Genomic DNA, 72,089 nt, shown 5'->3' on the forward strand with positions numbered 1-72,089 from the left:
ATGCTTCCCTCTCGTAGTTGCTCATGATGAATGATCTTCCTCCAAGCGATCAAGCTTCTCTGAAGGACCTGCTCCGATACCAATTGTTGGAAATAATACTGAGAGGGGGGGTGAATCAGTATTATCAAGTTCTTTTAATAAATCTTCCTTATTTATACTTTGAATTATTTTTGCATGTCAGTACCATAAAATAATGAGCATGAAAAAAGAAAACAGATAGTCACACCAAAGAACACCAGATGTAAGGTGGAAACCCAATGTGGGTGAAAACCACCTGCTGCAATATGTCTCTATCTTCTTTCAAATTAGAAACTTCTTTTACAATGGTTTTGTACTGGTGCAGTCCTTTACCAGTACGCAGGCTGCAACCTGCAGAGAGCTACAACTCTCTCTCCTTTTCCAGTCTCTCCTAGAAGGGAGCTACAACCCCCTACTTCTTTTCTTTCAAGGACCACTTTTCATAAATTTTCAAACTGGATCCATAAACATCAAGAGATCATCAAGTACAAGTAAATCACCCAGTCAACTGCAGTAACCAGATCAACAATAACAGTAAACTAAACCCAGAACACCTTATCAACAGAAAAAACTCAGCCAATAAAAGATCTTAAGACAGATACGCAATTTTCTTTTATCTGGTCTGCGTGGCCACGCACTTCACCTTCTGCTCCCCTGCGTATAGCCGCAGAGTGCCCTCTGCTACACCGCGTACCCACGCACTGTTTCTTCAATCGCGCTATGCACTGTTACTGTAGGCACGCACCCACAGATACTATCACGCCGCGTACTGCTACTGTATCCACGCACCCACAGATGCTATCGCGCCGCGTACCTACGCACCTGCGGCTTCTGAAGCACCGCGTACTTTCCCTGTGCCTACGCACCTGAACCTCTGTCTTGCTGCGTACCCACGCACTGCACCTTCTTCTGCTCTGCGTACCCACGCACTTCTCCTTCTTCTGCTCTGTGTACCCACGCACTTGCACTGTTAATCACCTGCGTACCTCTGGTTAGGGCCGAATTGGTAGTCCACCAGTGTGCTACAGATCGTCAGATGCCCATATCTGAACATGCGCTCGAGAGATCACCCTTCATAGATTCGCTTTCAACTTCACTTTTATATAGATCAAGCTTTTAAAACAATAACCCAATATTTCAGATCTTAAGATATTCAATTTGCAAAAGATGCTTAGCCAAGTGATCTCCTTTGCTTTATATAGGCAAGCTCTTCCTAAAATCATGGATCAATACCATAGATAACCAATACAAGGGGCCCAAAACATGGGGCCCAATAATAATAATGATATAAAACAATACCACGGGCCAAAACCATAGAATCAAGAACGGCAGGCTAAATACCACGGGCCAAACATAAGAAACCCCACATGAGCGCGCTTCTCTGCCTTGAAGTAAGTGCACTGGGGGTATGCACCTCATGAACAGGTGACCTGCCTGTATGGCCGTAGTCCCTTCACGGCGTACCTGCGTGTACGCACCTTTTGAACTATTCTCCTGCATACCTCTTAATTTTCAACATTTTGAGAGCCTGATCAGAGCATTGCCACTTGAGGGTGTTGCCATCAAGTACAACATCTGTAACATAGAGCTATACCGGAATCATAATGCCAACAACAGATAGTCAGATGCTCAGATCTGTTCATGCGCTCGAGATATCACCCTTCACAGATTCGCTTTCAACTTCACTTTTATATAGATCAAGCTTTTAAAACAATAACCCAATATTTCAGATCTTAAGATATTCAATTTGCAAAAGATACTTAGCCAAGTGATCTCCTTTGCTTTATATAGGCAAGCTCTTCCTAAAATCATGGATCAATACCATAGATAACCAATACAAGGGGCCCAAAACATGGGGCTCAATAATAATAATAATATAAAACAATACCATGGGCCAAAACCATAGAATCAAGAACGGCGGGCTAAATACCACGGGCCAAACATAAAAAACCCCACGTGAGCGCGCTTCTCTGCCTTGAAGTAAGTGAACTGGGGGTACGCACCTTCTGAACGAGTGACCTGCATGTGTGGCCGCAGTCCCTTCACGGTGTACCTGCGTATACGCACCTTTTGAACTATTCTCCTGCGTACCTCTTAATTTTGAACATTTTGAGAGCCTGATCAGAGCATTGCCACTTCACGGTGTTGCCATCAAGTACAACATCTGTAACATAGAGCCATACCGGAATCATAATGCCAACAATCTCCCCCTTTGGACTTGATGGCAACCTCAAAATCTTCAACGTCATTCTCCCCCTTTGACATCAAGGGCAAAGGGTTTTGCTCCCCGTAAGAACATGCTCCCCCTGAATATGAACCAAATCTGCAAAGAAGAACCATAATCCACCAAACACCATAAATGACCATGAAAGAGATAGAGACATATTGCAGCAATATTCAGACCAGCATCCATAATCTCCTCCATAATGCCAACAATGCATTATATGCTCCCCCTGAACCTGTGCCATTCGATCTTCAACCAATCCGCAACCCAGCACATGTACGCATATGCCCCAGATGAGCCTTGCGTACAATCAACCATCAGAAGAGATTCAACAAGATGATGCATCAACAACCCCCAGCTTTTTCCTGAGGTATTCAAAAGTCTCCCTGGGCAATGGTTTGGTGAGTATATCAGCAACTTGATACTTAGAAGGAACATACTCCAACTTGACCTTTTGTTCAAGTACTTGTTCCCGGAGAAAATGATACTTGATCGGTATGTGCTTGGTCTTTGAATGGATGACTGGGTTCTTTGAAATGCTGATTGCACTTGTGTTATCACATAAGATGGAGATAGGTGGTGTACAAGTGATTTGAAAGTCCTGCAAGGTCTGCATCATCCAAAGGAGTTGAGTGCAGCAAGATGCATCAGCAACATATTCTGCTTCAGCTGTAGACAAGGCAATCGAACTTTGTTTCTTGCTGAACCAAGATACTAATCTGGAACGCATAAAGAATGCACCACCACTTGTGCTCTTCCTGTCATCCACACTTCCTGCCGAATCTGCATATGTATAAGCATGAAGTGTGAGATCTGTATCACTAGGATACCATAAGCCATAATTTTGAGTCCCTTGAAGATATTTAAAGATTCTCTCTACTGCCTGAAGATGAGTTTCCTTCGGATTTGCTTGAAATCTTCCAACTATTCCCACTGCATGCATGATGTCTGGTCGGGTACCTATCAAATAAAGTAGACTTCCAATCATAGATTTGTAGGTTGGTTGATGCACTGCTGCTGATTCATCATTTGCACTGAGGCTACATCCTGTGACCATGGGTGTACATACTGGTTTTGCATCTTCCATGCCATATTTCTTCAAAATCTGCTTGAGATACTTGGTTTGAGATAAAAAGATCCCTCCTTCTTTTTGTTGGATTTGCAAACCAAGGAAATATGTCAGTTCTACCAGCTAGGACATTTTGAATTCTTTCTGCATCACCAAGGCAAAGCTTTGACTCATAGCTTCTTCATTTCTGCCAAAGATAATGTCATCTACATACACAACAAGTATTAGCAATTTGTCATTTTCAATTTTTATATAAAGATTGATGTCTGCTGATGCTTTTGAAAAACCTTGTTGATGAAGATATTTGTCCAAACGATAGTACCAAGCCCTTGGAGCTTGTTTGAGACCATAGAGAGCCTTTTTCAATCTGCATACAAGATTTGGATCATTTCCAAGAATGAAACCATCTGGCTGCTCAATGTATACTTCTTCTTCCAAGTCTCCATTCAAGAAGGCTGATTTCATGTCCATTTGAAATACTTTGAAGTTTTGAAAGCTTGAGAGAGAAAGGAACATTCGGATGGCCTCAAGTCTTGCAACAGGAGCAAAAGTTTCTTCAAAATCTATTCCTTCTTGCTGCGCATACCCTTTACAAACAAGTCTGGCCTTGTTTCTAATTACTTCTCCATTTTCATTCAATTTATTTTTGAAGACCCATTTTGTCCCTATAGCATTCTTATCCTTTGGTCTAGGAACCAGCTCCCAAGTGTTGTTCTTTTCGATCTGCTCAAGTTCTTCATCCATTGCTTTCACCCAACATTCATCTTTGCATGCCTCTTTCACATTTTGTGGTTCAGTGGAAGAGAGTAATGCCAAATAGCTTGAAGCTTCTGCAACTGTTCTTCTTGTTTGTACACCTGCTTCTTTCTGCCCCAAAATCTGAGATTTTGGATGATTCTTCTGAACATATCTAGATGGAGTCTTCTCTTCTATCCTTATCTGCTCCTTTGGTTCTTCTTGAGGTTCTTCTTCTTCATCATTCTGTCTTTGAGGGTAGTTTTCATCTTCTTCTATATTTTCATGATTTACTTGCCTAGGAATGTATCCCTTCTCATCAACCACTACATCAATGCTGTCAACAATTCTTCCAAGTCTTTTATTGTAGCACTTGTATGCTTTGCTGTGTGGAGAATAACCAAGAAAAATGCCTTCATCTGCTCTAGGTTCAAGTTTGCCAAGTTGCTCATCAGTATTCTTAATATAGCATTTGCTCCCAAAGATTTTGAAGTGCTTTACCGAAGGAGTCTCACCATACCAGAGCTCATGAGGAGTTTGAGTGCTGTTCACCCAGACATTTGTTTTGTTGAGAATAACAACCACAGCATATACAGCTTCACCCCAGAAAGTTGTGGGAGTTCCAGACTCATCAAGCATAGCACAAGCCATTTGTTGGACTGTTCTGTTCATTCTTTCCACTACTCCATTTTGTTGAGGAGTTCTAGCTATAGAGAATTCTCTTCTTATCCCATGTTCTTCACAGAAATCGAAAAATTCATTTCAGGTAAACTCCCCACCTCTGTCAGATCTGAGGCACTTAATTTTGTATCCTGATTCATTTTCAACCAAGGCTTTAAAGGATTTGAATTTTTCGAATGCTTCATCTTTGTGCTTCATAAGTCCTAACCAGACAAACCTGGAGAAATCGTCAATGAATAATATCAAGTATTCTTCTCCTCAAGGTGTCCTTTTCCTGAATGGTCCACATACATCTATATGTACAAGCTCAAGAAGCATGCTAGCTGATCCTTCCTTCTCTGGAAAGTTAGTTCTGGTTTGCTTTCCAAACTGACATGATTTTCATATGGTGTTGTCTGGAATTTTGATGTCTGGAAGACCGCGGACTGCCTGATATTTGCATGCTTTCCTTATTTGTGAAAAGCTTAGATGCCCCAACCTCCAATGCCATAACCAGTGTTCATCATCCTTGCTTAGATAGCATTGTTGTTGTCCTTCTTCAAATATGTATAGATTATTTGGAGTTCTTTTACCTTTGATCACCATTTTACTTGTATCAAGATCACGAACAAGACATCCATTTGTTCTAAATATCACCTTGGTTCCTTGATCACACATCTGGCTGACACTTAGAAGATTATGTTTCAATCCATCAACATACAAAACATTTCCAGCTTTGACCTTTTCTTTTAACTGAGCAGTGCCTTTTCCTTTTATAGCTGCAGGAGTATCATTTCCAAAAGAAACTTTCTTTCCCTTTTATAGAGCAGAATATGATTCAAGTTTTTCTTTATCACCTGTCATATGCTTCGAACATCCACTGTCAATGTACCATAGATTTTCCTGTCCCTCTGCATAAAATGCTATCCCACATCTTTCTGTTTGTGGTTCCTTTATTCTCCATGTTTTGGTGCTTGGGGCTTGTTCCTTTGTCTGCTAAAACCTGCTCCTGCATTCAGAATCTTCATGACCAAAGTTATTGCAAATAGAACATTCAACTTCATTTTCAAGAACCGAAAAGTTGTTATAGGTCCTTTTTGTAATCCCGGTCATACTTCTTTGTTTTTGAGCTTCTCTAGTCATGATCGTTTTATATGCAACACATTGAGCTGCTTTGTGACCAAAGTTATGGCAAGAAAAGCATTGTCCATTGAAGAAATTTATGCGGTTATCAAATCTTCCAGCCAAACGATTGTAATTTCTATTGTCATTCATTCTTGAAGAAAATTGAGAGGATTTTACCTGTGGCTGGATGTAGCTTTTGTTCATCGTTAAGATGGATTGCCCCTGATTTGCCTGATAGTCTTTGTTTATAATTGGTCCCTGCTTTACCTGGTGATCTCCATTGTGCTTTTTCTCATTCCTTCTTGCTGCATCAAGATAACTCTTTGAGGTGGATGCTTGAGAAATTTCTCCATTATAGCCCAGACCTGTCTTGTTTAGAGGAGAATGCTAAACATTGATGATCTCATCCAGAGTTTCAGATCCTTTGACAAACTTAAGATTAATAGCCTTTGTTTTCTCAATCTCTTTTCTAAGACCAACAATTTCACCTTCTAACTTTTCAAGATATTTTTCTTTTTCATCAATTTGAAGTTGTAGAGTATCAATGATCCTATTCTTTTCTTCTATACATGTCTTGAGTCTAGAAATTTCTTCACAAAAGCTATCCACATCTATAGCATCCATGTAATCATCATCTTCAAATGCCATTAAAAGTTTATAGTCATTACCTCGTTCATCTTCATCACTATTTGATAGACCATCACTATCTTCATGAGTGTATTAGCTTTTCTTATTTGCATTCTGTTTCTTGTTCCATCTAGCAGGTTCCTTTCCTTTATCCTTATGAGGACATTTCGCAGCATAGTGACCTACTCTTCCACAAGCAAAGCATTTAAAAGGTAACTTACCTCTGAACCTTCCAGTACCCCTTTGAAGATTTCTGACAAAATTTGATTCTTCTTCTTCTTCTTCTGGCACGTGACTTGCTTCATAATAGTCTCCTTTGCCTGAAGCCTTGAAAGCAGCTTCTCTTCTGTCTGATGGACCTCCCTTTCTCATTTCATAAGCAGTTAGAATTCCGTGTAGCTGTGACACAGTAAGAATTCGTAGATTTTCTTTTTCTTCTATTGCAGACACTTTAGATTCAAACTTGGGGGACAATGATCTTAGAACTTTTTCAACCACAATAACTTCTTTTATTTCTTCACCCAAGTTTTTCATGCAATTAACAATCTCGTCTACCCGAAGGAAATAGTTAGCCACACTTTCATCATTATACATTCTGAGATTCTCATACTGAATCCTGAGGGTTTGAAGCTTAGCACGCTTTACCTGTTCATCTCCTTCGTAGCTCAAGACAATCTTGTCCCATATTTCTTTTGTGGATTTATATTGCATAACCTTTACGAATTCTGTTTGAGATAAGCATCCCAGAAGAGTATTCACTGCTTTAGCATTTGTTTCATATTTCTTCTTCTCGGTCGAATCTGTAGGAGTAGCTGAAGGAAAAGTGTAGCCTGTATCTATGATATCCCAAACTTCTGTACCAAGAGATTGAAGATAGGCAGTAACTCTTACCTTCCAATAATTGAAGTTTGTTCCATCAAAGATTGGTGGCCTGATTGATGCTTCCCTCTCATAGTTGCTCATGATGAATGATCTTCCTTCAAGCGATCAAGCTTCTCTGAAGGACCTGCTCTGATACCAAATGTTGGAAATAATACTGAGAGGGGGGGTGAATCAGTATTATCAAGTTCTTTTAATAAATCTTCCTTATTTATACTTTGAATTATTTTTGCATGTCAGTACCATAAAACAATGAGCATGAACAAAGAAAAAAAATAGTCACACCAAATAACACCAGATGTAAGGTGGAAACCCAATGTGGGTGAAAACCACCTGCTGCAATATGTCTCTATCTTCTTTCAAATTAGAAACTCCTTTTACAATGGTTTTGTACTGGTGCAGTCCTTTACCTGTACGCAGGCTGCAACTTGTAGAGAGCTACAACTCTCTCTCATTTTCCAGTCTCTCCTGGAAGGGAGCTACAACCCCCTACTTCTTTTCTTTCAAGGATCACTTTTCATAAATTTTCAAACTAGATCCATAAACATCAAGAGATCATTGAGTACAAGTAAATCACCCAGTCAATTGCAGTAACTAGATCAACAATAACAGTAAACTAAACCCAGAACACCTTATCAACAGAAAAATTCAGCCAACAAAAGGTCTTAAGACAGATACGCAGTTTTTCTTTCTCTGGCCTGTGTGCGTATGCACTTCACCTTCTGCTCTCCTGCGTATACCCGCAGAGAGCCTTCTGCTGCACCGCATACCCATGTACTGTTTCTTCAATTGCGCTGCGTACTGTTACTATAGGTACGCACCCACAGATGCTATCGCACCGCGTACTTCTGCTGTACCCACGCATCCATCGATGCTATCGCGCCGCGTACTGCTACTGTACCCACGCACCCACAGATGCTATCACACTGCGTACCTATGCACCTGAACCTCTGTCACGCGGCATACCCACGCACTGCTCCTTCTTCTGCTCTGCGTACCCATGCACTTCTCCTTCTTCTGCTCTGCGTACTCACGCACTTGCATCGTTAATCACCTGTGTACCTCTGATTAGGGCCGAACTGGCAGTCCCCCAGTGTGCCACAGATAGTCAGATGCTCAGATCTGTTCATGCGCTCGAGATATCACCCTTCACAGATTCGCTTTCAACTTCACTTTTATATAGATCAAGCTTTTAAAACGATAACCCAATATTTCAGATCTTAAGATATTCAATTTGCAAAAGATACTTAGCCAAGTGATCTCCTTTCCTTTATATAGGCAAGCTCTTCCTAAAATCATGGATCAATACCATAGATAACCAATACAAGGGGCCCAAAACATGGGGCTCAATAATAATAATAATATAAAACAATACCACAGGCCAAAACCATAGAATCAAGAACGACGGGCTAAATACCACGGGCCAAACATAAGAAACCCCACGTGAGCGCGCTTCTCTACCTTGAAGTAAGTGAACTGGGGGTACGCACCTTCTAAACGGGTGACCTGCGTGTGTGGCCACAGTCCCTTCACGGTGTACCTGCGTATACACACCTTTTGAACTATTCTCCTGCGTACCTCTTAATTTTCAACATTTTGAGAGCCTGATCAGAGCATTGCCACTTGAGGGTGTTACCATCAAGTACAACATCTGTAACATAGAGCCATACCGGAATCATAATGCCAACAATCCTTAGAGGCAAATTCGACTTGGTACTTATACAAAAACATTAGGAATCATTCCCCATGAATGGAGGAAGCTTTCTCCACCAAAATCCCTTGATTATTGGATCTAGTCCCCAATACTAGGAATTTGAATTAAATGGCAGAGAACACTTACCTAGATTTTCTCAATCATTCCCTAGAGGAAAATTCGACCTGGTACTTATAAAAAATGATTATGAATAATTCCCCATCGATGAAAGAAATTTTCCCACTGAAATCATTTGATTAGTGGATCTGCTCCCTTGATTGGTGGATCTACTCCCTTGATTAGCGGAACACATTCCTAGATTTTCTCAATCATTGGAGCTCCAAAATTTGTGCCATAGTTACATAATATCTTGTCGAATTATTATTTATTATTGATCCTCTAGTAGTATGGAACAAGTCCCTAAATTATCTCCTCCTCCAACTCTTCATAATCTGCCCAATATTCTCATAATATTCCACAAAAAATAAATAATATTAGGCACAAATATTCAATTATTCATAAAGCTTCCTAATGAATATATTAAAGTTAAAAAGAAATTATCTAATGAAAAACGAGAGGTTTAATGTGCTGAAGGATGGTCATAGGCCTCAATTTATGTTTTAAATTAGAGGCATGGGCCTTAATTTATGTCTAATTTAGAGGCCCATCACTTAATAATATCCATATATTATTTATGTACATGGATGCTTGTTGGGAGCGGGATCCACCAAGGGTAGTTTTGGAGCTAAAAGCCTATGTTTGAGTCAAATTTTGTAAAGTATACTCATTTTGTGGTCACGGAGCGCGAAGGTGTCATGTGTCATAAAGGGTAGTCCGCCCTTAGTTTTGTAAAGGTGTCTTTGTTTTGTTGATACATCTTGATATGTTATGTATGAATTTCCTTTATTATGCTTATGTGATGCACGAATGAATGCAAATACATTGAATAATTGAACGCATTTATAAATATCTGTTTACGCGGCATAAACTATAATTGTTTGATAATATAAGCAAGTCACTTAGATTAATTGGGGAATCTACACAGCACGTTCCCATAGCAGTGCGAAATTACCCGAGCAGCAGGCTAGGGCTGCGTGAAGGTCAATCATACCCTTTCGCGGAGGTATTGAAGGATGGAATACAAGGCTCATATTGCAAGCCCTAGAGCGAAGCGACTTGCACGAAGGCAGGGATAGAGGGAATCAAAGAACATCACAACCGTCTTAGGGTGCAGAAACTTTGTTCCAGCATCCCCCCATATTGCTTCAGGTGAGACTTCAGTCCACGCTCTGCGGGTTGATGCCAAAAGGGCCAGTAGTGTAGGGATTTGTTTGGCTAATTAACGCTGAACCTAGTTCAGGCCCCCTCAAGCCAACAAATGGTTCCATTGCCAGGACCAGAATCTGCATAAGAGATGTGTGATGTCGTATTACTGGAATCCAACTAAGAAAGAGATCAGAGGCTGGTTGGATAGAAAAATCCATGAATTCGGGGCGTAGGAGAACAAAAACCCGCGACTGAAAAAGGAATAGTGGTTGAACAGATACCTGTATACAGAGATCCATGAGATCTTTTTCTGCTCCTTCCTAATTGAGCTATATGAGTGGATCGCGAAGCTAGTAGATAGCCAAGGAAGGTGGAAACTTGGCGGTCCTATTGTTTGAACCCCAGAGCTAATACAAAAATTAGAGGCATCTGAGGACAAGATCATCTGCGCTGTTGTTCATTGGCTCGATCACATCATAGGAGGATTTGTGACTGAATTTGTGGTTGATACCTCAGTTAGCTACAGCGAGGCAGAGAGACTTTTTTTAAAGGACTGCGAGGTAAGTACGTGAAACCTTTGAATACCTGGATTAAAATGTTATTGTTCACAAAATGATGCAGCTACCTTGATGTTTGGGGCTACGCGAAGAGGAAAAAATTACAGGAACGAAGGAAAAAAGGGTCCGGAGTACAGTCCATTAATTTCACCTCCACGAGGTGAAGAGGAAGGGATAGCGAGGGTTTCTCCGTAAAGTGCTATTCAGTTAATAAGACAAGGATTTCTGCAAATACCACCTCCAGACACACCGCCTCCGACTTCACCACCATCACTTCCAAATTCACCCATACTCGCTCCACCTCCATCGCAGTTCAATATGGAAAATTCAGTGAAGCTGCCTATGTCTAATGGCTTGGGAAATGAGGACCCGAACCAATTCTGGTTCATTGTAAAAGTTGTATGGGAAGCCTAGGGCATTACAGATGACAACATGAAGAAGGCGAAATTTGTTAGTGCTCTGCAGGATCGCGCGCTAACCTGGTATATCAAGTATGCTAATGATAACCTGAATGCTGGAGTGGCAGACATCCAGACAACACTGAATGGAGAAGTCAGTCAGCCTAAATCTGAAGCACAGTCTATTGTAGGGTTCAAAGAAATTGCGATGCAACCAGGCGAGACACCTCGGGAACTCGATCAGATGCTAAAATGTACAATCCGCGAAGCTAACATAAACCTAACAGACAGACAACATTGCAAGTGGTTTGTGGCTTCGCTCCTACCACACCTAAGGGTTGCGCTTTCGCAGCAGAAGATAACAACTCAGGCATAGGCCTTGGAGATCGCAATGAGGCTACAGAAACACCAATGCAGGATCCAAATCCGGGGGTTCAGTAGATCCATGGTTGTTGAAGAATCTATGCCTTGAGATGCAAAGTCTGAAGCAAGAGAGGACGGTTCGACCAGAGGTACGCGAAGAGGTATGGTGTCTGAAATACAAAAGTCAGGGACATGACAAAGACCATTGTTCGACCTTTGTGAACTACCTTAGAGGAGGAGGACCAATGCCTTTGAGGCCAGAAGCTTGAGGAGGACCAAGTGCGGGGCCTGCATTATGGTGCACTATATGTCAGGTAGCAAGAAAACATGCCACGGATAATTGTCATCTGCTGTAGAAGTTTGTACAGATACCACAACAACTGTTCTGCAACTTTTGTAGGTCGGCAGGGCATGATGAGTGTAATTGAAGGAGTTATGAGTTGACGATGGATGGAACTCCTGCCTATAGTATTTAGGTAGAAACGCGACCCCCTGACTAAAGCGCAGGGATGACGCAAACAGGATTTTAGGGGCGCGGACAAGGCCGAGGCTAAGGAGGATTTGGCAGAGGTCGAGAACAGTTGATCTGCTACAATTGCAGAGGACCAGGACACTATGCCCACGATTGCACTAACCCAAAATGTCCATCGTGCAAGTATTACACGTTGTTTGATCATGAAACATAAGATTGTCCTACGGTGATAGCTAGGATACGTGACAATGGGGCGCTACCACCTCTGTCGACTCAGAACCTACAGATGATGAGGTTTGAGCCACGTGAACAGGATCCAAATGTAAATATAGTGCTCATAAGTGGAATCGTGATAGGAGATGAGAAGGGGAAAGAACCATAAGGCAGTACATGGGTCTACAAAGATCCGACAAAGGAGGCTGAGTTCGAATTGGAGCACACATGTGAAACCTTCATGGAAGCTAAGAAGAGCTTCGCTGAGGCCTCCACCTCAGGAAGCAAGGATAAGCCTAATCAGGAGATGGACCCCTCTATGCTCACAACTTTCCTAGAGACCTTCATGAAGTTACTGCAAAATAGTAAGGTTGTAAAGGGTTTACAAGAGCTCATCAATAGATGTGTTAAAACTGCTCTGGGCGAGCCGCGCGTAGTATGAAATATTGGCAAGCATAAAACAAGGACGGGATGGGAGATGAGACTAAGCACACAGATAGGAGAGTATGAAATGGATCAGGTTATTTTGGACCTGGGGTCAGATGTGAACATCCTACCTAAATAGTCATGGGAACAGATGGGGAGACCGACGCTGCAATGGTCTCTGATTCAGCTAAGGATGGAAAATCAGTAGAAGATCATCCCCATGGGGCGGATGTAGGGGGAGACTGTGGATATTGAAGGTGCGAGCACGCTGGATGACTTTGAAGTAATAAAGATAGTGAATGACAACAATCCCTATCCTGCCCTCCTAGGAATTGACTGGGCTACTGATATGAATGGGGTAATCAACCTAAAGAAGTGAAATATGATATTTGAGAAGAAATTGCTACGTGTAATAGTACCTCTATATCCTACTTGGGGATCGCGCTATACGGAACTAGTCCACGATTATGAGAGTGATGATGATTTGGACCGTATCTATAAGATAATAATGCGAGATCAAGATTGGGTGAATCCCACCACAGATGGATGGATTACCTAGGATCGTGAGATTTCCTGCACTTTGGACTCCAATGAAGAGTAAGAACTCTGGAAGAATCAGTTACATGAAGTAACTACGTTGAATTGCAATATGATGACCCGATCAATGCGCTTTGTGTCGTGAGAGGCAAGAAATCTTCCTACCTATGATGGCCTGAATGATGTGGATATTTTTCTAGATTCATTTAAGAGGGAGGTACCAGAAAGGCAGCGCTTCTAGGCGTTGCACTGGGAACTGCGTGCTACGCCCGCAAGGTGGTGGGGTACGCACAAGGGAAGCTTTGATGATTGGTGCGAATGTAGGAGAATGATGAGAACTCGCTTTGGGAAGCTGAATATGTGAATGATAGACAAGTATGATGGGTAGGATGACCCGTGTGCACACTTGGCCAAATGGACCCATGCTTATGGAGAAAAGCCCCAACTTGAATGGGTGCACTTGTTCTATCACACCCTAGATGTTGCCCCGATGAACTGGTATGTAAAAACCGATCTCTGCCATGGGATAGGCGAATGGGATATCCCGCGCGAAGGATTCATGATGACATTCAGTTTTGAGGATGGGTTTGAAAGTATTGATGAAGCGCTATAAGAGGTGAAAGCAACAATATTTAGGATACCGCAGGATCCTTTAGACTTGATTCAGCCTGAATGGGCTAATTAACTCAGTCATGCGCTAGAATGTTATAATGTAACTATTGAAGAAGAGGATGAGGATCTATGGAGGATTAACATTCCGGAACCAGACGGTCACCGCAAGGTTAAAGGACCGAAGATTGAGAACCTTGATATAACCGCGCTGTTGAAAACGAAACAAGTAAACATTTGAATGGAGGCAGTACCCATGTTCGAGAAGATTGGAGACTACTGGGACAATGCGGCAGTGGATAAGGTCATTGAATTGCTCCGTGAATATCAAGATTTGTTCCCTACCAAGTTTACAGATATGAAGTGGATAATCGAAGACCTAGGTATGATGAAGATCACATTAAATCTCGACACGAAGCCAGTTAAGCAAAGACCTTATCGTCTTAATCTAAAATATAAGGAGAAGGTCCGCTTAGAGCTAGACAAGATGCTCGTGGCAAGCATCATTGAGCTTGTGGAAGAATCTGACTGGGTAAGTCTGATGGTGGTACAGGAAAAGAAGCAGACGGATAAAATAAGGATATTATGGGTGGATCTGAGAAATCTAAATGATGCTTGCGTACATAATCCTTTCCTGACCCCATTCATTGATGAAGTGTTGGACAATGCATGTGGCCAAGAAGCATACTCCTTCATGGATGGGTTCTCTGGGTACCACCAGATCAAAATAACTCTAGATGATAGGAGAAAAATGACCTTCGTGACTGAGTGGGGTTGTTTTCAGTACACTGTAATGCCATTTGGATTGAAGAATGCACCTGTGATCTTCTCGCACGTAGTTGTTGTTGCGTTCAAGGAGTTTATTCATAAGTTCCTGGAGGTATATTTTGATGATTGGACCGTGTTTTGGCTAGTTAAATTCCATGTAACGAGCTTGCGCTTGATGCTGGATAGCTATCGAAGATACTAGATCATGCTCAATCTCAAGAAGTGTCTGTTTTGTGTTCCTTTTGGGAACCTGTTGGGGCATGTGGTTTGCAGACAGGGACTGATGGTAGATCCCGCAAAGATAGTGGTGATATTGAACTTGGAAGCACCGAGGAGTGTGAAGCATCTGCACACTACCCTGCAACATACAGGATATTACAGAAAGTTTATCAAAGGCTATGCCATGATTTCCGCGCATATGGAGAAATTGTTGAAGAAGGATGTCACATTCTACTGGAACGATGATTGTAAGAAGAGCTTGGATATATTGAAAGAAAAGATGGTCACCGCGCTAATTTTAGTCTTCTCGGATTGGATGAAGGTGTTTCATGTACATGTCGACGTGTCATGTATAGCACTAGGATCAGTATTGACACATGCTGGTAGAAAAGGCTTGGACCATCCTATCACATTCGCAAGCCGAAGATTATCCAAAGTGGAGAATAACTGTTCCACCACCGAATGAGAAGGGTTAGATATGGTGTATGCGTTCCAAAATTTTAGGCACTACTTGCTGGGAGGCCATTTTAAGATGTATACAGATCACTCCACGTTGAAGTACCTAGTTAATAAGCCTGTGTTGGGGGGTAGAATCTGCAGGTGGCTCTTATTGTTCCAGGATATGATTTTGAAGTTATTGTAAAGCCTGGACGACTAAACACCGGACTAGACCATCTGTCGTGCATCGAGACAGGGGAAGAACCCAGTAATTTGGAGGAGGGATTGCCTGATGCACAGTTATTTGCATTGCATGTCGCAGATGGTCATTTTGAGGATATAATACATTTTCTAACGACAGGTACTACACTGGAAGGATACACTGTTCAACAGAAGAAGGAATTAGTGGTGTGCGTGGAAAATTTATCTGTCATTACTGGGCATCTATACAAGATGGGGTCTGATGAGATATTCCAACGGTATGTACCTAAGTTCGAAAGAAGCAGCATCCTCATGGACGCTCATGGGGGCACCGTGGGAGGAGATTATGTAGGAAGAGCAACCGCGCAGAAGATTCTATGCACAACGTTGTGGTGGCCAACCCTCCATCATGACTCAAAAGAATATTGCAAGGCGTGTGATGTATGTCAAAGGACTAGCAGACCATTGCAGAGGGATGAGATGCCTTTGAATCCATAGATGATGTTGCAACCCTTTGAAAAGTGGGCAATAGATTTTGTGGGACCCATTCAGCCACAAGGAAAGACAGGAGCAAGGTAGATTATCACCGCTATAAAGTATTTGACTCATTGGGCGGAGGCAGAGCCTGTGAAGGATTACACAGGTGCAACTACTGAAAATTTCCCCTTTGAGCATGTATTGATGTGATTTGGTTGTTCAAAGATCTTGATGAGTGATTGCAATACACACTTCTTGAATGAGGCGATCAACACGCTAATGAAGGAATTTCAGGTATATCACCAGAAGAGCACACCTTATCACCCATAGGCTAATCGGTCGGTGGAAGCATTCAACAAAGTGCTAAAAAATGCACTGAGCAAGGTTTGAAATGCTTAGCGAAGTGATTGGGACGTACACATACGTGCAGTATTATGGGCTTATTGAACAACATGCAAAACGTTGACTAGACAAACCCCCTTTAGGCTCGTCTATGGGGTTGAAGCGGTAATGCCTACAGAATATATTGTGCCTAGTCTGTGCATAGCAGCGCTCACAGGTATGACGGATCACAGAGCCCTAGAGGTGAGGCTCACACAGCTAGATGAGCTCGAGGAAGAGAGATTTTTGGCTAGATTTCACCAGTAGGTCCAAAATCAACGCTAAAAGGCATGGCATGATCGACACATTAAGTTACACTCATTTAAGGTAAATGACATGGTTTTCTATATGATAGTAAGTTTGATAAATTTCCAGGGAAATTCAAAATGCACTAGTTAGGGCCCTATTTCATTAAGGAAATTATCGATAGAGGAGCGGTACAACTGGTCAAATTGAATGGAGAACCCTTCCCAGGAAAGGTGAATGGAAGTCACTTGAAGCCATACACCAGCGGTCTGACTATGTGACTAAATAAAGGCAACACAGTCTTAGCACTCCAGGCAGCTGAAAGGAGGCATGGGACTATAAACTACACTTACCGGGTTGGGATCTATGCGATTGGAGGATGGTGCGAAGCAAGGAAGTGTCACTTGGTCCACGTCAGTGTGGAGGGAGCCACGCTACCTAGAGAGACATCACACAGGCTGGCCACAAAGTGATTGTTATAGTCACTGTTCATGAAAATACGGCAGAAGTGAGGCCAAATGGAGCGGGCGGCCGGCATTTAAGACGCAATTTATGGCTCATATCCTTGAAAATCTGCCTCCAATCTAGCATCAATGAACCGATTTTTGGGGGAACGGTCGGATTTGAATTCAAACTGCCCTATAAATCAAAAGTGGTTGTCCAGCAAGAAACAATTGGAATTTTGAGTTCTGAATTGTTGAGCTCTCACACAACTATGGACCGAGAATTCTTCGAGGATTTATAAGAGACTCCCTCATTTGCAAACTTGCTAGAGGAGTCGAGGGCACTGTTAGAAAGTGTTATGTCAGCATCCCCAGAAATTATAAATATTGAACAAATAGTAGAGGAGCCGACACAGGAAATGGAAATAGAGGTAGAAGTAGCTGCTTCGGAAGTGGCCGAAGTATTGGCAGAGGTCCCTAAATTGCTAGAATGTCGAGACCAAAGCCAACCCCAACTAAGGAGACTGTGAAGGACAAGAAGGGCAAGCAACCTACCATACCGTGCGTGCATCACCAAGGAGAAACCCACCAAAGCCCACTGCATAGGAGAAAGGCAAGGCTATAAACCTAGAACTAGAGGAGGAAGATATCGAAGACATCCCGATGGACGATGAGGATGTGGGAATGGAAGTGGAGGAGGTTGAAGCCCAGGGTGCAGACCCTATTACATGGTTGCCGGAGTATGTCCCTCCACACAAGCCTAAGTCCAAGGTCCCAAAGGACATCGATGAGAGTAAGACTCCCCTGCAAACCCCTTTGCTGCCAGATGAAATTGTTTTCGACGGTCTGCGCTTGGCATGAGTGCCCCTACTGAAGCTTGAAGACTGGGACTTGGTGGACCACGAGAAGTTCCCACACCTGGTGGCTGAGCAGCTAATGCGCCGCATCATAGATATGAATACGGGAATGACCGCCTTGGAGTCGCGAAGGTGCCTCAAGGGAGTAGAAAATGCAGGGTTTCTTAACCTGCTCTGGGTGCCACACTATAACCGCACCCCGGTGACAGTTTTGGTCATTAAGAAGCTGCTGTGCTTGGTGCATGATGGGTGTCTATGGATGGATGAGCCGATACACATCATAGATAGGTTGATTCACTGAATAACGCGCCTACCATATATAGGTGAAAATCCAGCGATGATCTTTGGCGGCAAGGGTGGCGAGCAGGCTCTCGCAGAGTCAATGAAGGAAAAATTTAAGCTGGTGAAGAAGCCGCATTGTTACACCATCTCCAACATCTATGACCCCGCTGTGAAGGTAGCCATGCAGATCCTCGCAGGGAATGTGATGCGGAAGTGTCGCACAGATGAGGTGCCGGTACCTGTCATCATGCTCACACAACAGTGTGCTGAAGGAGTCCAGTTTAACTGGTCGGACTACCTTCATGGAGAGTTCCTGGTGAACTTCTGTGAAGCCCAAGAGCTCAGCAAGATGTTCCACTACGCATGGCTCTTGCTATCCATTGTGCTGGTAACATGGGAGCTACCAGAGGACATCCAGTTACCTTCAGTCGTGCCAGACCTCCCTGAAGTGGCGAAGTACGCTTCGCTGTGGGCGACTAAGGATGCGTAGAGAGTCAAGGACAACAAGATCATCTGAATCTTGATGGAAATGAATATCAGGATGGACATCAATCGCAAGCCGCGATTATCGCCCATGGTGTATGCCAACCTGCAGGGCTACGCCAAGTTTAAAGATGATTTCCATCGAGTCTCCATGAGGGCGCAGAAGGACCCTGTATAGAAGTTGTACAACTGGCCAATCTGGCCACTGATGGCGCCATTGATGCGATGCTTCATCAATGGCCAGTGGAGCCCTACCACGGACTTAGCGGTGAGTGGAATCAAGTCTGCCACATTGAGGAAGAAAGAGGAGGCCAAGCTAAAGATGGCACAGCTAGTCGAAAAGAGGAAAAAGGAGGCTGCTGGTAAGGCCTAGATGGAATAGTCATGAAAGCAAGCAGGAAAGCAGACAGGTGGAACGGAGCGTGGCTCTAACAAAGCCGTGAGGTCACCTTCACCTGAGACAGAAGAAGAAGAAACAGAACAGCACAGCGCAGACCCTCATGAGATGTTCGCTCGCATTAAGTGCCCAAGAGAGTTGGAGAAGGGAGGGTCTAGGAAGAAGTCAAAGGCCAAGACCTCACTGGACCATATCACGCTGACAGAGAGCGACTTACAAGGTATCAATGACATAGTTAGGGATATCACCGCGGAGGCCCTACACCAATTTGAACAACAACAACAGATCATCCTAAGGGCTATCCAGACTGGATTGCAGGAGTTGTAGACCAACACGTCACAGGCTGGTACGGTGTCTACCAGCCTGGGTATCGGCACTTCAGAGGTCACTGATAAGCTATGCACGAAGACTTCCAGTGCAATAGTGCTGTCGGACAGAGCACTAACCATAGAAAATGAGACTAGCAGGCCCACTGTCAGTGCCTTAAAGGGAGTCATATTAAACCTAGAAGTGCTTCCGTGCGAAGCACTCCATCTCTTGCAGGATGGAGTAAATGCATAATTGAGGGCCTGAGAGCACTGTGCCCTCCAGGTGATAAAAGAACAATGGATTGACAATGAGCAGATGGCCCTATAGAGAAATGTTACCATCACTGCTGAGACCGAGGCGACCAATCAAAGCAAGAGGATTATGCAGGTCATTGAGGAGATGTGCTGAATGGTCCCAGAGTTGGCCATTATGGTGGAGGAGCCATTCAAGGTACACATCCACAACTTTTCCACAGGGGTGCGAGACACTCGGATTGAGATGGAGCATGTTTAGTTGGAGTTGAACCTGCAAATTACCAAGCTACAGTTGAGGGCCCATCCTTCAACATCACCAGAAGTAAAGGAACTGCAGGCGACCACTGTCACAGAGGTAGGAGTGGCAGTGGATAGTGCAGTAGCAGACTACACGCAGTTGTTCGAGCAATCATTTGAGGTTCTGAAAAGCTTGCAGGAGGACCCAAATATATAGAGGCTAAAGACGAAAGCACGTGAGCTACAAGAGCGCTACGATGAGGTCAAGGGCACAACAAGAACCGTCGTGCTACCATAGAGGTTAGCCAAGCTGTAGGAGGCCAAGCAGTTGAAGGAATAGGTGGACGCATCGCTGCACAAGGAAGCAGTATTGAAGGCGAGACTAAAGCCTTGGCTGGAGGAAGCTTACACAATCATAGGAAATATTGAAGGCAAGCTTGCAACTCTGCAAGCGACGCAACAAAATCTTCAGGCTGACAGCGCTAGAGCAGTGACCGAGCACACAATGGAAGATGTGAAGCGAGCGGTAGCTCAGTGCATGGCCGAGGTAGTGGTCATACGGTGCAAGTTGGATGGGTTTCGTGCAAGGATCTCCGTGCCTACTGAGTGACTCAAGGGTGAGTCATAATGTTTGTGTTGGAGGCCTGTTGGGAGCGGGATCCCCCAAGGGTAGTATTGGGGCTAAAGCCCATGTTTGAGTCAAATTTTGTAAAGTGTCCGCATTTTGTGGTCCTGTAGTGTGAAGGTGTCATGTGCCATAAATGGAAATCCTTGTTGGAAATAATACTGAGAGGGGGGGGTGAATCAGTATTAGTCAAGTCAATAATCTTTTTCTTTTCATACTCAAATTTATATACACTACTTCAATGAAGGTAACTCATGTGTACACGCAACTGTGTTTAAGGCAACCAACGTATATCCAACAAACTTGTGATTCAGTTTATTCATTATATGTTGATCTTTAATTAGTACTTCATTAACCATATAAATAGTAACCATGTGTAGTAATATCAGAAGAAACCATCACACATAAGAAACACATATGAACACCAAGATTTAAGGTGGAAACCCAATGCGGGACAAAAACCACCTGCTGCTGTCTTCTTTTAATATAAGAAAAACCTATTTACAATCTTGTACTAGTGCAGACTCATACCAATATGCAGGCACCCACCTGCAGAAGGCTACAACCTTCTCTCATTCTCCAACTTCTACTGGAAGGGAGCTACAACCCCCTAGCTCTTGTACTAGTCGATCCATTTACTAGTACGTAGGCGCCGACTTACTAAAGGCTCCAACCTTCACTCATTTTCCAACTATTACTGGAAGGGAGCTCCAACCCCTTGGCTCTTGTACTGGCTGATATGTTTACCAGTACGTAGGCACTGACCTGCAGAAGGCTACAAACTTCTCTCTTCCTCTAGGGACCACGTTTCATAAATTTTCATAATGGATATGGAACACAACACCATAATCTGAGGCCACGTTTCATCCAATTTTCATACTGGACCCATCAACAACATTGAATCTCAAAATCAATCACCACTACAATCCAACCAATCATCAATCTCTGAATCACCCACAACTGAATCACTGAAGGCCCATCATCACTGAAGCAAATCACATTCAATCAGTATTAACATTTAGTATATTGTCATCAAAACACAGTCATCAGAACACAGAGCAGAACCCAGAATTTCTACAACAACACTAGATCGAACTAAAACTTTAAATATCATATTTCATAATGTATACGCTACTCTGATGAGCCGAACTAGCATGTATACACGCTTTTACCAAAGCCAACTAGCGTATGCATCTACAAATATTAATTCATAATTTTGCAGTTATTCCATACTTCAGTTATACCCAGATCATAACATTTACAAAACAACATGTGTCAGTATTCAGATCTAGACTATACATGATCAAACCACATAATGATACTTCATTTCAAGCCTTAAGATCCTGATCCATCATTAGATCTTATCCCTCATCAACCGCTAAGGTTCATCCTTGGTTCAGATCAAGCAAAGCACCATAAGCTGATAACCTGCATACTAGATCTCACACTTCATCAGATATTCAATACTTGCACCTCTTGGCCTAATGATCTTCTCCTCCTTATATAGTTTTAGGCTTTTCTCAATACCATGGACCAAAACCACTTAGAACCAATACCTTGGACCAAATACCTAGGGTCAATACCTCAGACCAAATAAATTGGACCAATACCATGGATCAAAATACCTTGGACCAAATACCTCGGACCAAAAACTTAGTTTTCCAACATATACGCACTTTTCCTTCTATGAAAGTGTGTGTGTATGTATACGCTACTTGTGTTCAGTGAACCGGTGTGTATACATTGCTTGGTCAAGGTGAACCTGCGTATACCTCTCTTTCTTCATTCTTTGTAGTCTGATATGTAATTCTTTGTTGTTGACATGTTGCACCGTGATCTTTCATCTGAGTGAGTTGCCATCAAGGACAACACCTGTATCATAATGCCAACAGTCCACCTTTAGTTTTGTAAAGTAAAGTTGGCTATAAGAGATCTACCCATGGTCCGCAGACCATGGGGTTGTATAAAAAGAGCTAAGATCTAAGTAGTTTTAGAGACATACAATGTAAGAGAGTCGTAGCTCTAGAGTAAGAAGTCTAAGTCTTGGGTTGTAGGATAGGTAGAGGATCTGTAGCTGAGCGTGCAAAGGCCTAGGGTAGAATTCTGCAGCTTTGTGCGCGGACCCCTGCAGCTGTGTATGCAGGGTGGATAGAGTATGTAATCACTTGGAAGATATCAATAAAGAGAAATATTCGGCAATTCCTGTGTCTTTGTTCTGTTGATGCATCTTGATATGTTATGTATGAATTTCCTTTATTATGCTTATGTGATGCGTGAATGAATGCAATTACATTGAATAATTGAATGCATTTACGAATATCTATTTACGCGGTGTTAACTATAATTGTTTGATAAGATAAGCAAGTCACTTAGATTAATTGGGGAATCTGCACGGCACGCTGCTATAGCAGTGCAAAATTACCTGAGCAACAGACTAGGGCTATGCGAAGGTCGATCATACCCTTCACGGAGGTATTGAAGGACGGAATACAAGGCTCAACTTGCAAGCTCTAGAGTGAAGCGACCTGGACGAAGGCAGGGATAGAGGGAATCAAACGACATCACAACCATCTCAGGGTGCGGAAACTTGGTTCCAGCATCCCCCCATACTGCTTCGAGTGAGAATTCGGTCCGTGCTCTGCGGGTTGATGCCGAAAGGGCTAGTATTGTAGGAATTTGTTTGTCTAATTAACATTGAACCTAGGTCAAGCCCCCTCAAGCCAACAATGCTCAACCCGAGGATGTTACGAACCCCTTCCCCTTGGGGGAACACCGTCCTTGGCGTTATATGACACTTATGATAGGACATACTACTTATGGAGCTTTATAAACACAACCTAATACAATATTTATAGTGATATACACATATGCACATTTTCTTGAACCAAAAAATAAAAGGGATATGTTACCCTCAACCAACAACAAGGGAATACAAATGCTCACACGTCCATCCTCTAGATTAGTGCTAGGGATTCACCTCCCTCCCAGGAAATCGAGAATCCAATGCTAAATTCAAATCATAATTGCGGAAATATTCATAAATGACTGCTTCATATATTAACTCAATATTGGTCTCTTCCTAAGCTCTCTAGGTCTCTAGGGACCACTATCTCAACCGACAGGCTTGAGGGAACATAAGTTGTTACAAGGCTCCAACCCATAGCCTCCAGGGAACCAAAGTTGTTAGAGGGCTCCATAGATCTTATCCCAACCAGTAACCATCAGGGAACCAGAGAACCAATCCCCTTCAATTCTCTTTTGTTCTCTTTATCAATTCCTTTCCCTTCATGCCTGCCCAATCTCATTAAGAAACACATACACATACACACAATGTACAACACAACACATTTACATACACAGTGTATAAAACTATACATTTACACACACATATGATATAACACAACAAATACACATGTTACAACACAACACATACACAATACACATGACACAATACAACATATTCACAACGCGACATGTAAAAGACAGTAGTATTGCAGATCCAGATAACACACTATCTTTGCAGGCATCCTTTTCCTCTAGTGTCTTTCCCATAACATACTGCATGCATCCACAACCCAAATCCTGGGTCTGTGGTTCTTTCCACTATCCATGCATGTCCCAGCATGCTACAAATTACATTTCTTTCATTCTGTTGATGTATCCTTCAACATTCCCTGATCATAACATAAAAATGGGCATATTGGAAGCACATAATATCAAAATCACAAATAATATAGGGCTACCTCATTCCCACTTGATTCCTCATGCACCTAGAAATATTTTGATGCCATCCATACCATCATTCTCTCATAGGAATGATCCTTAACAAGAACTTGTCAGTCACAATGGCTTAACATAATTTCAATGATCAATCATGCTCATGAATATAACACATATTCATATATATATCAAGTAAGTTCAAGGTTTAGAGAACCTCCTTTGTGCCATTTCTTTGTCCATTATTTCCCTAGACCTAACTAGCCTTCTAAGTGGTTTATCAGCCCCAAGGCGTAACACTTAATTTCATATATGTCTAATCCTTTGACCAATAATTATAGCTGGTAATTAGTGTACTTGCTAACATCCTAGTCAATATTTTTTTGACATATAAACAATACAAACACATGCATAAGAATTTCATAATCACATGATAATAGAAATAACTAAAACCAAGAATTCCCACTTTCTCATTGGATTTCTCACAAAATAGGGAATCTCATTAGATAACCTTATTGTGTTATCCCAACCATGATGTTCATATATTCATCATTTTTTATAAGAATAATCAACCATTCTTCCACAAGAATGATTCCTAATAATGAACCTACCAAATACAATGGTATTGTTTATACTCATTTAATCATCAACATTTTCATAAATACAGAACATATTCACATAATTTCATATAAAATCAAGGTTAAGAGAACCCCCTGTATTCATGCAAAGCACACATTCATTTAGAACAACATTTTACAAACATTGCCAAAGGAATTGTCACCCAATTCCTTTCTTTTACCTTTTTACCTTGCTTCCATTGAATCTTATTATGTGTTATCACATTCGCCCATATGTTAGTTAAATCGACATAAAAAATCAATTGTTACCTTACCATGCTAATACCAAGCATGTTTCCCTGCAACTGTTCACACATGTCATTCACATGTTCCAAGGATCAAGTCACCATGTCTATTAATTTAAAATAATCATTTTAGTAAGACTAGCATCAATAAATTAAAATAATTATTTTACCAACAGTAGCATCATCAAATTAAAATCATCCTTTTACGAGGATTAACAACCATGACATAGTATGCTATCAACTCATAGTCATTAACCATAGTGCTACGACTAGCACCCACTTGCACTCATGTGCATATTAGGTTTTTTTGCACATATTGCGTCAATACAAATATCTTAAAACAAGATAATTCATTCAAGCAATCTCATAAGCACATAGTCATATCATGCACCTACTCAAACATTCAAGAAATACTTTAAGGGTGCACAAGTGAAAGAGTCATAATAAATATTTCTTAGAGCAAATACCCATATAAAACCACTTACTAGTAGCATACTTCTCCTTAATGTACTCACGCCTTTGTCACAATATAAATATCAACAAACATAGATGTTACTTGTGTCATTCTCTTACCAAGACCTCATTTTCCATAGTGTTGGTTCCTAAGGCTAGATGAAAAACTATGATTGGTTTCCCAATCGTGTTGTCAATCTACTCATGGTTACATGTTCATCATTAACCACTAATAGTCATATGAATCATGTTATGACAAAATAATGGGTCTTTATGCATGCACATCCATTAGTATAAGCACCTCGCATACCTTCATGCATCTAGAATGTCGTTATTTAATATCAACTTGATGGATATGCATCTCTAACTAATTCATATCTAGCATGCATATGCTATTGTTTCTTAACTTATGACAACTTCTCAAAACATCAAATAATATTATCAAATTGAAAGAGCTAAATTAAGAGATTATTGCTCATAGTTTTGACTGTATCATTCAACCATGAACTTTTGCACTCCCTATTGGGATTCTCTATGGAATCCAATCAACACTGCATGGTAGTCATACTACATTGATCCTAGGAATGCTCTAAGCTACATCCCCAACTACGTGCAACTCCTGAGAATTGTAGATTTGAGGCCTAACACCCTGATATTATGGAAAATCATTCCTGTGATGGTCTCCACCACAAGTCCAACACTCCAATAGTTCTCTGCCACTACCCTTATTCTTCTTCTCCACATGTTGAGACCCATGCCATTTCCCAAATTCATTGGACTTCTCCCTAGGGGCCACATTTTCCTTCTCATATGCATCTTGAGATCTTTATGTTGGGTGTGGAGCCTAATTATCTTCTTGATTAATAGGTCTCAACCGCATTGGACCCCAGTTCCTAAATGGGGTGGAAATGCTGCCTGTATGATAACCACCAGGGGGGTCCAGGGGGAGGGGGGCAATGAGTATTTTTAAAGCACCCCCCCCTAGGCATGGGTTCAAGGGTAGTGCCCCCGAAGCTAAAAATAAATGAAAATTTTTCTTGTAAAATATTATAATTTTGTAGTCAATCTAGGTTGTTCATTATGCGAATGATCTGACGTAGAAGTTATGTTAATTTAGGGTTTTTTTCCCTATAAGGAAACCCTCAGTTTATATGAGGGAATTGAATTGTGGTTGTAGATGATTATTCTGAGAGATAGATAGGAGCATGTGTGAGAGAGAAGAGGAAATTACAATGGATCTAATATAGGTTATATCTCTTCATTTTGGTGAATAATATAAAAGGAAGGACTGAATGTTTCTCCATGGATGTAGCCCAAATTGGGTGAACCATGCATATCTTTGTCTCTCTTATTTTATGTGTTTCTATTTTTTTTGTTTATAGAATATTTTATGTCTTCCATTTATTTGTAATATATAATTTTCTAACACTTCCTTGCTTCTTGAGCAATTTTCCTTTAGTCTCATTTCTACCCTTCGAGTCATGCTTGAACTTAGGTTCCCGCTTTGATTGTTCATAGAAATGCTTCAATTTTCTGATGGATTCCTCCAATTACCAAGGATCATCAAACTCAATCTTATCTTTGAATGATAGTGGAAATATGTTGATTAATTTTCAGATTTTTTCTTTCTCATTCTTGAGATATGGAAAATATCTCAATAGCTCTAGAAATTTGGTTCTATATTCTTCATATGACATCGAACCCATCCTGAGCTAATCAAATTCATTGGACTTTCAATTGAAATATGTCTCAGACAAGTACTTATTTCTAAAGGGTCTTTCAAATTCTTCGCAAATCAACTCCTCTTCCTTGATGCCTCTAACATGCTTGACATCTTCCTACGAGATATTTTCTTTTCATTTGAGACTGAAAGAAGCTATCTTAGCTTTCATATTCTTTGAGTAATCATGAAGTCTAAAAACTTTCCTCATTCTAAGAAGCCATGCTTGTGCATCCTCTGATTTTCTCATCTCGCCATTAAAATTAGGAGGCTTGGATTTCTTGAATTTTTCTGGGAAGTACTCCTTCTCACTCCTCCTAGAATGATGTTGATGGTGATGGTGATGATATCTCCCAGAGGTAGAGCTAGAATAAAATCTGTAGGTATTATCCCTCATCTTAGGTGTATCCAAGAGTCTACCACTTTTTATTGTATGATCACGGTACATCCTACACTTTTTCTAACATCAGATTTTATCTAGCCCATTAGTATTTTCTTCGTTGCTATATCCATGATTGGTCCCCAACTGTCCATTTTCTATAAATCTAAAAGGATTTGAAGAACAATTGCATTAATCTCGTATTTCTTTTCTTGATATTTTGCAAGCCTTTCTTGGGCTTAAAACAACTTCTCATTATCAACTTTATAATTACCCTCTCCTTGACATTTTTTCTCACCTTTTCTCCTCACTTTCTCATAATATTACAGACCCAGTCAATGATAAATGCTAGGTTTTGTCTTAAGGAAAGCATTAAAATGATCGCCATATTATATTTTCATGTTCTTTCTATTTGAATAGATTTTTTCAAATTAGCTACAGAACACAGCCTATTCTGCAGCTAGCTATGGATTCCGTAGCTACTCTCATGGTTTGGTAGGTTCTAGGTGTCAAATGAAGAATTGGGCCACATGGGCATTTCTAGAATCATCTCCACATGGATTCTATCCTATTCACTCAGTCTAGATCAACCGTAAAGAAAGCCTAAGGTCATGGTCAAAGATGGAGTCAAAGTACGTTATCCGAAAGTAGTAGGACTCTTGATTTGTTCTTTCATAGCTAATCAAGAGTCTAACAATTTTGTTGCAAATCTATATCGAATTAGCCACCTGTAGCTAATCAAAAGTTTAAATAGTCCTATTGCAATTCGAATTAGCCACCTGTAGCAAGTTTATCTCATAAACGGTCATGTTAAATTTAATTCGAATTAGCCACGTGTAGCAAGTTTATCTCATAAACAATTATGTTATTTTCCTTTAAATATCAGTTGCATGGAACTGAGAGAAGTTAGAAGGAATTACGTGTTAAGTTCAAGCTTTTTGCTGATACTCTATATTTAGACTCTTTTTTTCATAATACAAATTTTGTGTTGCCAATGATCATTTAGAGTGCATCCTTAACTAGCTAGCATTGCAGCCACGTCAGTTGCAGAGGGCCCCTGCACTGAAGGAGGTTTTTCATTTGTTGTTTTTAATTCAATTTCTATTACTCTATTTTCAGCAAATCTGTTTTCTAAATTAGGATGATATTTCATTTTAGTTTTTAATCAATAGCATAATGATAAATCACAATTGTGCAGCCTAATAAGAATACACAATTGCTTAGTTTTCTTACTATTTTGTGATTCATTTTCTTAGAACAGAATTGTCAATTACCTGTGTTAATGGATGTTTTCAAAAGCCATTTCAAGATGATGATGATCCTAAACTAAATGGTTAAATGTCTAATTCATACAGTGATTGAATTTACTCAGTACATTGTTATTTTCCTTGGAACTTAGGAACTAAGGTATAATTGATTTCTTGCACAACACTTCAAGAGGGTAATGCTTTACATTTGGATGTTGGAGAAAGTCAAAAATACATTAGTTTTTTACAGTTAGTTTTACATGCTTTTACCTTTTTGCTTTCAGATCCTCACTTAGTTGCATCACTGATATTCCCAATAATCATTTCAAGGAGATTGATTTAATCATATTCCAAAATTGAATGGTTGAATGTTTAATGAATGCAATTACTGGGTTACTTTCTACATCAATTTCATTGTTGGTTTTAAGAATTAGATCCATGGATTAGGACTAATGATAAGATAAGATAGAAGCTCTTTTTTTTTATTAGGTTCTAACTAGCCAATAGTTCTTGGTCCATTTTTAGGAAATTAGATTAACTTAGGAACAATTCTTTTCCTTTAAAATTCATTAGATTCACTTAAATTTTCTCATAATTTCAGGTTGTACATTCTTAGACATCAAGGAACAGAAACCCCCCAAAAACAACATAAAATACAAAACAACGAAGTAAGAAAAATGTTAACTAAGCACATATAGTGCACCACACTTCATTAGCTTACAAACCTCGGTTGATAATTTATGCAAGCAATTTAGGACACTAAATTAACTAAACATTTTGGCACCGTTTCCGGGGAAGTGTAATTAGGTAACCTCATCTCTTACATCTAAAAAATGATATGCATAGAGAAAGAGACTCTAGGGGTAGATTCATAGCTAGAGGCAGGAGTTTAATTCCTACAACACCACTTACTCCACCAAGACTAAGAAGAGATACACCTCCATCTCAAACTCATATTCCACATTTCACTAGCCATAAACTTCTTAAAGTTCTAAGGTCAGAAATCAAATTAACAGGATCTCCTACTTCATCTACTAAGGCAGTCCTAGAGGAAGAAAATCTTGGATCTCCAACAGAAGGAGTAGCTTTTTTCACCTCTACAGGGGAACATATTTTAGCTGATGAATTAGAAATTACTAGTGGAGAGGGAGAAGTAGAAACTTTCTTCCATATACCATTGATAGAGGAACCAGAGGAAGAGCAATTAACCTTGCAGGTTGAATCTTATATTAACTTTGAAGAATCTATAATGGTAGGAAGAGAAGAAGGAGAGGGAGTTCTGAATGGAGAATTTACACTATTTGGAGGAGGAAGAGGTAGAGGAAATGATGGAGAAGGTAGAGGAAATAGGGAAGTTGATAATTCTTTTGGATTCCCTATAGTTGATGAAGAAATAGATGCCACAATGAAAAATATCTCACCTTCTGTCCTCCCAAATTTTCATGGATTAAAAATTGAAGATCCTAAAACCTTTTTATTTGAATTTGAAGTCTTGTGCATAACTTATCATTATTTACAAGACTCTCAAAAACTTAAATTGTTTCCTTCAACATTGAAAGGCGCTACTTTAAAATGGTTCATGGGATTGATCACTTAGTCTATTAGAACATGGAATGACATGAAGAGAGCATTTTTGGACAGGTATTTGGATTATTGCATGCCTATCAATCACAAAGATGAAGTGTTTAAAATGATGCAAAGAGAGGATGAAAATTTGGAGGATTTAATTGAATGATTCAAGTATAACCTAAAAATAGAAAAAATGGATAGCTTAGATCAAGATACTTTAAAAGCTCTTTTATTAAAAGCCATTAGAGATGAGTGGATAGACATCCTTAACATGATGGGGAAGGGAGATATCTCTCAACTCCCATTAAATGACATTGGAGAATTATGTGTTCATCTCTCAAGAGGAAAATCCAAAACTGGGAAAGGTACAAGAGATCCTTCTCTTACTAGAGTGAATAAATATGCAACTGGATTAGTGAGTAGGGCAGAAATTGGAAACATGCTTGATGAATTTAAAACAAATATTCTAGGGAGGTTTAGTGAACAGATAGACACCCTTAAGTTACAAAACAAGAAGAAAGTTGGGACTGATGCTTTAGCTATTTTCTGTCCCAAATGCAGAAAGAAGCATGCTTTAAGAGAATGCCCTTTGGTTGCAAAAATCATAGAGACTTGTGTGATTTGTTTAGAAAACCATGAGACCAAGAGTTGTCCTTAAATTACTGGTCTTAAGGTTGTTTTTCAAGAGGAAAAAATTTCAAATCCAATAGAATCTCTTTTCTTTGTCTCTAGAAGACCTTGGCAGGCACCACAAAACCAGGGTTTAACAACCAAATGTATATTCATCCCCCACCAAATTGGAATTCGTGGCAACAACCTTGGCCTCAATCTCAATCTCAATCTCAACCTTGGGCTCAATGAATGCAAAATCCCTATGGAATATTCTCTCAATACTATCAATATCCTCCATCATATCCAAACTATCCTCCCCAACAAATTCCTCAACAAAATCAATAGCCCCAACTTCAAAACCAAAATCCTCAACTTTCACTGCCATTCCCACAGAGACCAAATCAGTTACCTGCCCAACCATTACCAAACCCCAACAATAAAAATCCTCAGAATACCTATATGGTGGAAGGACAACAATTTCCAACTTATATGATCACTCCTCTAGATTTGAATGATGTCCAACTAAGATCTGGTAGGATATTAGAAAAGAAAAAGCCTTCTGTAGTTATTCAAGAACAAGACAATTATGAGGAAGATTCTCTACAACCAAATAAAAGTTTTGAAGGAACATCTCTTCAAAACCAGAATACTGAAAATGAAAAATAGAAAGAACCAATAAACTCAACTCCTATCATAGAGAAACCACCAATATCTACTTCTACACCTCCTTTTCCTAAAATATTACAAGTTGATAAAGGGGTAGAAAAGCATATTATGTTGCCTAATTATGATTTTCTAGATGAATTGAAAAATGTCTGTATCAAAATCCATTTGTTACAAGCCATTAAGGAGATTCCAATTCTAGCTAAAACAATAAAGGAGTTGAGCATGAATAAACTAGGAAGAAAAGAAAAAGAAATAAAAAGAATTCAACTGGCAGGAAAAATAGTAGACATAATGATGGGAAAAATTGCCATACAAAAATATGTAGATCCAGGAAGTCTAGTTGTAAAAACACATACCAATGGAGTTGAAATTCTGAATATATTGATTGATTTAGGAGCAACAATAAACATCATGAACAAACAAATCATGGAAAGCTAAAGTTGCTTAATCTTATTTATACACCTACATTACTGCAATTAGCAGATAGATCTATAATCAAACGAGATGGTGTGTTAGAAGATATTTCAGTGTCTTTAGACTCTTGGGAGTACCCTGTTGATTTTATGATCTTAACCCATAAGAACAATCTAGGAGGACATCCACTTATATTAGGAAGACCTTGGCTGGCTACAGTTGATGCTTTCATTAGCTGTAGATCTTGTGATATGTATATATTTGATGGTAACTCAACTAAGAATTTCACTCTATATCCTCCAGCAAGAACAATCACAGAGATAGATGAAAAAGAATGGATTGATGATGAAAATGATATTCAGCCTCTCTTTACTATTTCAACCATTAGTGAAGATAGTCAAGTCTTAAATATAATGGAAAATTTTGAATCACATCAAGAATATGAACGTGATCAATTTCAACAAATATCCAATATTGAATATTTTCCATCTAGGCAGATGTCTCTTTATTCTATGGAAGAATTTGGTAGCTCTACAATTGAAATCTTTCTAGGAAAAACATTCAACATAAATAATAACTTGGAAAAATTACAAGAGGAAAAGCTAATCAAAACATTACAACAACATTCTTCTGCATATTCATGGGAATACACTGACATGAAAGGAATTAGTCCTAAGACTTGTATACATCACATCTACATTGAGGAAAATTGTAAACCTATCAGACAACCTCAAATAAGGATGAATCCAAATCTTAGGGAAATTGTGAAAGAGGAGTTGCAAAAATTGTTGAATGTAAACTTCGTTTACCCAATTTCAGACAGCCAATGGGTTTGTCCTCTAGTGATTGTGCCTAAAAGAATGGTAAATGGAGGGTATGTATTGATTATGGAGAATTGAATAAAGCTACCCGAAAAGAGCATTTTCCTTTTCCCTTTATAGATCAAGTGTTAGATACATTAGTAGGTAAGAAGTATTTCTCATTTTTGGATGGTTTTAATGATTACAATCAAATTTAGGTAGCACCTGAAGATCAAGATAAAACCAAATTCACCTGTCCATGTGGAACTTATGCCTACCGAGTAGTTCCTTTTGGATTGTGCAATGCACCTACAACATTCCAAAGAGTAGTACTAGGAATTTTTTCTGATCTAATACATGATTGTGTAGAGGTGTATATGGATGACTTTACAGTTTATGGGAATACATTTGAAGAAGCTTTAGAAAATTTGGAAAAAGTTCTTAAAAGATGTAAGGAAGAAAACCTTTCACTAAGCCATGAAAAATGTTTTATGATGTTTACAGAAGGGATTGTTTTAGGACATCACATTTCAAGAGATGGAATTAAAGTTGATAAATCTAAAGTTGAAGTCATCTATAAACTATCAATTCCAAGTTGTCAAAAGGATGTTAGAAGTTTTCTAGGATTCACAGGATACTATACAAGGTTTATAGAAAATTTGACTAAACTAGCATCCCCACTGTTCAAATTAATCACCAAAGATTGTGAATTGAATTGGAATCCTGATTTCCATTTGGCATTTGAGACTTTAAAAGCAAAAATTTCTGAAGCACCCATCTTAAGAGGTCCAAATTGGAAACTAGCTTTTCACATTTCAACAGATGCTTCAGATACAACTCTCAGAGCTGTATTAGGACAAAAATATTTGATCCCCTATGCCATCTATTACACAAGCAAGAATTTGACTCCCACTGAGTTAAATTACATTGTAACTGAAAAGGAATTCTTAGTTGTTGTTCATGCTATCAACAAGTTCAGACATTACATAACAGGCTATGAAACCTTTGTTCATACAAATCACTCTACAATTAGGTACTTAATGAATAAACCTATTACTAATGGTAGAGTTACAAGATGGTTATTACTCCTACAAGAATTCAACATCATTGTTCTAGATAGACCTGGAAAACAAAACATAGTTGCTGATTTCTTGTCTAGAATTCAAAATATCAAAGATGACACTCCAGTTGAAGATAAATTTCCTGATGAATATCTTTTTGCAGTAACTACTCAGACCCCTTGGTTTGCAGATATTTCCAATTACTTAGTCACAGGAAAATTACCTTCACATTTGTTTCCTAAGGAGAAAAGAAAAATCATTCAAACAAGTGAAATTTACTCATGGATTACTAATGAATTGTATCAAACAGGGCCAGATCTCATGATTAGAAGATCTATTCGAGAAGATGAAATGCCTAAAATTCTTAAGGCATGTCATGATGAACCTTGTGGTGGACACTTTGCTGAGAAGAAGACATCCTATAAAATCCTTCATTTAGGATATTATTGGCTATCCATCTTCAGAGATGCCAAAGAATATGTCAAAAGGTGTGATAGCTGCCAAAGGGTAGGGAAACCTGCTCCTTCAGATGAAATGCCATTACAATCTCAGGTACTCATTGAACCTTTTGAAAAATGGGCCTTGGATTTTGTTGGACCAATTAAACCTCCATCTAAACAAAAGAAGTATATTTTGGTATGCATTGATTATGTCACTAAATGGGTAGAGGCTAAAGAATTACCTTTTGCTAATGAAAATTATGGAGTTAATTTTCTTTTTGAGGACATCTTCACTCGTTTTGGTGTTCCAAGAGAAATTGTGATAGATCGGGGATTTCAATTTACATCTAAAATGGTGGAAAGGCTTGTGGAAGATTACAATATCGAACACATAAAGTCTACTCCTTGTCATCCACAAGAAAATGGTCAAGTTGAATCTACCAATAAGGTGATTGAAGTGATTCTCACTAAGACTGTACATGTACATGGAAGAGATTGGGCAGAAAGGCTTCCCGAAGCCTTATGGGCCTATAGAACTACATGGAGGAACACAACAAGACATACTCCCTATGATCTTGTTTATGGGAAGCAAGTCTTGTTCCCTATAGAGTTTCAAATCAGAACCTTCAAGATGGCAGTCCAATTGGGACTGGATTTATCAGAAGCACAGAAACATAGATTGGAGCAACTTAATGAGCTTGATGAAATCAGGCAAGATGCAGTTAAAAGAACCAGTATAGTCCAACAGCAAAGGGCTAAATGGCATGATAAGTATATCAAGGAGAAGAAGTTTCAAGTAGGGGATTGGGCACTTTTGTTTGATTCAAAATTCAAATATTTTCAAGGAAAGTTTCAGACTCATTGGCTTGGGCCATATGAGATTGAAGAAGTCTTTAATAATGGAGCAGTGAGAATAAGGACAATAGATGAAAGAAAGGCACCTCTTCTTACGAATGGTCATCGGTTGAAGATATATCATAAGCCAATTTGAAGAGAGGATTCCAAGATAACACTGAAATGAAGTTGGTGAAGAAGAATTCTTCTTCTCCACTAACATAGCTTTTATTTTTCCTATATCTATATATATATATATATATATATATATATATATATATATATATATATATATATATATATATAGATATATATATATATATATAAGTATGAAAACCAATCATTAATTGGCATACTTATACAGAAAGTACAGGGTGAAAATTAGAGATTTCTGACATCCTATATTTTCCATTTCCTTTTTGTAATAAGTAGTGACATAAAGCTACATTCATTTGCAGTTCATAATCTACAAATTCATTTCATTTTATAGTCTCATTCCATCTCACCCCATTTTCATTTTATTTTATAGTTTCATTCTATCTCACTCCACTTTCATTCCATTTCACTGTAATATTCCATTTTCATTTCATTTCACATTCATGTTCCATAGCCATACTTCATTTCTTATCATGTTTCACAACTGATTCCATTCTACAGCTAATTTGATTTTGCAGCCATATGTCATTCAAAAACTTTGGTGTAATTATACATCTTACGAACAAATGATGATTGCAGGAAATTGAAGAATATTGTTTTGAAGACCTATATGCTAAGAGGGTACCTATGGATCAACACCAAAGAAAACAACAAACGAAAAGGTTAAGTTCTAAAAGGTAAAGTGCAAAAATTTATTTTAAATACCAAGGTTAAAACATAAAGCATATATAATATGGATATTTATATGTTTCCTTGATGAATCATCATTTGATTTGATTGCAATCTCCATCATACTACATATCCGCCACATTTTCCATATTTTGTCACATAACAGTCCATAATTAACTCCCTCATTGATTATTAACGGTCATGACTGCGACATGACATACTTGTCTACATTTCTCTAGAACCCCTACCATCTATTTATTTCATAGAAACCCATAGCTCCTTTCACCATATTCGCAGCCAATTCATTTCATAAAATCGGGAAGGGTAACACTGAAGGTTGAGAACTCTGTGTAGTAGAAGGCATTTGGCTAATTATCATATTAGAATCGATAGGAGCAAAGTACATGGAAGGATACTCATAGCTCAAAGAAATGTTGCAGAAAGCTGGATGGATTAAATTCATCGTGAAATTTGATGGTTTTCATAAGGAGATTACAAAATCCTTTGCTCGACCTTTTGATGGCATAGAGGTAGAAATTGGAGATATCAAGTTTGCAGTGACTGAGTCATTCATGACCGAGGCTACAGAACTTCCAAGGCATGGTGAAAGATGGTTCAAGAACAAGGAGTTCCACAATGAATCATGGAAAGTAATACTCAAAAACCCAGGTATGGATGTCTCTATTTTTAGAAAAGGTATTCCCATTTCATCTCTTAAAAGTAAGTGGAGGAACATGCTCTTGGTTTTACAGAAATTTATCACTTGTGAGGGGAGGTTTGGTTGCATGTATGTCTACCATATCCGTTTACTGATGAATTTCTTAGAAAATGGAGAAATCAATCTTCCTTTCTTCCTGCTAAATAGTTTAAGAAGGATGGCCTCAAATGTGCAAAAGAGAATACAATTCATAGATACAACCATGTATCATCATGGGTTGATAAAGATATTGATTGAGTTTCATTTAAAAATAATAGGAGATACCTGGGAGAATTTCCTTATTAGAAACCATTTCCAAGAAGCACCAGAGTCACCTAAAGAAGATAATGTCAGAAGAAGTAGAAGAAAGAATATTGGTATAACTATTGAAAACAAACATGAGTATTCGTTGCAGAAAGATGATGAAAGGTTAATCTCTTAAGAAATGACACAAATCAGGAAGAAAATCAAATCAAGAGGGAAGATAAGAAAGGAGAAAAAGGTCACAAATGAGGAGAATGTAAGTCCTCTACAACTTAGAAGGAGCTCTACACTCCGAGGTTTGGTAAATAAAACATCATCAAAAGGGACAAAGTTTATAAATTTAGATGAGGAAACCCAAGAACCATCTCTTGTTAACATCTCTTCTGCACATAGTCCTCAAAATTCTCTTGTTCATCATTTTGAAGGTAGCCGAAGCAGAAGATCTCCAGGCATAAACCCAGTGCAACAACAAATATATGACTATATAGAATCACTAGAGAAGATATGTGCCTCAATGAACCCAAAACCTTCTGTCAATACCCAAGAACCTCTAATTGATACTCTCAAATAGGAAATTTATGAATTAGAGATATTGAACAGACATATCAAACAAGAGAATGAGACCTTGAATGAACAAAATAAATTGGACAAAGAAATTCACGATAATACCATTCTGCATCTAGGACTTTGGTATAAGAAAAATAGGAAATTGAAAAGAAAGAATAAGATTTTGAAAAGAGCAGTCATTAACCTTAAGTACAAGCTTCTTATGAGAAAGCTCAGAATGACAGTCACTTCAAAGAAGAACAAAAGAAGGAAATTGGATGTACTAGTAGAGGTGTCTAAGCAAATGCATTAGGGAGGAAGAACTCACATTTTTGGCAAATTGCATGAGGACATGCAATGATTTTGCAGTGGGGGTATGTTGAACCTTAGAATTACCCTCTCCTTGACATTTTTTCTCACCTTTTTCCCTCACTTTCTCATAAGATTACAAACCCAATCAATGATAAATGCTAGGTTTTGTCTTAAGGAAATCATTAAAATGATCGCCATATTATATTTTCATGTTCTTTCTATTTGAATAGATTTTTGAAAATTAGCTATAGAACACAGCCTATTCTACAGCTAACTATGGATTCCATAGCTACTCTCATGGTTTGGCAGGTTCCAGGTGTCAAATGAAGAATTGGGCCACATGGGCATTTCTAGAATCATATCCACATGGATTCTATCCTATTCACTTGGTCTAGATCGATGGAAAAGCAAGCCTAAGGTCATGGTCAAAGATGGAGTCAATGTACGTTATCCGAAAGCACTAGGACTCTTGATTTTCTCCTTCATAGGTAATCAAGAGTCTAACAATTCTATTGCAAATCTAATTCGAATTAGCTTCCTGTAGCTAATCAAAAGTTTAAACAGTCCTATTGCAATTTGAATTAGCCACTTGTAGCAAGTTTATCTCATAAATAGTCATGTTAAATTTAATTCGAATTAGCCACCTGTAGTAAGTTTATCTCATAAACAATTATGTTATTTTCCTTTAAATATCAGTTGCATGGAATTGAGAGAGGTTAGAAGGAATTACGTGTTAAGTTCAAGCCTTTTGCTAATACTCTGTATTCAAACTTCGTTTTTTTTCATAATACAAATTTCGTGTTGCAATGATCATTTAAAGTGCATCCTTAACTAGCTAGCATTCCAGGCACGTCAGTTGCAGAGGGCCCTTGCACTAAAGGAGATTTTTCATTGGTTGTTTTTAGTCCAATTTCCATTACTTTGTTTTCAGCAAATCTGTTTTCTAAATTAGGATGATATTTCATTTAAGTTTTTAATAAATAGCATAATGATAAATCACAACTGTGCAACCTTGTTCTTCTAAGATATTTCGTGGAGAAAAATGACTCTGTTTTCAAACTGAATTAAGATTGAAGTAATAAGGATACACAATTTCTTAGTTTTCTTACCGTTTTGTCATTCATTTTCTTAGAACAGAATTGTCAATTAACTATGTTAATGTATGTTTTCAAAAGCCATTTCAAGATGATGATGATCCTAAACTAAATGGTTAAATGTCTAATTCATATAGTGATTGAATTTATTTAGTACATTGTTATTTTCCTAGGAACTTAGGAACTAAGGTATAATTGATTTCTTGCACAACACTTTAAGAGGGTAATGCTTCACATTTGAATGTTGGAGAAAGTCAAAAATACATTAGTTGTTTACAATTAGTTTTACATGCTTTTACCTTTTTTCTTTCAGATCCTCACTTAGTTACATCACTGATATTCCCAATAATCATTTCAAGGAGATTGATTTAATCATATTCCAAAATTGAATGGTTGAATGTTTAATGAATGCAATTACTGAGTTACCTTCTGCATCAATTTAATTCTTGGTTTTAAGAATTAGATCCATGGATTAGGACTAATGATAAGATAAGATAGATGCTTTTTTTTTTTTTTATTAGGTTATAACTAGCCAACAATTCTTGGTCCATTTTTAGGAAATTAGATTAACTTAGGAACATTTCCTTTCCTTTAAAATTCATTAGATTCACTTAAATTTTTCTTATAGTTTTAGGTTGTACATTCTTAGACATCAAAGAGCAGAAATCCCCCAAAAACAACATAAAATACAAAACAACGAAGTAAGAAAAAGGTTAACTAAGCACAAATAGTGCACCACACTTCATCAGCTTACAAACCTCGGTTGATAATTTATGCAAGAAATTTAGGACACTAAATTGACTAAACAAACCCCAAACAAAAACAGGTCATGAAAGTGTGCAAGTCCAAGTGCCACTACTCTTTACTTTACTGTCTAAAATAATGGTTGTGTGCAGCTTGTCATACATGCCACAACCCATGATAATCAAACTGTTTAATCTTGACTACTTCATGCTTTAAATTTCCTGTTTATAGTTAGAGAATAAAGATCTGGCCAAATTGTTTAATCTTGGTAGATCAGTAGATAGGTAGAGAAATAAAATGTGCTCATAAGTTTAATCTGGAAGATATAAGGTTAGAAGTAGATAGTTTACTTTTCAAAATAAAAAGGAAAGGAAAGGGTCTGCTAGCTTAAATGCACCCAAAAAATTGAAGAAAAAATGTTAGCGTAAGTAGAAGAAAGGTTGCATAAATTACAAAGTTGATTGAAGCATAAGAACATCTATCATGTTTAATCATGTGTTTCAGTGTGCAGGAGTAGTTATGAAAGTAAAAGGATGCTTATAAGCTGATTTGGTTAACTTCCCCTTCATTTCATTTCACCCCCCACTAAATACTTACTAATTTCCCCTTTTACCCCTTCATTTCTTATGAAGACACCTTTTCCCTTCATTTTCACCCTTGCCCCTTGGTTTCACACATTCCCTAGCAAATTACCCTCCAAATTCATTCCCCTACCCAAAAACCCTTTTTCCCTAGTGTGAAACCCCTTTTCCCCTTTAAAAAAATCACTTTCCCCTTGATTAATTTCCCTAAATTTCCCTAAAAACCCCAAAAAGCCCATAAAACCATTTATCCTAAGTTTTATCCCCCACGCATTATTAATTAACTCCGAAAATATCATATTCCTGACAAAACCTTGGCCCCCAGTCCACAAACCCACCCATTCCAGTTTAACCTCGCCTCAGTCATTAATTAATTACAAATCAATTGTAATTAACCCTTGGGCCCCACTAATTTCTGCCCTGATTTCCCACCGTGCAACTTCACCGCATGATAGACGTCAGATCTGTCCTCCCCCCAAATTTGATGGCATGCATCCATATCACTTCCATTCACCTCCCGAAGTTTACCCGCCCAAGAGCACGCGATATGAGCGGTTCTGCCTGGGCCCCTTTTGGCTACATCGCAGCACTGCATTAAGTCACGTGCTCTTGTGAAAATATTGCTCAATGGCCAAAAGCGGTGCAATGGCCCCCTAAACCACCTCCCTATGTAAGCCAAAACCATCACTGTTCATTATGATTTTCTGCGCCAATTTCTAACTGTTGCTGGTTAAAAGGCTGCAGACCCCCATTTTTACCCTTTTTGCTCAATTTGCTCTGCGAAAGCTTCCAAGCCTTCCTACGCAAACTCGAGTTTCTGAAACCAAATTCAACTACTGAGTACCTTCCAAGTATGCCCCGTATGCCCAATTCATCCATCCATAGCATACCAGAAGCCACATTACCCTTTATGGCCGCCATCAAAGCCAGTTTGCAGTCTGAACCTCACATTCCAGGTTTTTTTTTAACAAACCAGAACGACCCTCTCAAATTCAAGAATGTACAGTTAATTCAAACATTAAATTAATTGAATTTAATTAATTTCCTTGAATTGAGAGTATTTCCCGTTGAATACCCAAACCCCTATCCTGCAAACTGCCATTACCCTATCACTGCACCTGAGTTTTCAAAACCTCACTACTTCAACCTGTATAAGCCTGATTCCCACATTTATCCTAAAGATGGCTGCCTAGACCTCTCTGGATGTCAAACCTGTGTCAACCCCTCACCTGGACATTGACCATTTGGCCCTAGCAGACATGGATTTCCAAATTAAAGACACTGCTACTCCAGGCCACCTTCTGAAAATCCACTGTTGGAGTAAGGATAGGTTCCTAAACCATGTAGATGACATTCACCTTTGGGAATCCAATTTACCCAAGTACACATTCCCAGAAGTTCACCCATTCCCTGATATTGTACATTTTTGTCATGCCTGCTATTTCCCAAGCCAAAGGGCTATTGTGGCACCAAACCAGTAGTTGCTATTCACCATTACTGCTGAATCCATCAACCAGATGCTACAAATCTAGCCTAGCCCTAATCAGACCCCTCTGTCCATTGGAAACCTGTTGGACCTGTACATCACACTAGACCCAGTCAAAATCAAGCAAATTTTCCAGAATTTCATCATTGAGGAACGCCATACTCCTACAAACACTCCACCCTATGCTGCCACCATTTTTTCAGAGACTGGCAGGCGCATAATCACCATGCTCTCATGCATCCTAGGATACACATTAGATGAGCATGTGGATGAGGTCATCATGGCCTTTCTGTCCATTTTCACTCTAGGCAAGCCTCCTGCTATTATGTATTATTATGCTCAGTTCATTGCAGACATAATGCATGAACAATTCACCAGACTGCCCACTAAAAGAGTTTTCAAATACTCTTCAGTGTTGTTTTATATGTTTTTGTATTACCAGATAGACAAGTTCCCTATGAGGATCCAGAAATTGGACACCAAGGGAAAGGAGAGATCAGTCATCTACTGGACACCCTTGGTCCAGAAGTTTTCCACAACATTCACCTACAAAGACTTCATAGACTCCTTTGTATACCCAGTCATGAACATGCTGACTTCAACTACTCAGCCCAGAATCAGCCAAGACATCAAGAGGGTACTACAATTGGCCAAGAACAACAAGGTGGGAGATTGGTACTTGTACCAAAACCACACTGAGATCAAAATTTATGGCTGTGAGCTAGCCCCCTATAAGTTGCCCAAATACCTCCCTATGAGGATATTTTCCCTTGAATATTTTAGACAAATCATCAATTCTGATGAGGTCCACTTCTTATCTGCTAGGAAGAAAACACAGTTCAAGGTAAAAAACCAATTGGGCCCATTCATTTGCAACAACAGAGAGGCTGGACCAGAGGCTGACAGGTTACTTCAACAAATGAAATTCAGAAACAGTTTCATCTGGCACTATGACCCTCATGGAGTCATAAACAAGTTGAGAATTAAGGTGAAGTTGGGACCTTACATCCACCACCTACGACCTGACATTGAACAGTTTGCTAACCAAACTGAGTGGGTGGAGAACACATTGATTGATATGGACAACACAGTTGTGGATGTTGAGAACACACTGATTGATCTAGAAAAGCAATTTGACCAGAGCTCTTTCCTGTAGGTTCCGGAATTACGAGAGCCAATGAACATTGCTCCTGTCATACGGACCCCAGCCAATGAGGAGAAGAATTCTAAGAGGAACAGGGAGGAGGCATCCATCTCTGACATGGAGACTTCAAATGAACTGTTTAGGCTAAATAAAAGGCCCAAGTTGAATCCTATGTCTAAATAGGAGGAGAACATTGCATCAGAGGAAATAATTGACACTAAGGCAATGGGGCAGAGAAGTAAAGAAACAACTGAAACAGCTGCATCAGGTGAAACAGAGCAACCATCAACCTCCAATACACAGATGATAGAGAGACAGCAGAGTATGGAGGTTTCTTCCTTTGTTAGGCCAACTGACAAGGAAAAGGATATCAAAGATAGATTCAAAGAGATAAAGATGAGGAATGAAAAGTTGAAAGCAGAGACATATGCCAAATACCTCAAGCTTACACCACCAAACCAGAACAAATTGATGTCAGCCTTTGACATCAAAGAAGGAAAAATGCAGGTGTCATTTTTGCAGCCCACTGTATAGCAACCAAAGACCTCAGCAGATTATAAGAAGACCAATTTTGAGGTGTTGGCCAGGGATGTTCATCCCATTGATCAAATAGAGTTCCATAAGTAGGCTACAGAAATGATTTACCCCACCCTCACAGAAAAGGCTATGGATGCCTTTAAGCTGAAAGATTCGTTAGATAATGTGACATCCCAATTCAAGTTGGAAAGGGCCTCCTCATAGGCCAAAGATAACAGGATAAAATCATTGGAGGACTTGGTCATTGAACTAGGCCATGACCCGAGTGATATTAAGGCCACAGAGAAATTAATCAAGAAGAAGAATGAGGACATAGCAGCCCTCAAGAAATAGCTTAAGCTACCTCCTTCATAACACCCACAGACAAAAATGGTTATGGAAAGTCAAAGTAATCATGAAGAGATGATGGGCCTAGTACTACAACTAAATGATCAGTTGAAGGAGATGGAGAAAGAAGTAGATAGCTTGATGCAGCTCAAACAAGGTAGTATGGATAATGCTCCTACAACTGTCATTCCAACAGTTACCACTGTCATACCTTCTACATTGGCAGCATCCTTAGCTCCCACTACTCCAATGGCCATTGCACTACCGGCATCTACACCAACTACATCAACAACAGGATCAACATCAACAGGCTCCACAGGTGATGAAGCAAATAGGCTGGTTAAAGAAATGGAAGAAATGTCCATTCAAACCACCGAGATGAATAGACCTAAGGAGAAACTCACCAGCTTGGAAACAGATTACAAATTTGCCCAAATCATGCATAGAGAAGAACAATAGAAGGCCACAAGGATGACTAAAAGAATCAAAAGCCTGTAGAAAGAGCTGACATTGAATGAGCCTCTAGGTCAGGGTAAGCAACAACTGTGGGCCAATATCATTGACTTTGTCAATGATATTTGGCCATCCATTCAGATTATTTTTGAACATATTGATTTGATAAAGTAGGCTACAGAAGCCATTCAGAGAGTCAAAGAAGAACTTGGAGATATAGCAGAGGAAGGTACAAGAATCATTCATTTCCTCAACTCCAAGAACAAGTATGAGCTACAAGAGCTAGAGATACCTAACAGGACATGTAAAATTTTGGAAGCTAGATGAGTCTTCACTAAGAGGAATTTGATGTTAAACTTGGAGGATAAGTGTCAAACCATGCAACTAGCCATTGACGGGTTCATGGTTAAGTTCGAAGTTTTGAGGTAAAAGGGATTATCTAATCCCTTAGTTATAAATGATAAGCTAATGACACAGGAAGATTACAATAAGAATATCAGAGAAGTGGTGAGAGATCAGGTAAACACTTCATCCATGAAGGGCATACCAACAGGCAAAGTATTGTATCAAACATTTGAAAACTTGTTTTACCTCCAGCATGAGGTAAAACACATGTTTATTAATAAGCCAAATTTTGCCAAGTATACAAGGGTAGATGAGATATACAGAAAAATGCTCAATATCCAATTACCAAATGCTGAGGCATGGGAAAAATTCAATGATTTACTGTAGTAAATACACAGTAAAAATATAAATGTACAGTAGTAAATACACAGTAAAAATATAAATGTACAGTAAAAAGTAAAAGAGCATAGTAAAAGGATATTGACAGGTCAACAAGGTTAAAGTGTATCATATGAAAGAGTATCATATGAAAGGTTAAAGTAAAATAGAACATCCAAGTTGAAGACCAAATAACCAACCAGCTTAAAGGGCAAACCTAGTAGAACCTAAATAACAGGGAGAGCAAGAAGTAGTTCAATAGTTGTCTCTATCTTCTTGCATGAAGATATTTCTCTTTCCTAGATTAGTTCTCAATGCAATTTAAGATACTTTGTAATTCCTTTTTGTATAAATACTTCATAATTCGAAGTATTAGGGTGGATTGCTGTACATTTGTAGAGTTATTTTGATCTTGAACCTAAGGGTGATTGTACTACTTTTCAAGTCAACAGATTGGATCAAGTAATAAAAAGATTGCACTAGAGGATTCATGAGATGAGCTATTGCAGTGAAGTATCTTCTTTGTTTGATTTTTTTACCTTCTTATGTGTTTCATAAACTTAACTGTTTTCTAAATTTGAATGAATTAAATGGAAATATCACTCAGAATTTGTTTAAGTACACTCTGTTTTGCACAGTTAGCCATTTGTATGTTTTCCCCTGATACCGGGGTTTGAGAACCCTTAATTTCTCTCTCATCTCGGTTGACCTCTTTTACTTCTCTTCATGATCCAGACTAGGGAACCCTTAATTTCTCCCTGGATCCAATTCGAAGCCATTTCTCCTTCCAGCCTTTGAGATCTACAGTAACGCCTCTATCTTTCCCTCTTTACACCGTTTTTAGAACTAAATCCAGTCTTGTTTGTCTGAAATTCGACACCATAGCCCAATGGTAAAAGCAAACCTCTACTCATCTAAGTAAAGTGATCCCACCTCCAGAATTCAAACCAAAACCCAAGTGCAAACAATAACTAGCCTAAAATCATCTTAAATAAAACAAAGTTAAATTATAAAGAGAGAGGCTTCTCTGAGCATCAGGAAGGGCTAGGTCCTGATCTCCAAAAGTGGTTTGTGGTTACCTCTATTATTTCTTTTCCTGACAAATTTGAAGAAATTTTGGAGTGATAACATAATTGGCAACCATACTGGGGACTTTGATCCTCAGTCTCATAAAACTTTAAGGAAACCTTAAATTTCATCTTAAGCCCCTTAAGGTCATTTTCCAAAGTTAATCTTGAAAAATTTCATAAAAATAGTTAAAAAAGTTAAAATTCTGGCTCCCAAAAAGATTCACTATACCAGGGAAAACCCAGATCCAAACCCTACAACTATAGTTGATGACCCAGAGAAAATTTTGAGAAAACCCAAAACAGCAGAAACTCAGGCAAGTAGTAGTCGGTTAGTCAGAGCCAATTCACTCCCTGAGGAGTTGTCAACTTTAGAGGAAATCCCTTTTGATTTTTCATTTGACCTCTCATTATTTAGAACTAAATCTGAGAATGCCATCCATGAAACAGTGTTAGACCCTGAGTTTGTTCAACTCATTGAATAAAAAAGGTTATCCATCCAGATTTAGATAAATTTATCTTGGACGCTTTTGACAAGTTAAAAGCTTTGACCTCTACATTGATCAGCAATATAGATGATGCTTACCTTCAACAATCTGTTGAACTAGCTGCCCTTACTGCTGTTGCCTCTGTAATTTCTGCACAATCTTCACTCACTGTAAATACACCTTCTTTTACTACCACCTCACCAATAGTATCCACAGTCTAGTCACCTAAACCAATTATTAATCAACCATCCTCATCATCATCTAGTTTACCTCCATCCAGTTCAGGTCCTTCCTCAAGCACCACAAATTTACTCCCTAGTCAAACCATAATCACAACTATGGAAAACCGATATGCACCTCTAGTTTTACCTGCACAACTCCATGCCATGCCCTCAGATTATCAGAGTAAAATATTCCTGTTTGATGCTACTGGTCAGTACACTGCCCATTTGCATATAAACAAGATGTCTGACTCTTTTGAGTTGCATGAGATAGATGAAGCAAATGTCCAAATGAGGTTGTTTTCCCAAACTTTAACTAAGGATGTCAAGAAATGGTTCAAAGCCTTTCCTGCCAACCATATTGCAGATTTAGCTAATTTTCATAGATTATTCATTGGTAGATGGGAGAGAAAGAAAAACCCATTGCAAATACTTTCTGAATATAAAAGCATTAGAAGAGCTCCTAATGAGTCAGTTCAGGACTACTGCACTAGGTTCAATAGTATCTACAATGCAATTTCAGCCAATATTAAGCCTCCACATGACCTAGTATTAATTAAATTCCCTAATGGTTTTGACATTGACATGTCATACCAGTTAAGGGAAAGAAACCCTGAAACACTGGAACAAATGCAAAGCAATGTTGTTAGTGTAGAGGCCAACCTATTAGCCAAGAAAGCTTGAATGAGAAATGAAAAGAAAGTTGTATTTAAAGAGGAAACTTCCACTTCAGATGGAAAGGTAGATATTTTAGCTAAGAGTTTAGAGAGAATAATGGATAGATTAGAAAACATGGAGAGGAAAAATCAATGGGAGAATCAACAACCACCCCCAATAAGAAACCCCAATTTTAGGAAGAACCCTAACACTGGAAAAAATTCTATACCAGATCAACAGATTAGGCCCCCCTTCCAAGAAAACTATGCTGAGGGTTCATAGAGCCATGAAGGAGAGGATGACACCCAGATTAACTTACTAGGAATCAAAGATGAAGACATTGTTTTTCTTACTCAAGAAGAACAGGAGTTATATATGTTGCAGCAGTTGCAGTTAGAATCTGGTGAATCCTTTGATTTTAAACAGGGATATGAGTCAGCTATATATGAGGTACACAAACAATATAGCTTAAGAAGTAAAAAGAACAATGAGACTCCCATTAAAAGATCCATCCAGACCCAGACTAAGATAATAAAAGAAGCTCCAGTTACCAAAGTGTTACAAATCCTCCCTAGGGGAACACCAGAGACTTCTACCCCTAAAATTGTAGATATAACCTCCACTGAAACTCAAATAGAGACAATTACTGAAATCAATCAAAATAAGAGAAATCAAGGCAAAACAGTAGAAACACATACTGAAATTCCTAGTATTGAGAAATAGGATAAGAACACACAAACTGCACATGTTAAGGAAGATCTAAATCAAACAAACAAAGCTCAGCTCCCTTTCAACATCAAAACTGAAATAGAAAAATTAAAGATATCAGTTCCCTTGACTGAACTAGTAAAGAATGAATCCTATAGGTCACAGATAACTGAAACTTTAAACATAGGAGAGGGAGAGGATCCTGTTAAATTGAATGATGATCAGCCTGAGTTATTGTTTGGCCTTGAGTCCAATGGTATTCATCATCAGGGGGGGTTCCTCCTTTCTACATTAGCCTGAACATTCATGACAAAATATTGCATAATGCTATGTTAGACTCAGGGGCATCCCATAATTTGATGCCAAAGGCAATCATGGAGAGACTGAACCTAGACATTACCAGACCATATAAGGATTTGTTTTCTTTTGACTCTAGCCAAGTTAAATGCCTTGGTTTGATCAAGGACTTATGTGTAACTCTTGTCCAGTGCCCTGCAAAGAGTATTATAATGGACATAGTAGTTGCAGACATCCCACCCAAATATGGAATGCTGCTATCTCACTCATGGGGAGCAAAACTACAGGGATCCTTGCAGTTAGATATGTCTTATGCCACCATATTTGTTTTTGGCCAACCAAGAAAACTATATAGAGATACCTTGATGAAATACATGGTGAGTAGTGATGAAAAACCACAAAACTTTCCCATATACTCCATGCATTCAGATATGGACTCTTTTATCTTCTACAATGTAGAACATGACAATAAGGAAATCACAGCTCAAGAACTGAAATACAAAACAACTGATAGTGAGAACATTTTTCATGAGTCCCTATGGCATCTAGACTTTGATGGATTTGTCGATAGGTTAGGGGCTGGTGTAGGAGTGTGGATCCATAATATGGAGAACAATCATGCTGAGGGACATGCTTTCAGATTGAACTTCAAGTGTACCAATAACAAGGCTGAATATGAAGCCCTAATTCTAGGGTTACAATTGGTTAGGAAACTTGGAGCCAAAAGAGTTTCCATGATGGGAGATTCAGAGCTGATTATTAAACATATTAATGGTGAATACTCTGTAAAAACATCCTAGTCTTGTTCAATATAGGGAAGCTATACTAGACTTGATCAAAGACATCCTAGAAACAAACTTTGCTGCCATTCCTAGAAAAAAAAACATGCAGGCCCACAATCTGGCTACTTTTGCTAGTACCTGTAAATTTACATTTCAACCCAACCATCAATACACTGCAAAAGTCAGACATAGGCCTATTATACCAGACAACCTGAAGTATTGGTAGATTTTCTCCCAGGATTCTCAGATTTACGATTTCATGAATAATGAAGGTGAGTTTCAGAATTGTAAGATAGATACATATTGTACAGTAGACAATAATATAGAAAGTAACATAGATGTAAATATTTTAGATATAACTTAACCAACTAAATTTACTAGAATAGAAATAGATAGTTTAGAGAATGTAGAGATTGAAGAAATAATGAATGATGATTCAGAAATTCTTAATCTGAAAAATAATTTTTTTCCTAAGGGATTAGTCCCTCTATAAGATTTGTTTGACTCTAATGATGTAGCTAGGAAACCCAAAATGGAACCTTTGAGAGCTAACATAGAAGAGTGTAACATAGGAACTGAGGATAAACCAAAAATCGTTAAAATATCAAAAGCCTTACCTCCAGAGGAAAAGGTTAAATACATCAATCTATTTAAAGAGTTTCAGGATGTATTTGCCGGGAGTTATGAAGACTTAAAATCTTATGAAACCTGCATAATCCAACACAAAATACCTCTAAAAGAAGATCATAAACCTTTCAAATAGAAACTTAGGAGAATAAACCGAGTTCTTATGTTGTCTATTGAGAAAGAAGTTAAAAGAATGTTTGATGCCCAAATTATAGCCCCCATTAGATACTCAGATTGGATTTCAAACTTAGTCACTACTAGGAAAAAGATTGGTGAAATTAGACTTTGTGTAGATTTCAGAAATTTAAACAAGGTTTCACTAAAAGATAACGATCCTCTAACAAAAATGGGCTATATCCTGTAGAGTGTAGTAGGCTCATACAGGATTTCACTGTTAGATGGATTCTCTGGGTATAACCAGATCTTAGTTCAACCAGAGGACCAAGCCAAAACTGCATTTACTACTCCTTGGGGTACCTTCATGTATTTGAAGATGCATTTTGGATTAATGAATGCAGGTGCCACATTTCAAAGAGCTATGGATATAGCTTTTGCCAAGTAGATCCATGAATTCCTAGTAGTATACCAAGATGACATCACAGTCTTCTCTAAATCTGACAATGAACACCTAGACCACCTAAGAAGAGTATTTATCAAACATAGAAAATTTGGGATTTCTTTAAATCCCAAAAAGACAGTCTTTGGTCTGGAAGAGGGAAAACTGTTGGGACATATCATATCTAAAGATGGGATTAGAATAGATCTTGCTAGAATAGAGGCCATTTTGACCATGACCCATCCAAGAAACATTAGAGAGTTACAGTCATTTCTAGGAAAGATAAACTTTCTTAGGAGATTCATTTCAAATCTAGCAGAACTGAATAGAGAATTAAATAACATGCTAAGAAAGGACTCAGCGCTTAAATGGACAGTGGAGGCCAAACAATCTTTTGAAGCCATCAAAGAAGCCTTAACCAAGACTCTAGTCCTTATAAGTCCTCATTTTAACAAGGATTTTATAATTTTTTCTTTTTCTTCAGAACACACCATTGCAATAGTCTTGCTGCAAAAGAACAACCAAGGATATGAACAACCAATTGCGTTTTTTAGTAAATCCTTAAGAGATGCCACACTCAAATACAATATTATGGAAAAACAAGCATTAGCTTTAGTAAAGGCTATCAAATACTTCAGAGTATACATTCTGTATTCTCACATTATTGCTTATGTTCCAAATTTTGTAGTTAAGGACATTTTGACACAAAATGGGCCTAAAGGGAAAAGAGGCAAATGGATTGCCACAATATTGGAATATGACATAGAGATAAAGCCAACTAAGCTTATCAAAGGCCAAGGTTTAGCCAAACTCATGGCTGAATCGAACTGTCAGGCCCTTGATATAAACTTCATTAGTGCCCTTGATGATCAGGAAGAGATGGCAACTCCATCGATCAATGAACCTTTTACTGATTCACCTTGGTATGCAGATATTATATTTGTATTACAAAATTTACAAGCTCCTCCCAGTTTAAAAAGAACTAAATCTATATTTTTAAAGATGAAGTCATTAAAGTATTGTATCATAGATAATGCATTGTTTTGGAAAGACAATAGTGGTATTCTTTTGAATTGTTTACTAAAAAATGAAGCTGATAAAATCATGCAAGAGTTTCATGCAGGGGATTGTGGAGGATGCTTGTACTAGAAGACTACTACTGACAAAATCCTGAGGGCTGGTTTCTACTGGCCCACTTTGTTTGCAGGTGCTAAGAAACATGTGACCTCCTATCATAAATGCTAGATATTTGAGGGAAAGAGAAAAATTTTACCCTTGCCTCTTAAACCAATTTCCACTGAAATGCCATTTCAACAAGGGGGGTTAGACTTCATTGGAGAAATACACCCAACCTCCTCAGGTCAGCAAAAATGGATTATGACAGCTACTGACTATTTTACGAAATGGATAGAAGCCATCCCTTCTAGACAAGCCATAGACACTGTCATAATCTCATTTCTAGAAAATAATATCCTGTCAAGATTTGGATGCCCCCAGAAGCTCAGTACTGATAATGCAGTTGTCTTTAAATCCAAGAGAATGACAGACTTCTGTAAAAAATACCACATCAACCTTGGCCACTCCACTACCTATTACACTTAAGGTAAATGACTTGCAGAATCATCTAATCAAACCCTAGTAAATATCATTAAGAAATTGCTGGAAGATAACAAAAAGACATGGAACAAGAAGTTAGTCAATGCCTTATGGGCAGATAGACTGACTACTAAGAAGTCCATTGGAACATCACCTTATCAGCTGGTATATGGGATGGATGCTATTTTTCCATCATCTTTAGGAGTACCAGTGATGAAGATCATCCAGGAATTACAGGTGGAACCAAATGATATTCAGAGAAGAATAAATCAGACCATACACCTGTAGCAGACCAGAGAAGAAGTATATGTAAAATCATAGGTAATCCAGGACAAAATCAAGAAGGTTTTTGATAAAAAGACTAAAGCAGATGATTTTTACATAGGAGATAAAGTCCTTAAGTGGGATTCAAGGAGAGAAGACAAAGGCAAGCATGGAAAATTTGATTTTTTGTGGCAAGGGCCTTATGTCATTTATGGTTACAGGGGCAACAATGCCTTTTTCTTGAGAGAGATAGATGGATCAGATCTACCAGGAGGACCTGTTAATGGTAGAATGCTGAAGCATTATTTTTCCACTGACTAATAATAGTTCACTTTACTTTGCATCATTGTACATAACATTGCAGAGTGTAGATTGGATTGGATGGTAATCCTTTGAAGTTGAAGCCCGGAGAGAAGGCCCTGAGCTTTGAAGGATTCACTATCATAACTATCAATAAAGCATAATCACAGAAGGACAATTCACAAGGTAACTACAGTCACAATTCAAAGGCTACTGATCTTTAGAGTTCTTCACATTTCACTAGGAAATTCCATCCACATGTGGAGCCATTGTTAGAGTCCTATAATAATAGGTTTCATAATTTTGAATTGACTATGGTTAAGTCTTGTAATATTGTACATACATTGTTGGCTACGTGGGGCCTGATCCAGATTTAGCAGTGAGTTTAGCCAATCAAATCCTGGTACTACTGGCCCTTTTGGCAATAGTCTGTGGAGCGCGGACTGAGATCTCACCCGAAGTAGTATGGGAGGGTGTTGGAACTAGGTTTCCGCACCCTAGGGATGGCTTGATGAGGGTTCTGGAGGTTCACGATTCTAATCTATGCGCTATGCTACTCCACACAGCTTTCTATTCTTTGCAACCCATGCACACCTTCGTATTATTCCGATCCGATCCTTACTGTGCTATTATATCAGTGCTTGACTTAGTTTGGGCGGGCCCAATATTCTTATTACTTGTTCAACTTTGAGATTAGCGCGCATACTTGAAAAACAATGTAAATGCATAAAGATAACCAGAACATAGAAATATAGATCTACAAATAGACGCACAATATTTTGAATCAATCTTATCTTTATTAATACTCAAGTTCAGTTACAGGTTCGACTTTGCCCTGCGCACTTAGCTGCAGGGGTCTGCGCACTCAGCTGCGGACTCTACTAGGCCTCTGCGCACTTAGCTGCAGAGCCTCTACCTACCACTATGACCCAATACACTTCAAATTCACTTCTACCTTCTAACCATGCCTTCACATCTATCTGTTACTTCTTTAAAACTAAGACTAACTTTACACTTAGCGCCTCGCTCTATTTATACAATCCCATGGTCCGCAAACCATGGGTAGGTCATCACACTTTACATTAAATTACATTATCTTAGGGTGGACAACCTTAGACTCTTGCGCTCCGTGCCCGCATTTCGCGGGGTCTTTACATTACACTTGACCAAAATTTGGGCTTCAAGCCCCAAAAACATGCTATGGGGGGATCCGCTGCCCAACAGGCCCCCAACACAATCATCGTGACTCATCCTGAGTCACTCTGCTGGTGCAGTGATCTTTGCGTGAAGTCCATCCAACTGTGCCTGTGCTGTGCGAAGATCCACAATGCACTGCTCTGCTGTCCGCTGGATCCGCTCTGCTCGCTCGGCTGAATGCTCATTGTCAGGGTCAAATCCCTGTCTCAAGTCATGCATCGCTTTCATTTGTGCAAGTTTTCCTTTGATGTTGGCCGTGATGAGGAAGGCCTCATCAATCTAAGGCTGGACGCGTGCTTTAAGTATTGCCTCTTTTTGGCATGCTGTGTCCACTTGCTCCTTCAATGCCTTTTCCTGTTGTAGCCTCGCGAGCCACTGAGTTAGGACCACTGTCTGCACCATCCCACACACACTATCATATTGCATTTGAAGCTCCTGTGCCTCTGTTTCCAACTGCTGTATGGTGGGGTCCTCATGTAAGGTGGTGAGGACCCTAAAGGATTCTTCCAAGAAAGTGGTACAACTCTGCACTGCCTGTTCAATTTCTTCCAGTCCTTTTCGGACATCACCGGCACATTGTTCTTGAACTTCTAGGGGCATGGAAGGCTACACCTTTAATCGTAGTTCAGGAATTTGCAGTTTGAGATCCAGCTGGATCCTTGTAGCTTCCTCCTTTGCCTCGTAGAATCCACTAGCCAATTTGTGGATCCACATTCCTATTGGTAGATCTGTCGCAATTTCTAGTTCTGCGACGCGATGATATGCTTCCTCTATGATCTGCTCCAACTGCTAGTTTTGCGCCATAGATTCATCAAGTTGTAGGCTAAGCTATTCGATGTTGATTCGCTAGTCACTTAGCATTTGCACTGTGCATCCCTCCCTAGCGCGGGGTTCTGCTGTCGCTCTGTCCTGTAGCTAGTATAATATATCCCGCAGAAGGGTAGCCAAGTTTAGGCCAAGTCCCTTGATCCGACCTACCACGGCTTTGCCCTCCGTGCTATCTACTATCAGTGCTCCTTCTGGTAGCATGATGGTGTTAGCGATTTTGGCCCGCAACAGATGCTCTGTTACTGATGTACCCGCGGCACCATAGTGTTATTGGGAAAATTAGTGTCCATTCAGAGCTGCTAGTCCCACTAAGATGGGTAGCTATCTTAGAAACAAACAAACTAAAGTTACTTGAGTTTTCGTTTACAAGAGATAGATGAGAAAGAAGCAAAGAGTACCAATCTCAGTCTTTCGCTTGGCTCCTTGCTTGTTTCCTTTCCCCTTTGACAGAATCTCGCCACTTCTTCCTTACTTGTCCTGCTTCAAAGAGCGCCTGTGAGTCAGCCCTGGGTTTTTGATTAGTGTCATTCCACTGATAGTTCTTGGTTCCACTTGGAGATTTCATTGATCTCTTACTCATCCCTGGGTGAATTGTGAGAGGCAAGTGTCATATGAGAAGTTTCTAGAAGATTCCTTGATCATCCACTTAACAAACTGTCTCTGCCATTTGTCTATTCTCACTCATCGCACCCTACAGAAGGCCTTTCAGTATGCATCGTACCTCTCGTGTGTACAAGGTGAGATGCATCGCACCCTGGCCATGGAGCAGGTGAGATGATCCAGTTTTGACCAATTATGAGCAGTTTTTCAGGGAGAACTTCTGGGAAATGATGTAATCAGTTGATCTTGATCCTTTAGGGTATGAAACAACACTTTTAAGGGTTTATAAGCCCTTGGTTTATGGACATATGTGAATGGGGTTGTAGTGCCCAAATATGTCTATAACAGTTGCCCCCTAAAGCATGAGGTCGTAAATGTTTTGATGTCGGGTAAAATGCTTTATCATGAGGATCCGAGGTTTTTCGAACTAGAAGGTGACCTGTAATAAGATATAATACAATACATTATCTTCATAATATTTTCATGATCTAGCTGAGGTGGGCATTCCCATGCTTAGCTTTATAAATTCATTTTCATGTACATAGGACAAACAATTGTCTGTGTGGAAGACTGATGATTCTGGCAGAGCCATCATCCTTTGGCTTGGATGATTATCTGTGTAGCAATGATGTACATTTGATGTCTTTATTTTCCTTAATATATCGCAGCTCGGATGGATAAAACTAGATCCAGGGTCTTCAAACTCGTTCAATCTTCGCCCTAAGTACAAGTCGATCCATGTGAAAATATTTTCTGAAGTCGAACATGGAAAGATATCGCCTAATTACCAGCCAATGATGTAAGTTGTTAACAGGCACGAGAGGAATCACTGATAATGATAATGACCCTCAAGGTACTGCAGTACAATTCACGTGGTGTGAAAATGGGACTTGACATTGAACACCACACAAAATCTTTCGGTCGAAGCCCATTGATGTAAACCTATCGCCGGAAGTGAGAAACTTGTCATTGAGGCATGCAAGCTTCAAAGTACTAAAAGGGTTGTTCCTAAGTAAACTTCTTGGATAATGAGCTAATGTCGACAAGAAGTGACCAGTCGTAGAAGGGCCTTAATGAATCCCACATCTATGACATGAAATGGAGCAAATGATTTTGTGGAGGTGAAAACGATCCGATGATACAAGGTTCAGGATCGCAGTCATGAAATAATGAAGGGTGAAGGTATTATAGCGGATGAGACACAAGCTAGGTTGGTGAATTCTCTGGGCGACTTCTCTTGAACATATCAGCGACACTGAAATGGATTGGTAGCATTAACCCCAAAAGTGGATGGTACGGTGGACCAATGGTGATATGACCGGTGAACAGAATAACCCAACCCGACTCAATCATGCTGATGGAGTGAAATTTTCATGTTCAAGAGTGACATGCTACTAATAAAGTTTCTTCAAGTTTTCTTCCGAATTTTCCCCAGTCATTTCTGACCAGTACCTTTTTATTTTTGTCAAGCTTGGGGAAGATAACATATGCTTGTTCTATAATTTGCCCTTTGAGCAAACCCATTGCTATGTTTTAACGAGCCTAGCGACAGTGAGACTCGCTCTTGTCTGCATGGACAAGTTTTTCACTATTGTTTTAATGAGTTTAACGACAAGGATAACTCGGTCCTTTTCAATTTTAGAGAGTCTGAAAAGAGATGGAAAGGAAACTCCAATATTCCTTTTTCGTAGTATAATCCCTTAAGTCGAAAAAAATATAAAACAATGCGAAAGGGATGACTTTTCGATAGTTTTAACGAGCCGAACAAGACAAACGCTCGATCTTTTTGTGTAATAATCCCTCAGGTCCAAAAAGATTAAAATCTAGAGGAGGGATAGCATTTCCGATCGCTTTAACGAGTTGGAGAGGCCAATTGCTCGACAATCTTTTCATATTTTATGAGTCAGTTGAAAAGAGCTTAAAGGAGACTCATTTTTTGAGGAACGAATGATGTTTTCGGATAGCAGCCAGTTCCAGGTAATGTTTGGAACTTTTTCAATCTTGGCAGTGTAAAGAAGGTGGCTAATAGGATCACTCGTTGCAGTTGTTCCTCAAAAGGGGTAAACAATCAAATGGAGGCGTATGATCGGCTAAAAAGAGTGTAGGTGATTGTAATAACACAACCAAGGCTCAAAGGCTGATAATAATGCGATTGCAATGGTTCTTTACCGGAGGTGGGTTCATTTCTTAATGAGCTTAAACTCTGGTGGAACATATGCTCATTGCTAGGTTTATTTTTTAACGAGCTTGAACTTCACGTAAAACTACTCGTTGCTAGGTTTATTTTTTAACGAGCTTGAACTTCGCGTAAAACTACTCATTGCTAGGTTTATTTTTTAACGAGCTTGAACTTCGCATAAAACTGCTCATTGCTAGGTTTATTTTTTAATGAGATTGAACCATGCAACAACATATGCTCAGATTCGGTTTCATTTTTACACAAGCTTGAAACGAGAAACTATGTTTGTTATAAGTTCGCATGCCCCCGGCATAATGACGCAAATCGAGGTGCATGCTTGTTAGACCAACTCAAGAAAAGATAGAAAAGATAGATCAACGCCTTAGAATTCAGCCTCTTCGAGGGGGAAACCTCCTTTACATTACATAAATGAACAATTCTTGGATGATTCAAATGACAAAACCTCCTTTCTATATATAGGAGTCTAAGGAGTCACAATATAATCCAGCCGACCTAACAATAATAATATAAAGCCACAAAAATAACAATAGAGGGATTCTATGGGGCACAGTAATAACAATATGGGGGCAATAGGGGCACAACAATATTAATAAGGGGTATAACTACAATAGTAATGGGGTAATCAATAGTATTATAGAGACCCAACATGCCCCTCTCCTTCAAAAAAGTGTTGTCCTCAACGCTTGAGTAGTTCTGGATACTTCTGCATAAAATTCTCATCCTCCCATATGGAATCTTCAGCGGATAAGTTCTTCCACTTGATAAGATACTCTGAAATTGATCGATTTCGTAGCTGTCAAGTTCTTGTTTCTGTGACTTCTTCCGGTTCCAATATAATTTTTCCTTCCTCGTCAAGTTCTGGCAATATTGTTTGAACTGGGAGCTTGTCACCTATAACCTTCTTTAAACATGAAACATGGAAAACTGGGTGCAATCGAGAAGCTGCAGAAAGCTCCAATTTGTATGCCATAGTACCAATCTTTTGAAACACCTTGTACAGATCATAATACTTTGTTGATAATTTATTATACTTCTTAGCTTGCTTGAGGGACATTTGCTTATATGGTTGTAGCCGTAGGAATACCCAATCACCTACATCAAAACTTCTTTCACTGCGATGTTGATCTGCTTGTTGTTTCATTCTATTCTGTGCCAACACGATGTTATCCTTTAAGAGTTGGAGGATTTGTTGTTGATGTTCGATGTGATGTTCCACTGCCCGAACCTTAGAATTTTCTCTTAAATATGATGTGATCGATGGTGGTTGATACCCATAAAGTGCCATAAATGGGGTCATTTTTGTTGCTGTATGGAAGGAAGTGTTATACCACCATTCAGCCAGAGGCAACCATTTGACCCATTGTGTCTGTTTATCAGATACAAAGCAACGAAGATATCCTTCCAAACATTTGTTTACTATCTTAGTTTTCCCATCAGATTGAGGATGATAAGATGAGCTATGAGCTAACTGAGTATCAAGACAAGAAAATAATTCTGTCCAAAAATTTCCTGTGAAAATGGGATCTCTGTCACTTACAATAATCTTTGGGTTTCCATGTAGCTTTTGAATTGTTTCCATAAATGCAGTAGAAACTGTACTGGCTTTAAATGGATGTGATAATGCACAAAAGTGTGCATACTTGGTAAGTCTTTCAACTACCACCATGATGACACTCTTTCTCTCTGACTTGGGTAAACCTATGATAAAATCCATTGAAACCTCCTCCCAACGTTGGCTTGGAATGGATAAAGTTTGTAATAGACCTGGTGTCTTAATTGTTTCAACTTTATTTTGTTGGCAAACCAAACATTTCGCCACAAACTTTTGAATATCTGATTTAAGGCCATCCCAAAAGAATTCCTTCTTAACCCTGTGGTAAGTTTTTAAAAATCCTGAGTGCCCTCCTAAGGGAGAAGTGTGCAATTCCATAAGAATCTTTTGTTTTAGCTGGGAATTCTTACAGAGGTATAAGCGATCTTTGTACCATAACAAATCATTTTTCTAGCTAAATGTATCAGACGTACTGGAATCTTGTTGTAACTTTCGAATAAGTGCCCACACTTCGTCATTCTTCCATTCCTCCCTTGCTTTGTTTATCCAATCTAGTTGGATAATAGAAATGATGCACAACAATGCTTCCACATCCTCATCCTTTCTTGAGAGTGCATCTGCCACCACATTTTGCTTCCCTTTTTTGTAGATGATTTCAAAGTCATAACCCAACATCTTTGTGACCCACTTTTGTTGCTCTTCAGAGGATAATCTTTGTTCTAAAAAGTATTTAAGGCTATCATGATCCATTTTTACCTTGAAGTGTCTTCCCATTAGGTAGGGTCGCCATTTCTTAAGTGCATGGAGTATTGCCAACATTTCCTTCTCATAAATAGCTTTGCTTAAAAACTTTCCCTTGATTGGACGACTTTCAAAAGCAATGGGTCTTTCATCTTGCATTAGAACAACACCCATTCCATTTCCTGAAGCATCACATTCCACAATAAAGGTTTTTGTGAAGTCCGGTGTAGCTAAGACCGGTGCTTGGCACATTGCCTCTTTAAGATGTTCAAAGGCCTTTGTTGCTTCCGAAGTCCATGAAAATGCATCTTTCTTCAATAATGTTGTTAGAGGTGCTGCTATTCTCCCATAATTCTTAACAAACTTGTGATAATACCCTGTCAACCCGAGAAATCCTCGCAAATTCTTTATGGATGTGGGGATTTTCCATTCCTTAATGGCTTTAATTTTGCTAGGGTCTACCTTAACTCCTTCATGAGATACAATATGACCCAGATATTCCACCTCCTGGACTCTGAAGAAACATTTGGATCTTTTTGCATATAATTGTTTCTCCTCCAATAGTTGTAGCACCCTGTCAACATGTTCAACATGATCCTTCCAAGACTTGCTGTAGATTAGTATATCATCAAAAAATACTAACACAAATTTTCTAAGGAATGGTTTGAAAATTGAATTCATCAAACCTTGAAATGTTGAAGGTGCATTGGTAAGGCCAAAAGGCATGACCAAAAATTCATAATGACCCTCATGAGTTCTAAATGTTGTTTTCGGAATGTCTTCAGTCTTCATTCTGATTTGATGATATCCTGAACGAAGATCCAACTTGGTGAAGTAAATTGATCCATGCAATTCATCCAGTAATTCATCAATGACAGGAATGGGGAACTTATCTTTAATAGTGAGCTTGTTGAGCTCCCTATAATCCGGACACATGCGCCATGATCCATCCTTCTTGTGCACCAATACTACTGGAGCAGAGAAAGAACTTTGACTCGGTTGAATTATACCAGCCTCTAGCATTTCTGCAACCATACGTTCAATTTCACTCTTTTGGACATAGGAATATCTGTACAGCCTGATGTTTGGAGGAACACTTCTTGGAATCAAATGAATAGCATGATCATGATCACGCATAGGTGGGAGACCTTTGGGAGTCTCAAATACCTTGGAATGATTTTCCAGGACTTTTTGGAGATCTGGAGAAATAGATGATTCCGATGTGGAAACATCTAGCGAACATAATTGTGCAATTACACCTCTTTGCTCCTTTTTAGAAGCTTTGTCATACCATTAGAGCTGATTATCTTTCCTGGTTTCCTTGCAATACCCCTTAATTCAACTTCCTTTCCTTCCGAGAAAATTTGATGAAAAGTTCTTGAAAATTAAAAGCTATTGTACCCAAGGATTGTAGCCATTGGACTCCTAGTACAACATCAGCACCTCCCATTGGAATGGAAAGCATTGGGCTAGTCAATACATATTCTCCCATGGATAGCTTGATATTATGGCACTTTCCAGAGCAATTTATTGTTCCTCCATTTGCAATCATCACTTGACACTCTGGTGCTGGATATAGGAAGCAATTCAATTCTTTTGCTACCTTACAATGAATAAAATTGTGGGTGCTTCCTGAATCAATCAACACTATTACCTTTTTCTTCTTGATTTGTCCTTCTATCTTGATGGTTTGAGGAGTGGTAATTCCCGCCAATGCATTACAAGATATGGTCGGATTTATTTTTTCTTCATCTAGGCTTTTTTTTTGGAGTATATCCTCTTCTTTTGACCTTTCTTGCTCCTTTTCTTCTTCCTCTTCACAATCTATGTAGAATAATTTCTTCTCAGCACACTTATGACCTTTAGTGTATTTGCTATCACAACTGTAACAAAGCCCTTTTGCTCTTTTTTCTTCCAATTGTTGTGGTGTCAACCTTATAGGTTGTGGAAGACTAGGGGCAACAACACTTCCGTCTTTATAGTTGTGAGTGGTATGCTTCCTGGTTGCCATAATTTTGCTTTCCATTTTTCTTGCTAACCTGAATGCCTTCTCTAATGAATCAGGTTCCCAAAGGCGAACATCATTTTGGATATTATCCTTTAAATACCCTATGAACACATCAATCCTATGCTCCTCTGGAATATCTTTTACCCTTATGTTCAATTTTTGGAATTCCTCAATGTGCTCCATTATTGAACCCTTTTGTTTGAGACTTATCAATTGGCTTAAAAGATGTGTTGCTTTTTGTACCCTCATAATGTGCTATCAATTCTTCCGTAAAAATTGCCCAAGTGATAAATTGTTTATGAGAGCAAAGCCATTGATACCATACAAACTGATTTGGTTCCAAATATAAATTTGCCATACGTACCTTTTGTGTGTTTTGCACATTATTGAGATCGAAGAATTGCTCCATCTGTAATATCCATGTGGCGGGATCCTTGCCATCAAACTTCCTCATATCGATTTTTGGAATGTGGTGGGTCTTTGATCCAACATTAGAGTCTATGGAATCATGATTAACATTTATTTTTTTCACATCATGAGTTTCCTTTACAACCTTTTCACCATTAGTAAGTATTTTTTGTAGAAAATTTTTCAAATCTGTCTTCAAATCTGCCATGTCTGTCTTCAAACCTGTCTTCAAATCTACCATGTATCTCTTCAAATCTATCTTCGAATCATCAATATTAGCTTCAGTGCCCTTTATCTTAGATTCCACTCCATTTATCTTAGATTCCATGCCATTTATCTTAGCTTCTGTTAGCTTTTGTGAGCGTGACATTTGTTGCACTTGTTCTTGTAATTTTGATATATCATGTAGCATTTCTTCCTCTTCTTCATGAGTCATGCTAGAGCTTTTAGGTTCCTTACTAGGTGTTTGCATTTTCTTTGCTCGGGGCATCAGTTACCGATAATAATGCTTTATTATGCCCTTTGAATTCCTTCAAACCAACCCTACGCAAAAAATAAAATAAAAAAAATACACCCTTTTTTCACTTTGTAGAAACCTGATATTGAATCTGATGTATCTCTGTAATTTCAAATCCTCCAATTCTGAAATTGTGAACTGTAGTATCCTTCTATGTCCTCTTTCCAATGCCACAAGTCTGACCCAAATTGGATTCTCCAAGGAAGAGTTATGTTAAATCTCCCACAATGACTTGACTATAGACTAGTTCAGTAGAGCGAATTTGTACGATGTGCCACGAGTGACTGTTTTGACCTTTGGATCTGAAAAATGCATACAAGAAACTACAGTCCGTCCTCTTTCTGCACATTCTTACGAAATTTCAATCCGATCCCCAGAGAGAAAGTTATGACGATTTTCCCTAGGTCACCTGTTTGGAATGTAATTCAGGAGTTTGCAAAAAGACCAACTTCCTCAGATCATGTCTCCGCAAATATAGCGCGAAAAGCTCTGAAATCTGGACCCGAGGTTCAGCACGATTTCTTCTCAAATGGGTTTTTTTTGAAACTTTTGAAACATCACAGAAAAAAATTTATAGCAAAAATTCCACGATGACCTGTTTGGAGCAGCGAAACCCTAGAATCCAAAGCTTTCATACCAAATGGTATGAAACCAGTTCAAGAAAAGATAGAAAAGATAGATCAACGCCTTATAATTCAGCCTCTTCAAGGGGGAAACCTCCTTTACATTACATAAATTAACAATTCTTGGATGATTCAAATGAAAAAACCTCCTTTCTATATATAGGAGTCTAAGGAGTCACAATATAATCCAGCCGACCTAACAATAATAATATAAAGCCACAAAAATAACAATAGAGGGATTCTATGGGGCACAGTAATAACAATATGGGGGCAATAGGGGCACAACAATATTAATAAGGGGTATAAATACAATAGTAATGGGGTAATCAATAGTATTATAGGGACCCAACAATGCCCCCCAAGCTTCATTGCATTCAACGCGGTGGTTGGAATGAAGGTTTACCTTCGAAATCTTTTTAAGACTCGACTTGGATTTTATGAGATTGTAATCAAAGACTTGATTTGGAAAGGGAGTTGTTTCATTTTTTATTGAGGTTGACACAGTAAAATAACTATCCTCATAATCCACCGTGTTTACAGTATTTGATAGAAAATAAAAAACTGAAGGATGATTAAGGTTGCTGGAATAATCTTCATGGTGATCCAGAAGATGGGAACGATGGTGGTAATCTTCCCATGGTGCCTATCCTATCATCATTGACTAAATGATTCCTTCGTCTGTAGAATGTACATGTGACCAAGGATCTGAAGAGGTGCCATATTCCTTAGACCTATCTATCCAAACACTCGATGAGTGTTGATTTGAGTTTGCCCCCCAGGCCAAGAAAATTGATTGCTACAATATTTCTAAAATGGCGATGATCCATGCTGACAAAATGTTCAGGAATCTTCTGAATCTTTTAGATATAGAAGATATCATATTGCAGGTTTCCACCATGGCCACTTCCGCCAGATTACTCTGAGGCGGTAGGGAAAAAGTACCCATCAAAGTAGGGTCTTTTAGCAGGCCTACTTTGATATTTTGAAGTGAATGATAGCTTCCATGGATCATCGGGATGATTCTCGTAACTTGTGAATTATTGGGGAGAAAGGTTTGCTGGTCAACGATTGTAATTCCTCCTTGAAAATCAAATGCAATCTTTCTAAAGTATGTTGACACAACAGCGGCCATAGCATAAATCCAAGGCCTTCCTAGTAGGATGTTATAATTGAGGTTTCCATCGATAACTTCAACATCAATTTCTATTGTTTTCCCCCCAGTTCAACTTGTAAGTTACTCAAAATCCCGTATGGAGTGTATGTTCATCCATCGAATGCTTTTAACGTCGTTGACGATCGCGACAAGGGTGGTGAGCCTAAAGTTTTCCAGAAACTCATTGACATAATACATGTAGATGCCCGCTCAACAATAATTGTTCGATGAACATTTTTGTTGAGGGCTTTCACTTGAATGAGGAAAGTGAGTTGAGCTGGTAACTGAGGTTCATATCCTTTATGATTAAATGCCACAAGATTGGAATCCGCTGGGTCAATCCCACCTATTGCTGATAATAGAGCTTGCTTTTGGGAAGGGCAATTTTGCGGTACTTCAAGTGTCGACATAGCAGATGGCGATTAGGCCAGGTCCAACTACTATATTATAATTCTGTGCTGCTCTGGCACGAGGATTAAATGTCAATTTGTGTACTACTCCCTTTGGCGGCTTTATTGTTAGCTTAGGAATGATGGGTGGCACAACTTTTGTCAAATTTGTTGTCGAACTACTAGGTTGATCAGTAGCCTTGTTGTTCGACGGCTGTGGATTCCCGTAATCTTTATTCCTTGTCGATATCAAAGAATCATTTTGCTATTTTGAAATGGACAACGCAATCAGATTGGTTCCTGGGTTTGGAAATGGGTTAGTCAATACTGCTGAAGTTCTTGAATTCTTAAAGATTTTCTTAACTTTAGCTTTATATGGACAATCTCTTGTCCAATGGTCCTCATCACATATGAGGCATGGCTAACTAGGTTTCTTTTGCCCATAAGGGTTTGCAAAAGATTTTTCAGGAGACGAATCGTCCTGTTTCTTCTTTTTTCTTTTCCCTTTCTTCTTGCCCCCTGGCTGCTTCGGTTCTTTGCCTTTGTCGGTCAACATGGCATTAACCTCCGAGGCTAGAAGTTCTTCATTTGCATTTTGACCAGAAACCTTACGGGCTTTCTTAGATGTAGCCTTTGTGGATTTCGTGCTAGTCATACCTATCACGCCATCACCGGCATGAGAGTCTTTTTTTGATTTAGGAGGAGGAGGAACGGAAAACTCTGGTCTAGGAGCATCAGGGATTTTGTCATAGAGCGTGCCAGACTGAGTATAGATCAAGTCTAGATATTGCGCACGAGCAATGACTTGCTCTTCAGTGACGACTCCTCCCTTTGCCACATCTTCTGTAATAGAAGGTAACAATGACTTAATAAACCATTCAGCTAGTAGCTGATCAGGAACATATGTTTTTACCATTCTACGACGATGTCACCACTAATGAATATGATGAGATATGTGAGTCGTCGTCGTCTGCTTGAGATTGGTAAGAAGCTCTATTCTTGTTTTGTACCTTATTGGTAACTGAAAATGGGTTAAAAAGGTGGTGGCAAGGGTGCCAAAGTTATCAAATGAAGCTCTAGGCAATTCGATGTACCATTTTGCTGCCGGACCAGTTAACGTTTGCTGAAAAAGGTGAAGCCTAATCGAATCATCATTTAGAGTGTTGGAGGAACACCATAGATGAAAGGTCATCACATGATTCGACAGATCTTCACCCGGATTTTCATTGAATTTAGGAATATATGACGGAAGTTTATGAGGAATCACTGGCCACCAAGGGGCATAAGCAATTGGATCGTTTGTTAGCCAATTTAGATCTGGTAACTCTAAAGCTACCACGAAGGGCAACTGTTGATTCAGGTTCAACAAAGCATACCCAGGATAAGATGGGATCGCCTGAGAAATGGGTCTTTGCATACCAGCATAATGTACTTGATGCTGATAACTTTGATAAGGTTGTTGGGCATAACCATTTTGAGATGATTGATGATAACTGTTTTGAACATACGGCTGCCCATTACCTGCAAAGTTTTGTTGCTCAGGTCCTTGGTAAGCTTGCTAGAATTGCGGTTGTTGATGTTGCACCAGCCATGGTTGTGAAACCATTTGTTGTTGCCTAATACTAGATGTTTGACCAAGATGAGGGTTAATAGTACCCGTTTGAGCCTGAGTCACTCTAGTTAAGGAGCCACCAATCGGCGATTGCGGTTTCATCGTGGAGACAAGAGGCTGTTGTATTACGACTTCAGAAACTTGAGGCTGGCATACAACAGGCAACGCTTGAACTTGTGACACTGTCACAATAGCTGGTGTAGTGGGGATATTCGACACAGGTAGACTTGGTTGCATTGAGTATACAACTCTTGGTTGTTGAGGCAGTATTGGCACCCAACCACTAGATGTGATTCCAATTTGACCCAAATTTGGTTGTGAATTCTCATATGGTTGTTCTCCCGGAGGGAACAATGAAAGGGCATACTGCCCCCCATACGGCGATAATCTAGTGCTCAAAGGAAAGATTGGCCTTTGGAGACTGGACTGCACAAATTGATACTATTGTGAAGGATCAATTTGCTGAGACTCAACATAAGAAATTCCATATATTATTCTGGACGAACAAATGGGAACAGACGATACTGTCGAAACAGTCCCTCGGTGGACTCCCTCTAGTGGTTGAGAGCTAGTTGGGATAGATGGCATACCAGCGAACATCGTCGGAGTGGCGGTAGGAGGTTCTGCTACCACTGTATTGGATGACACAGTCTTAGATTTCGATGGTTATCCAGACATATCGAGTCTATCCAAAAGACTTCCTAGCGATTCTACAGGAACTTGCAATGAAGGGGTACTAACTTTTGAAGTAGAAGGATATAGGTGGATCCCAGTTCCAAAATGTGATGGAGTACTGGATGGAACATCCTCTGTAATCTCTTCTATAGCAATCAATCCAGGTGGAAGAGGTCAACCATTAGGTCCGTAAAATATTTCTGGTGCCGAAGAAGGTACAAATTCTGCAGCAACAGATGCTGGAGGGGTAACACCGTCCGAATCAACCCTAGATGGAGCTGGTTCAGGAATAGAAGTGTTTACTGTTACACTAGGATCAATTCTAATGTCCTCTTGTAACTGTGGAACTTCTTCTTTAGAGGCAGGGATACCATAAATGATTGGAGTAACTGGAGTCTCAGAGGATGTTGAAACACAAGTTTCAAACAAACCAAGAGACTTTGACCCAGTTAAACGAGTCCACTTGGCCCGGAATGGTTTTGTTTCTGGAGTCAAAGACGACTGACTCGTGAGTCTCCACAAATGACGAGCTTTTGATTGAATTTCTTCCACGATTGCTGATTATTTGATCAACTCAAAATAAGAGGGGAAAATGTTATTCTGAATTAAATGAATTTTAGACACTTTGACACTACTTTCTTTTTCAATTTTTAAGAGTCGAGAAAGAGCTAAAGATGACTCTAGTCGCCTTCGATTTTTAATGAGCCTAAAGTGACAAGTGCTCAGATGGACCTTTTCTTTTAAGGAGTCTAAAAAGGAACGAAAGAGACTACTCTCGAAATCTAGACAGAGGGATTACCAAACCAATCGCAAAACTACAGAATAATTTTTACGGTACGACAGTCAATCTTCCCGAATGCTGTGTTCAGTGCATTGCGATCGATAGGGCAGCAGACACGACTTCCTAAGGATAAAGGATATAGCGTATTGTGGTCTCCCAATATATACTTGATGGTACGTGGGAGCACAAGTCCATACTGGCACTTGTCGTCTTAAAGAGGAGGAATCACCCAACCTACGATGAAAGCGACAGTTACCAGGCTTTATGACGCCAGAATACATCTCTAGCCTAGACTTCTAGATGTTGTGTGTTAGGTTCCAAAGCGTTTTTATGTTCATTGAACTTATTTTACAGTTGATCTTTCTTAAGAAGTTTGCCTTTAAGGTTCACTGTGTGATGTAGATATACAATTCCTAAATATGCAATCTAAGATGATAAACAGTTGTCTACTCTTATTTTTGCAATGAAAATCCTAGCTACTAAGGAAAGAGAAGCGAAATCCTTTCAACATAGAGCAGAGAGCACACACTAGATGCACTATCCTAAATCAAAATCAACAAGCAGTCTAAATGCAAATGCACATGCATGTATTTGTTTTCCACTTTCTTAATGTGTGAATGACAGAAAGGATGCTAAATACAAATTTGAATTATCTCTTCTTTCAAAGCGACAGTACTAACGATTTTCTTTTCAAAAAAACGAAAGGAAGACAAAACGACGCTTTGCAATTTTGAATTGAAAACTAATTTTGACACTTGAAAAACTATTAATTCAGATCAAATAAAAGTGTAACAGTGTAATCGACTATCAAAAAGAGGAGGATTCTTTTCTTTGACTGAAAATGACACTTGCGACACTTTCAAATCAAAAGACGACAGTTCAATTAAGCTACTATTTTGTAAAGGAGAACTGTAAATGGCGAAAAATACATAAAAACATTCACAATTCTTTGTACAATGGAGGCTGAATAATGTAAAGGAAGGGGGTTTCAATAGTGGTCTACTGATCACAGACAGCAAAACTCCTGAATAAAGCTGAAGACAGTGAAGAAAAAACCAAAATCTAGAGGCAGAAACAGTCTTACCTGATCATCGCACCTGTAACACAGGGAAACAGGGATGCATCCCACCTACTGCACATGGGAGGTGCGATGCATCCAGTCTGCCAAAAGGAGACAGTGCGATGGTCCAGGGACGAGACTTTAACTTGGTTTTTGGTCATAGTTTGCAGCTTAGTTCAGGGATTTAGGCTGAGCTAATGATAGTCAGTAAATACAAAGTATAGGGGCTGATCTAATGAGGTTACTTGAGCTACCTCTAGGGCACTTAAGATGTTTGCAAGTTAGTCGTTCAGTTCATAAACAAACCTAGAGATTGATTAAAGCAGTGTTGATCTACTTTGCACTTGCATAGCAAATGCAGTTCGAAGGCTAGCTGGCTTAACTTTAGGCTCCGTCCGTAGTTTACGAAGCAAACAAATAGAGACAAGCAATCAAACTTTTCGCTCCCCAATGGAGTCGCCATTTTGTTATCGGGAAAACTAGTGTCCATTCAGAGCTGTTAGTCCCACTAAGATGGGTAGCTATCTTAGAAACAAAAAAACTAAAGTCACTTGTGTTTTCCTTTAAGAGAGATAGATGAGAAAGAAGCAGAGAGTACCAACCTCAGTCTTTCACTTGGCTCCTTGCTTGTTTCCTTTCCCCTTTGACAAAATCTCACCACTTCTTCCTTACTTGTCCCGCTTCAAAGAGCACCTATAAACAATATAGGATCAGATGTATATTAACCATACAAATGCATATATCAATACAAGATTCAGAGATATACGAGAATATGGAGGAAAAATCAAATTGCTTTATTGATAGAAGTAGGAGAAGAGAGGATTATAACCCATTGGTCCGACCCAGCGCCATCCTCCCAGCATGAAAGCCCTCTTCACCTCATACAAAGCAATATCACCCAACAATGTCTTCAAAGAGAGGAGGGATCCTCTCTCTGGATCTCTAAGATGAGGGATCCATATATAGATATTTGCAGAGGTGTGAGTCAGCTCTGGGTTTTTGATTAGTTTCATTCCATTGATAGTTCTTGGTTCCACTTGGAGATTTCATTGATCTCTTACTCATCCCTGGGCGAATTCTGAGAGGCAAGTGTCATATGAGAAGTTTCTAGAAGATTCCTTGATCATCCACTTAGAAAACTGTCTCTGCCATTTGTCTATTCTCGCTCATCACACCCTACAGAAGGCCTTTTCAGTATGCATCACACCTCCTGTGTGTACAAGGTGAGATGCATCACACCTTGGCCATGGAGCAAGTGATATGATCCAGTTTTGACTAGTTCTGAGCAGTTTTTCAGGGAGAACTTCTGGGAAATGATGTAATCAGTTGACCTTGATCCTTTAGGGTATGAAACAACACTTTTAGGGGTTTATAAGCCCTTGGTTTATGGACATATGTGATTGGGGTTGTAGTGCCCAAATATTTCTATAACACATAGGCAACTATCGGTCCCTCTTGTGGGAGCCACACCTGAAGTCCCTGCACTTGTGCCCTGAGTGCCACCAACACATTTTGGTGCTCCGTCATTGCTTTTTGGAGTGATTCCCTGGTGACCTCGCGAACTGTACCACTGATGTTGTATAGATCACCCTCTGTCAGTGTAATAGGCTCCCCATACAATTTGGAAGCCTTGGTCTTCTTCCGTGGCCCTGTTCATTCCATACCGCGTGGCCGTTTTAGTTGTGTAGTTGTTGTGCTTGGGTCCACACTTTCTACCATGTTGTCCGTTCCTTGTGCTGTGGTCAGGTCTAGGCCTCTTTCCTCCTGCGTCGTGGTGGCCCCAGTTGCTGCTATTTTTTTAGTGGCCTTGGTCTGCTCTACAGCGGCCTTCACTACCTCGCGGGAAGCCCTTACCTCCTCGGTGAACTGCTCGTTCCCCTTCTATTGTACCAGTAGCTTGGCAGCATCCTTCTGTATTTTTATCACTTCCTCATCATGCGCTGCCAGATCTGATGTGCACCATTCGGGTGGCCATGAGTCGAGAACCATGAAAACAACGTCATTAGTTACAATGAACGGGAGTTTGGTCTAAATCTACTCCGGATACTTCCGCACCTTGATATACACATTGTGCATATCTACCTTAAAGTCTGCAAAGCTCCGCAGACTGTCGTATGCTGTGGGGGATAGGCGCAACCGTTTGTTGATCCACATCTGTATGCTCGCCTCCATGAGTATCCAAAAGATCTTGATCTTGCGGATTCGCGTGGCGTGCCTTGTTTCCTAGAGCGACGGGTATTTTGTTACCTCTGGCAAGTCCTGGTCAAGAGGGGGAAACTGAATGTCCTCTGGCAATTCCCCTACAACCAGCAAGATGGATAAGAGAAACCACACGTAGTGGAAGGTCTTACCCTACTCCTGAGCCTCCTTTAGTTCGTCAGGAACTCCTTGCAGAGGAACTATGCCCAGTTCAATTGTACCCCTTCGGTGCATTGTTCAGCCAGTATGATGACTGTTGTTGGTACCTCGTTGCCATGACATTTTCTCATCACTTTTCCTACCAGCAGCTTGGTGGCTACGTGCACCCCTTTGTCTTGAATGCTAGTAATGACATAGCCCCTCCACTTCTTCTCCAACTTGTATTTCTTCTTCATGGATTATGCGAGCACCAAGTCTCCACTTTGGCCAGCTATTTCCACGGGGTCCTTTCCCGTACAGGGGAGGCGAGAAATCCTATGAATAAGCTCTACCGTGATGGGAATCGGCTCCTCCAACCACAAGTACCCATCATGGACTAGGCAAAGCAATTGCCTGATGACGAATATCGTGATTGGTGCCCAGTGAAAGTGTGGAATCCATGGTAGGTAGAGTAGCCCAGCCTCCTCCACCTCGCGTAGCCATTTCTGCAGCTGTAGCACTGTAACTGACCCCTCCTTGCTTTGTTTCATAAGTTGGCTAGTCTCCAAATGTGGGAACCTTTCATTGTCTGCGAGGTCCCAATCTTCAAATTTCATCATGGGAACGCGGCCTAGGACTGAACCCTCAAATAGAATTCCATCTAGGAGGAGTGGGGTTTCTAGTGTGCTCTTAATGGTATCCACGTCCTTGGGTACTTTTGCTTTCCCTTTCCATGGGGGGACATATTTGGGCAGTTTTGCTGCAGTCCGCACTGGCTGAATGTCTTCCTCCGTTTCTTCATTTGGTTCAATCTCTTCTACAAAGGCCTGAAGATCCTCCTCCTCATCAT

This window comes from Pinus tabuliformis, chromosome 9 (assembly GCF_031772625.1).
Source record: "Pinus tabuliformis cultivar Carrire ecotype Pingquan chromosome 9, CPIR1, whole genome shotgun sequence".
Lineage (NCBI taxonomy): Eukaryota > Viridiplantae > Streptophyta > Pinopsida > Pinales > Pinaceae > Pinus > Pinus tabuliformis.